Source organism: Diadema setosum, chromosome 18 (genome assembly GCF_964275005.1).
Source record: "Diadema setosum chromosome 18, eeDiaSeto1, whole genome shotgun sequence".
Classification (NCBI taxonomy): domain Eukaryota; kingdom Metazoa; phylum Echinodermata; class Echinoidea; order Diadematoida; family Diadematidae; genus Diadema; species Diadema setosum.
Genome location: NC_092702.1, coordinates 12568612 through 12640700, shown reverse-complemented (window position 1 = coordinate 12640700; position 72089 = coordinate 12568612). Strand labels below are relative to the sequence as shown.

The following is a 72089-nucleotide window of genomic DNA, read 5'->3' as shown; positions in this document are numbered from 1 at the left end:
ATATGTATACATATGTATGTATGTGTGTGTGCATGTGTGTGTATATATATATATATATATATATATATACTATTCGAGACAATCAAAAAAAAAGAAGAAGAAGTGGATTAATGAACCATGACATTAGAAACTGATTTCAGTTTATAGATAATGGTAATAAATAATATCAGCAGAAAATAGATATCCATTTCACACTGAAAATATGAAGTACATATCTTATTCTTAACGAAATATCAGGAACTCCTTGTATTCTTAACTATGCAGTATGTAACAAACTCAAACACACATACATAATTACACTATATTAAACAGTCAGAAAATCACTTGAGCATAGCTATGACTTTACGTATATTTGGTTATAAGGTTCCTGACAGCATCTTTCAAGCATTCACTTATGCAATTCTTATATGGGTCCAACTGTGTCAAATTCTTGCTTTCTAAATATTATGACGATAAATATTCACCTTTTCCATGATTTCCCGTGAAATGCCCAAAGTCAACAACTAGAGCCAAGATCTTGTACTTTATGGCTTGTAATGATAATTTCACTATCAATATATCCATCTTACTTCTCCGAGTATATCATACTGTTTGGGTCTATGCCAGAAAAATCGCATTGTGCCCACAAGTCTAAATTTATGGTTAATTTTGCGTTTGCAGGATCAGACCACTGTTGTCGATAAACATCTCGCAAAAAGAAGTTTTCTGGTTTGATGACCATAATAACTTCGTTGATTACGTCTTACCTTTTGCGAATAGACTCTGTGGACCAAAGCATTGTGTCTGTAATTTAATTGACATGTGAATGTCAGGAATGATATGTGTGTAAAGTCCTCATTGCCTCAGTTAAATGCTGTGAGTGATCCCATTGCAAAACGTCACATCAAACTTCATACAAAATTGGAGTCTCCAATTTCTATTTTCATCCTCTCTGTATCATCTCTCCATGCTGTTAGTAATTTTAAGGAATATGCCCTCCTCGTCCCATTCAGATCTTCATATTCTTTTCTAGGTTTGGGTTTGCTATCAAAATATCTCACAAGTTCGCTAGCATTTTAATGAAAATATTCCTCGAATTTCTTTCTGAGTATCAGATTTGGCTGATTGTTACAGAAGCACAAGCAGGACTGTGTAACTGCTAATGTCAAATGCCATGAGTATAGTGATTCAGAAAGGAAGCATCCAAACTTCTATATAAGCCAACAGCGAATCTTGGCGTTTCCTTCGGTGGATTTCAGCCGGTATGAGATAACGGGATCACTATGGGCTTCGTAGCAGGCCACTCTCCCGTAGAGGCGCTCTTTGTTCGCAAGGTGACAATGTTTTCGTACACACGTGTATTGAGGTCATTATTACTCGCACGAACCGTTTCCAGTCGATTTTCATGGCCACCTCAGTTCACACAAGCAATAATTTTCTATATTCGTGCCAAAACATCTCCAACAGAAAAAAAAAAAAAAACCGAAATATGCTTTCATTATCTTTCCACTTTGGTTGTAAGCCATGGGGAAAAAATAAATATAACACTGTGTGTTGATGATAAAAATAGGACACACTTTGGGTGTAAAAAGCACCTCTTTCTGGAGGCCTTTTATGAAAAAGCTTAGAATAATTGATGAAGGATATTAGAGTTTCAATGCATGCAGTGGTTGGCAAACTGCTGTGTGCTCGTCCTCACAGGATTAATCTCCTATTTTCCTTTATATCTTGGATGCGTGAATTATGACCAACAAAACATGAAAATGGGAACAGTCAAATTTATGTGACGAGTAGATTCACGATATGAAATTAGATAGGCTTGTAAAACAATTTAAAAGATGTCCAGACTCCACAAACAATAATTCAAAGGCCAGCAATACTACCCCTCACATCATGTCATTATTGGAAAAGTGTAAATCAATGGTGCAGAATGAATTGTGTATATATATATATATAAATTATTATGAGTGCTATGTTCCTTTTTACCACGTAAAACTAAAATGGAATCGATAACCTACACCACTTACTATTTTAAGTAAATCGATTAGATTTAGGCACAAATGCAGTATGATTGCTTCCCATGATTTCTCTTTTCATGTTACGTCTGAGTCCCCCCTCCCACATCTTCATTTCAGTATTACACTTTAACATTCTATCACTGTGTTGCGTCCATATCATCAATGTTATATGTTATACTATGTTAATTTGTTATCAGTACCTATGTGTATATTTTGACAGTTTCAGTGTGATATTATATAAATGTCTACTCGTGTTTGTATGCGTGTTTGTGTGTGAGGGAGAAAGGGTACGTTCGAATTTACATTTGTTTTAAAGCGATCTTCAAGTAGTAGCTTTTTAGTGGAACACTGTTTTCCATCGTTATGATTATTTACTATTTTGTTGCCATGGAAAAGTGCATTGTTTCTTTTTTTATGACATCATTCGTGCATATACTTTATATTGTATTCGAAAAAAAATGTCTTTATCAGACAAATGTAAGACAAACTGAAAAATTGTACCACTTTGGATCATGTTCCCTTTCTGTTTTCTTTTTTGATGATGGAAATAGATAAACTATTGAATTGAATTGAAAGTACATAATGCATAGGTTCCAACAGATTCCCACAAAGTAAACTGTTATGACATAGTTTATTTCTTCATAGATCATAAAAGCATAAGCAATAATAAACCCGATTTCGACGACAAATTTTTACTTCCTTCCTTACCTGTTACCTCTTCCAATACATATCCTTTAAACACTTTCATCTTTTTTATTCTTATTGTTGTCAAAGTTCGTCTTCAAATGTTGAAATACCTCAAGAAACGCATGGGGTTGTTTAGTAGATTGTCTTATAACTTGTATACGTTTAAAGGACAAGTTCACCTTCATTAACATAAGGATTAAGAGAATGCAGCAATATCAGTAGAACACATCAGTGAAAGTTTGAGGAAAATTGGACTATCGATGCAAAAGTTATGAATTTTTAAAACTTTTGTGTTGGAACCCCTGGATGAGGAGACTACTTAGGCTCGTGATGTCATCTGAGTACAACAGTATAAAGAAAATGTAAAGAAAATTCAACATATTTTCACTTTTTTCGCATAAAAAAGAGCGCTTGACTTGCCTCTTTCTAAAGGCAATGGGAATGATATTACCCATAACATAATTATGTCAGTAACGAGTCATGGGAATGTGTACTTTTTTCAAAAGATGAAGTTTTGTGAAAATCTCTTTATATTTTCCTTATATTGTTGTACGCATGTGACATCATACACTGCAGTAGTCTTCTCATCCAGCGGTGACTGCACAAAAACTTCCAAAATTCATAACTTTTTAACGGATTGTCCGTTTTTCCTCAAACTTTCAACGATGTGTTCTACTAATATTGCTACATTCTCTCAATCCTTATGTTAATGAAGGTGAACTTGTCCTTTAACATACTGGGTCCAACCATGTACACATCGCATGATATAATGTGGTCAAATTTGTAGAAACACACAAACACATATACACACACACACACACACATGATTATATGCTATGTACTAGCATAGAGCACTTTTTCCTGAATCCTACGCAAACTCTTCGCACTTATATATATATATATATATATATATATATATATATATATATATATATATACACATATATATATACATACATATATATATATATATATATATATATATATATATATATATATATATATATATATACATACATATATATATATATATATATATATATATATATATATATATATATATATAATACTATATATACATATACATATATAATACATTGTATGTCCCATGCTTAATACCTGCTAATAAATGCAACTATATGCTTAAATCATGCAAAAAACAAACAAACAAACTAAAATAACACATCAGATTAATATGTGACCATTGCAAGAAATGAATATCTCCTTATATTCCTGACTAAAAGACTTAGAAATAATATAATATTATAGTGAACGTTGATGATATAGAGAATTGAAATGAAAATAAAAACGCAGATTGAGTTAAGAGGTGAGAAAGAATAGTAAATTTCCTCTATTATTTGTGATTGACTGACAAAAGGCAAAATGATTTCCATGTGAATATTGCGTTTTAGTGTTGAGAAAAGCAAATAGATTCGCTTTTTTTGTGCTCAAATGACACGGAAAAAAAAACTGCTCCGAAGGACAATGCGTGGCGTTTCTTCGGGTAGGCAAGACTAGGTGGGAAGCAGGAAAGCTGTACTTTGGACAACGCTTGTTCACAGCTCTGCCTGTTATTGCAGCGAGCTCGGCCTGACACGATTGCCATCGCTTCCCAATGTCATTTTAGGCAGCTTCGGTCAATTTTTGCCTAAGGCGAGATTTTTTACCTCCTTCAACTATTCCTTCACTCTTTCTCTCCATCTTTCTCTCTCTGTTTCTTTCCCTCTTTCCCGCTCTCTCTTTCTCTCTTTCCCGCTTGGCGAACCAGAGATTCGCCTTCCTTTGATGAGTGGTCCATCATTGCGATTCTTACTTCTTTCTCAAAATTGAGAAGAGGATAGCCGTTGAATCAAATTAGGATAAACTAGCAATTGAGAACGTCATTTGTTTAAAGTGCATAGAGCAAGAGGTCTTAGAAAGTGCGGAGAAAAGGAGAGATGAAGGAAAGGTGGCATCGGTAATTTCAACGACAGTTTTCATACGATGAGTGGTGATTCATGAACTTGAATGCCATTTTAAGGTACGAGTGTGACACTCCGTTTCAATCTAATCAAATAATTGTGTGTTTTGTGTCAAGTGCCTTCCAATGTTGCAGAAAAGACATTGATATAGTAACAAATGTATGCAAACACTTCTCAGAATGTCACGGAGTAATCGTAAAAACATGTCATGTTATGTAAATACCTGAGGCATTTACCAAATCGGGGTGCACCCCCCCCCCCCCCGTAATTATACAAATCATATATTTGATTATGCATATATATATATATATATATATATATATATATATATATAGAAAGCGGAGTTGCAAAACTACATTACATGGACTATATCTAAGAGACAGAATCTAATAGAATAGATCTAACTAGTCCCAAACAAACACGCTGGACAAATCTCGTTACAGTCACTGTCATGCAGAAGAGAAGAAGAAGAAGAAGAAGAGAGAGGGGGGGGGGACTAATAACGTGATGTGAGGCTAAGAAGATCGATTATTATAAAACGAGAAGTAACGGATAGTCTAAGCCGCTGAGCAATTGCTTGATGTTAAATTGAAAAGGAGATAAAGTTTTGCTGTCTGGTTCTTTTGTAACCTTCAAGGAATCGGCAAAATTTTACTATTTCATACTTTTGATACATAGAATGTTACCTTTAATCATTAGGCTCACATAATTTTTGTAGCTAACATTTTTCCCTCTAAATGAGTTTTAAAAGAATTTAGACTCTTGCCGCTTTTAAACAATCGCAGAGACTATTACAAAGTTTGAGTCCGGCAAAAGTAAAAGTAGATTGAGTGAAAATATTCCTAATTAGTTTTATGTCATCTGAGAGAGTAAATATGATATCTTACCATTTAAAGTATTGTTAAACGCCCTTAAGAGTTTAGCAAAGAGGAGCAAATGTTACAGAGATTTTTACGACTTTAATATAGCTGTATGTAACGGTCATAGCAAATGCTCCTGCAGTCGGAAAGAATGTCTTTGTTGTGTAAGTCATAAACGTAAAAGTAAAGCATGTATCCATGATATCCTTTACTTTGCATTATATTGGCGAAACTATTTCCAATCGCTAAGAAATATACCTTACATCTACTTATATTGCAGATTGAATTACGAGATCTTAGCTTTGTTTTTGGTAGATTCTATCAAAATATCTCAAACTGAATGAATTTCATTTTATTTCATTTCATTTCATTTATTTCACTTCAATGCGGTGTGAGGTGATGTGGACAACGTGCACGTATTCTCGGCATTTTCCGCGTTTTTGTCGTTTGCATCTTCATATGCACCGCTGTATATATATATATATACACATTAGCATACACATGATAGCATATAAAACACATGTATATTCGTGTCCGTGTCTGTGTGTGAAATGACAAGTCATAGACAAAAGGAGGTGCGAAACTAGCTTTGAGTCGCAGTCTAAGAATACGGAGTTAAAATGCTACAAACACTACCTTAGGTAGGATATACGTTTTCGAAGATAAAGAAGAAGAATTCATAATGTCATTTACTATCAGAATCTTTTTTTTTTTTTTTTATATTCCGGCATACTTCATTCAAAAGAAAAGGGATAACCTATACATATTCTTTCAAAGTCACTTTAGCCGACGTGTGACGGCCACACACACGATGCAATCAATCTTCTACGAAGATTTTTTTTTTTAAAAGCTACCAAAGCAGGTCAAGAGGGTAGCTTGACAGCTTTCTGCATAGCTTCGTTTGCAACGTTATGGAAAATATATGCCCACTTACAAATGCGATTAAAATGGATCCTACAGAGTAAGAAAGGAGAGAGAGGGAGAGTGGGAGAGAGAGACAGAGGGGGAGGAGAGCCTTTAAGGTTACATTTGGAGGAACACAATTGGCTCAGCGCTAAACCGTTGTCTAATTGTTACCCGTGGATTTCGATCGATCAAACTGTCAATGGGTGTAGACAGGGAGGTACAAACCAGCAGAATTAGGCTATTCTGGACTTAATAAAGTGAATAAGAGTCCCTTTGTGGTGGTTGAAATCGAGAAAAGCAGGCCTGTCATCGTCAATTCGTAGCTTTGGCAATACTTGCGTGAACATGTAATATGTTACCCGCTCACGAGCGTAGTACATTAGACCAGTTCTTGGCGAAAGCGTCATGGTCCATTACAGCCCACTGTAGGGAACGTAACTTTGAAATTCCCCTCTTGTTCTGTTTTTTTTTTTTTAATTCATTTGGCCTAATTCAGGCATTTAGAATGAGAGTTTATTCAGCGCCTATCAAGAAGCATAGAGTAACTTCTTCAATGACAGTAATACCAGAGTAGGGGTCGTATCTTTAGAAATCGTTCAATGTAATTCATAGAACGTCGTGGTCTTAATAAGTTGTATTCAGACGTAATTTGGGGTTATTTCCCAGCACCCTGCCTGATCTGTCTTTTGTCAACGTCTTTATTCCCGTGTTCCGACAGTCTGAGCATGTGAAAGGACCGAAACCCACAAACACCTCTCCTTTGCCTCGTAGGGACTAAATAGCTGATCAACAGACAATCGTAATCAATATAAAACTACCACAACACCAATGGAAGCGCATCCAACGCAAATTAAAATCTATTCTAGATACGTCAAATTCCCGAATCAGTCATCTTGAAATATTGACAGTTATTCCATTGGGAGCGACATGCCCGGCGACATGTTTTGGCCCACAAATTCCAGGTGTCTGGATCCGGTGTTCGATCCCTTATGGTTTCTTAGTAAATGCTATTATCATTATCGTGATGCATGGCAGGACAATTACCACTGTTGTTATAGTTTATCATCACCGTAGATCGCCAGGATAAACGCCATCAAATTCATGGTCTTATGGCGGTATTTGACCGTTTTCGCGATCACTTATGCAAATAGGAGAAGAGTGAAGATCGACAAAAATATGTTTTGTTCTTGACAATAATGGTATTTGCTAATACTGATGTGTGTCATAGGGTGCGTTTATCAACTCTTTTTCTCGGCCGAAACAGGTTTTCCAAACGGCTTTCAGGGGATTTTTTACGAGTTGATAAACGCAAAGCTGTTTTGATTATGGGGTTCGGAAAGCCTCTTCAAAAGCCGCAAATTTGTGCTTTCAGAAACAGGTTTCCGAAACAGGTTTCCAGAAACCTGTTTCTAGAAGCCCTTTAAAGCAGATAAACGCAAAGCTGTTTTGAAACGGCTTTGTACTGCGGTTACAGTATATCACCCCTTTGAGTCCACAAGCCTGGTCTGATATGAAAGCAAAAATACAAGTCGCGTACAGCTACTTTGACACACACGAATCCCGCACAGAAAAATTTGGTAAGTTACTTGCATTTCTCAGTCCCCTGCATCTCCCGCTTGCTACTTCCATCCAAATTCTGTAGAAACCATTGACACAATCATAGGTGTTCTGGTTTCCACAGTTACAAATTTGAACGATGAAAGGTGTTTACATGACAATGGTGAAATTATGTCAAGATGCATGTAAATATCGACATCTTCAAAATATCAGAATTTTGAAATGAAATATCTCACGAATTTTTATATTTAAACCTGTTGTCCATTGTTTTGCTTTTGTAATGCACAATCTAAAACATACAAATGTCTGCAGCCGTGTGTATGTGCTATAAAAATGTATCTATGAGTCTGTTGTATAAGGATAACCATATTGCTACAGAGAAATATATGTAGAAAAGTTTGTCATCGCCCCCCCCCCCCCTCCCCTGTGATTTTTGTCATGGCAGTCATTCCATTTGTTTTTTAACAATTGTATTGTCGGTGTTGTGACTAACCTTATCTGTTCAAAAACAAGATGGCACGTGATTAACCGACATTCACCAATCACTTGACTAAGAAATGTTTCCGCAAATGATTCTCAAACTTTAAACTCTGTGAGAAGCATTTCTTGTTGCGTGTAGAAGTGAAAATATGCTATGACAAATCAACTGCCTCCTATTTTGGTCTCCTTCAGAGCTCATACTTGCACTGCATAGCTGACTGCGATGACGCTAAAAGTGTAGGGAAGAAAATAAAATCCCGTTCTCTCATTGCTGATGGTGATACACGATTCGATGGTCTTCAAGAATTATTGCACAGTATGACGTATAATCTTCCATCTCCAAAGCTGCCTCAATTCACTTGACGCGTAGGTTTACTCATAAATATAGAGATGGGAGCTGTTTGGATGAAGACAAGATCCTCATTAATTGACTCAGTCGCGGGAAATAAAGAATGGTAAATTACACTCTGATGACGACCGTTGCGAGGAAGGCTCTAAATTGGAAGAAAAATGACCAGGAAACATTTAATGACCTGATTTTGATGTACATCACAATGCGATGGTCGGAGATTTCCTCTTAATGTTGTTATGACGTCTCAGATGTAACGAGGCGATCAATGTCTGGGGCGTGCGAAGAAAATTTATCGAGAAACACTAATGGTTTCAAAATTAGCGCATCTGCGCTGTCAGCGGCACCGATGATTGATTAGCATGAACGTCCACGAGATGACAAACACATGCACACACGCAACACACACACATACATACACACGTACATGCATACATACGTACATACATACATACATACATACATACATGCATACATACATACATACATACATACATACATACATACATACATACAGAATCTAGGAAGGAAAGGGAGGAATATAACCAAGAAGTTACGCAGTGTTTACAGAGATGTTCTTTAATTTTGAATGACACCGCACTAGACACGTGCTATAAAGAGAGGAAAAAAACACACGAGTAAACGTAGTGTAATTGCCCCATCTCTCATTCTTGTTTTGGAATCTTTCCCTGTCCCTTTTGATATACAAACATTTATAGATTCACGATTTACGTAAGGAGGATAATTTTGCCAAGGCGTTGAAGAAAGAGAAAGAGACAGGATGACCATTCAGAAAGTAGCAAAAGAATAAAGTCAGAACACAAGAATGAGAAGACTCGAGTAGATTAACGTTGTATAAATTTCTCGTCGTCATTATGTGGAAATAAATTATATTACTATCTTAACAGAAATAATTTGATAAACTAGTGCTTTGCTTGTCAGACCATACAGCATATGAATCCCAGACGAGGTGACTTCAATCACTGATAACCGACTTCGTTACGTACACATTTTGTTTCACTTAGGTGTGCATGACGTCATGAAAAATATTGTACACAGTTCGAGATATAACATTCTTGAATATTTCTTTTCAAACTAGAAGAAGATGCAGTTTGTGTATCTGTTCAACAAGGATGAGCGCAGACGAACAAGATGAATGAATGTGGAGATTTAAAGACTTACAATTTCAATGATTTTCTTCTTTGATACACAATGAAAGTCACGCCATATAAGTATTTGCCTCACAGTGTTACCATTGAAGGAGAGTAAAGTAAACTCATCAGTGTAACTTCATGTAATTACCTTAAAATACAGCATCGTAGCGAAATGTGATACATGTACCTGATTTAAACAATATATATATATATATATATATATGTATAATTATTACCTTCTTTCGCCATTCGGTATATTGAAAAGTGGGCTTAAGGCGAAAAGAAAGTACATTCTCGTGCTTGTGCGTTCGTTTGTGGGTGTGTAAGTGTGTGTGTGTGTATGTGTGTGTGTGTATGTGTGTGTGAGTGTGTGTGTGAGAGTGCTTGCTTTGTTTCAGCATTGCATCTTTGTTTTTACCTAACACAATTTAATGTACGCAAAGATAAGTTAAACACTTTTGGACGGACTATTGGAAGACAAAAACTTTTAGACCATACATTTTGCTTTGAGTTAAAAGTACAACGTGAAAAGAATACAATGTTGGTATGAAAAAACACAAAATTAGTGCGCGTGTGGAAATTTAGCAATTCATTATGTGAAAAGTTTGAAGAACGATTACAGAGCCCAAAATGAAGCTCCAATGACGAGAAATAAAAGAAAAGAGAAATGGCTATCAACCCGGTAACAAAACAACCCTTAAAATTGATGTCTTGGTGCAATGAGATAGGGCGTTGGCCGAACTCGAGGTCTATAGGTGAATGACCTTTACGCCAAGACTGCGGCCGCGGTAGCAGCAGCTCTATGTCTAATCAAGACCACAGGTTATGCTAGATGCAGAAGCGAGCTGTTCTAGTAAATGCTGTAAATATGCATTTTGTGAATTAATGTATGATTTATAGAAGCAAAAAAAAAAAAAGCACCATGTGTGAGGAGAGACACGCGGGATGGCAAAAGATTTTTAAGAAATCTCTTGTCATGCCTTTGTTGGTGGTGGTATTGTTGTTGTTTTTTGTGGGATTTGTTTCTTTGTTCGTTTGTCTGTCTGCTAGTTCGTTTTTCATTTTTGTCTGTGTCCCTTGATTATAGACGGAGGGATCATTATTAGGAGTTATGACGATGTCCATACACGCTTTCCGTGGTTCACACATAATACCGTATGGGAGCACTGAGGGTGTATACCTACACGGCTAACTCAACGCCAACTAAAGTAAAACCAAGAAGTAAAAAAAAAAAAAAAAAAAAAAAAAAAAAAAAAACAACGACAACAATATTAAAATCAAACCAAAAAGTGGACAAGTAAAATCAAGTAATTCATTTAAGACAAACGCATTTATGTTGATGTAAAAAATAAAGCTTGGTATCATGCAGTGGTAATGAGAGTATTTGGGATATCAAAGTGTGCCTTTCTACTTTTTAAATCGTATGACTATAATATACAAGTTCACTGACCCTCTTGGAGGCAATCAATGCATACTTTAACCCAGGAACTCAGCGAATCTGACACGAGCCCCTCACTCTGGAGTGAACAGTGTCTGATATCATGTCGGTTTGGTGTATGCTTGTTGTCTGTCTGTAAGCGAATCTTCCCCAGACTCTGTCGCTAGTTAGTCATGGCATAACAGAATCGATCCAAAATCGATTTAGGAGAAAGGACATCTCGCAACGAAGAAATTGAGCTGCAGAGTATGTAGACTAACATCTTGTATCTGCAGAACATCATCTTAGGTAAGATAAAAAGCGATCGTAATTGTGACTGTACCATATCAAGCAGTGGTTTGGCATTAAAGTAATTACTTTTCTGTTAAAATGCAACATCCATTACTAATCCGCTGCTATGGCTTAATCATCTACTGTCAGCTGATACAATTGTGCTAACCTAGACGGATGTAAAGGATGTTGACTTCTTTATGTTAAGAAGCCAAACGACTTACAATAAATACCACAAAGCAGTAATCAAGATCATGATCAAATGAAGCAAATTTATCTCCCAATGGAAATTCACTCGGAGGTGTTTAACCGTAACATGTGTCACAAGACTTTACAGCCACATAGTTTGATAAGTGAACGGAAAAGACAAACACAGAGACAGACGGAAGCAATGTATACTACTCGTGCATTATGTATACATAATCTTCATTTAACTTAACTGTCTCTCCCCCTCCCCCTGTAGATAATCAAAGGACTGACGTCTACATGGAATGTTTAATACCACATCACAATCAACATCCAACAGGCATAGTGTCTCCTCGGACGCCATGTCGAGAACAAAATAAGAAAGCTTAACACCACGCCAACGAAGGTCTGCCTTCTCCGTGACAGCCTTGGAGTCATGGAACCATAAAAGCGGTCAACTGACTTTTCTGCAAGAGGTGAAAGCAACCTGAAGACTAATGATGCCACTACTATTAACAGAATTTATCATCTCGATACAATGGCTAGCAAGCAGATTGTGAAAAGGGGGGTTCCTGAGTCAGAGGTTCGTTGACCGCTCGTTCTTTTGTGCCTTCCTCGAGGTAGCACCTAATCCGCATTGTGAAGGTGAAGCAAGGGAGTAAGGGGCTTGGCCAACTCTGTGTAACAGATTAAAATCAATTAGCGTTAAAAATCGTGTATTTAGCTGTCCCGCTCGCATTTCAAAAGACATGGACCGTACGTAAGCAAGGAAACCTCGTGTGTGTCAGAGAGTAAAGACTTCGAGTGAGCCAGAATCTCGTTCCTGCTCTACCAATGAAGTGTTTTGCAGTGGAATGAATCGTGATTGATGTTTCGTGCTTTGAAAACGTTTCTGTCTACTGGTCTCTCTCGGGCACAAGAAAAAGAAAAAAGAACGACTAACAATGGTTCTAAGACCTCCACTGAAATACAATCTAGTTACAATTCATTACTAGTGTATGAAAATTGTATATTTTTGCCATTGTAAAACTTAATTATGGAAGATTGAACGAAGAGTGAGTAGAAACAAAAGTGAGATATTGAAAGAGACTCAATGATGATAAGACTAAAGTGTATAAGAAGCGGATGCTGATCCAAGTTCCACGCCGCCACAAGAATGATCCGGAAAATTTTCCATGAATGCTCATCATTAGTGTTCGAGAACATGACAAGACGTCTATCAGAGACACAGTTATGTAATATTGCTCAGACATCGGTTTCAGTTTTGATGACAGCTATTCACATGGCACCATTCTATGAGCCCATTCCATTTTTTTTTTTTACTCTTCACTACTCGAACAAGGACATGATCGTAGCAGTGCAGCACATGACTGTTTAATTATTGCTCTAACTGTATTAGCCCAATTTGCAACTGTGCACCTGGAGCCGATCGTTTTGGTGAGGATAGTGCTTGAATCAGAAGCAACTCGTTTGTTACCTCAAAGGTCAGGTGACAAAATCCCTGTCCAATTAGGAGTCGAGGGACTGTCACTTATTTGGTATTGTCTCTTGAACGGCGCTGGTATGCTTGACGTTGTTTGTATTAAACGCAACCACCTGCTTGTAACTAGGTGTTTAGAATGGACAAGTGTGCATTAATTGTTTTCTTGTCATTTCTCGCTGTTCATTTAAACGGCCTTTCCTCTGTTTTATATTTTCTTGCGTTCCCCAGCTTCATTAACTCATCCCATTTCATAATTCTCTAATACGTTGTCCCCTCCCTCGATCTAATTGTATCTCTCTACTTTTAACTGTTCAAATACTTTCCCCAGAATTCTATCATCAAATATACGATAATGAATACAACTATTCTGATCGAATATGTCGAATTGTAATAGCTTTTGATTTCATACTTTTGTGCTCTTTATGCCCCCCCCCTGCGTATTTTTTAATACAATTCCATTTCCCGCCATGTTCTTTATCTTGTTGTAAACCAAGATTTTACAGAAGAAAGAAGGGAAAGAATGCACGTTTTGGTGCTGTCAGTATGAACATTATACCTTTCCAGTGCTCTTTTGACCCAATCAGTGTGAAGTTATGAAATTCTATAACAAATACCAATGTTAATGCTTCCGCATAGCACTTAAAGAAATGTTGGCTTCATTTCAAAAATATACGTCGTGATATTATTGGTTATGACCTCTTCAGATTAAAAGCAATGTTGTCCTGCATACATGTGTGTAAGAAATGTAGAGCACAGTGTTCACATGTTTTGATACATTTCCTGACCCGCTTATGGATTTTATCATGTGTCATTTTCATCGTTATGGCCCCCATGTATACATTCAACCGTTGCTCATCTCTCCGCCTTTCTTCAGAAAAGAGCATCATTTGAAAAGAATTGCCTAAGCTGAATCATAGTTGAGATACCCCCCCCCCAACTTCTTCTGATTCTAACAAAATGTCTTCATTAGTTTGACAGTGAACTCGTACGCGCAACTATTTCCTGTTCTATTTAAGAAGATCATCTTAGTTGTCATGGATATGCCTTAAGGGAGGAATTGACGTGTGTGAGGCGATCCCAAAAAGTCAATCGGCTTAATGATGGGCAGACTCCTTGTAACAATGACACAATCGTTCGTTTAACGACGACAGAGGAGGTTATTTATCGAACTTTGGTAGAATTCATTCAGCTTCCAGAACAAAACACCCCATGGCCGGGTTATTGAACGCTTTTCTTACCCCAGCCACTAATTGTTTTCCGGTCCTTTCTAAGACTGGTCTCGCTTCATCTATTCCACTTTCTGTTTCCTGAGCAGTGATGTCATCACGTAGTCAGAAATCGAAATTCAAAACAGGTGACAGAAAGATAACATTACTTGGTATTCGTTCAGCCATAAATATGAATATATGATTATAATACTCTACAAAAATAAAACAATTCAAATGGCTTAGTTATGATTGCAATCCCCTGACGTGCTTTTAAGTTTTTTTTTTTTTTCATACAGTCCTGCTGCGGCAAATGACTCGACATTAATGGGCATTCCAAACAACAGAGGGATCGAAGTGACGATTTGCTTGTGTTAGTGAATTATTCATTTGGAGACTGTAACACTCATAGGTATGGTGACCGATGTTGACTACGTAATGACAATGCTGGCGATGACAATGCTAAAGTTATCAACGTTGAATAAGAGCCTAAACAAACTTATTTTGCCTTATATCTACGCTTTCTAGATAAAATACATTGGTTCAATTAAGAATACTTGGGAGCTAGCAATTCTGTTAATATCTAAGAATGGTTCTTCGCTGGTTATCATTATTTTTTTTTTTAATCAAGAGGACCGAGAATGTCGACATTTCTGATCCTTTATCCCGATCATTGTTACCGTATGTCCTCTTATAATGTTCTCCTCGGTCGGCTTGAATACAAGTTTGCTTGCAACATTATTCTCAAGTTGCTTTTTTTTCAACCCTACATGGGAGTCAAGGGGAGGATGCTCAAGGGGTCAGCGAATAAAGAAATAAACAGAGAGTCGAATGATAAATGTGATATAGTTAGATATTCTTATGTAAATATTGATTTACCAGCACGTGGAGAAAAAACAAACAAAAACCCAACGATTATTTTTGTATCGATTGTTCTTAAAGGGAAAATTCAGAACAAATACAAGTAAGGCTGATAAAAAAAAGGAGTAAATTCTTACGAGTTCAACGGTAAAAATTTGACTGAAATCGGATGGAAAATAAGGATGTTTTGACATTTTGAAGTTCTGCTTTTTTTCTGCAAAACAGTTCTTGTACAGTGGAAATGACTATGCAAATGAGTGAGCTAACCATGTCATACCCTCACAATTTTCCATTGATCACGTTCAAAAAAAAAAAGGCGAAAATTCCATGTTTCTGTCATTGAAGTTTTGACATGTCTTGTTTTGACATTTTGAAGTTTTGCCTTTTTAAGCAAAACAGTTCTTGTACAGTGGATATGAATATGCAAATGATTGAGCTAACCATGTCATACCCTCACAATTTTCCATTGATCGCGTTCAAAAAAAAAAGGCGAAAATTCCATGTTTCTGTCATTGAAGTTTTGACATGTCTTGTTTTGACATTTTGAAGTTTTGCTTTTTTAAGCAAAACAGTTCTTGTACAGTGGATATGAATATGCAAATGATTGAGCTAACCATGTCATACCCTCACAATTTTCCATTGATCGCGTTCAAAAAAAAAATGACGAAAATTCCATGTTTCTGTCACTGAAGTCTGAAACATGATGTTATTCATGGTTGAATAATTTCAGAATAGTGATCAGTCAGATATACGAGGATTTGAGCCTCGCGCATAATTACGTTTGAATTAAATACTGGAAATTTCAAAGTTTTATGTACTAATTATAACTATGGCAAGTTGTGAGGGTACGACATGCTCACTTTGCCATTTCAATATTCATATTGACTGTTCGAGAACTATTTCCCCTCAAAAAAGCGAAACTTCAAAATGTCATAACTTCCTTATTTTTGATCCGATTTCGATCAAAATTTTACCGTTGAACTCGTAATATTTTACTCTTTCTTATCAGATTAACTTATATTTGGACTGGATTTTGTCCTTTAAGATGCCATAAGAAGAATCATTCTCCCACATGGATTTAACATCTGGTGAGCTTATAAGCGAAAAAAAAAAATTCTAACTGTAGAATACTCTTATAAACTCTATATAACATGCATGTTGGATCAAACCGCAGAGATCCGGCATCTTCGCTACAGTTGAAGCGAACAGAATGCCAGATTTTTCTTCAAGATGGTCCTTTGTCGTTGAGTCGGATTAAGAAGTGGAGGGGATGAGAAGAGAGACGGAGTCGGAAAATGAACGAGAAAGAGCGAAGCGGGATGCACTTGTTATTTTAGAGAGGGGCAGAATTTCTTGTAACCCACTCCAGAAAATACATTTCCACCTACGTAGACATAAGTACATCTGGCAACCAGAACAATCAATGTTTGCGTTCTTAAGATTTCTTTAAACCAAATGAAATTGCTGTCGTCCATTTTTTTCTCTGTCATGTTCAAAATACTGATTCAGTTATCCCCTTTGGCAACGATAAACGCAAGGCGGCATTGCTTTGTATGACTGGGTAACTGTTGAGTAACAAAGTTGATTGTGCACTGGGAGTCTATCTATTTTGAAGCAAGAATCTCTACATGCTTGAATAAAGTTTTTGGTTTCAAACATAGAGAGGTTGGACTCAACGAGGAACTTCGATGAGTATATATTTTTCATCTACCGTGCGAATAACATGTCCATCGATAAAATGATACCATGTCTCTCCACTCGAATAAAAAAAAACAACTAAATGTCATTTTGATTAGTTTTGCATGAGTATGTTGTATGTCAAATTTGAACGTTCCATTTCCATACACCTAGAGTCAACTAATAAAATCTATGTACATGATTTCTCTGTTTGGTCAATATCTCTTTGCGCAGTATAGATATCTGTACGCTTGTTGTAAATTTTGCTTTATTACATAAACTCATACATTTCAGGAGATATTTGTTTACTCTCTTGCCTATTCATCATGCAAGGGTAGGCCTACTTGAAAAGTATGTTTTATTGAAATGGAATTAAGTATGAAAACATTAAAGATGAATGAAGACTGAGATGTAAAAAGTATGTTTTAATGAAATGGAATTAAGTATGAAAACATTAAAGATGAATGAAGACTGAGATGTAAAAAGTATGCTTTATTGAAATGGAATTAAGTATGAAAACATTAAAGATGAATGAAGACTGAGATGTAAAAAGTATGTTTTATTGAAATGGAATTAAGTATGAAAACATTAAAGATGAATGAAGACTGAGATGTAAAAAGTATGTTTTATTGAAATGGAATTAAGTATGAAAACATTAAAGATGAATGAAGACTGAGATGTAATCACAACATGACGTATTTCCAAATATTCGCATAGATACATTACTTAGTATATTTTTTTTTCCATTTCCTAGTGCTGCATCAAATTTCTGACGTTATAATTGCAATACCAAGATGTTGCAAAGAGAGGTGCTTGGTTAATGATTTATTGACATTAGATGATCTGAATTTCTTCATCATTTTGATAAAAAAAAACGCATGTACATGTCAGCAAACTTATGATTTTACATCGTAAACTGTCATGTAAACCCTATAGTTTGAAATACATAAGTATGATTACAGGAAGACAAACCTTCTAGATATTAAAGAAAAATAAAAAGTAACAAAAATGAGTTTTAATTCATTCAACACAAAGACATCCTTTCTTCAAGATGAGGCATCGGAATTAACTGCGTTCAGCTTAAAGGGGAAGGCTAGTAACTGATCAGTGGGAATCAGTGGAAATGCTGGGAGATGATTGTTCCAATCCTTATGGGATTCATTCAAGAGTTCATTGTATATCTATTGTTGTGTGAAAATGATTTACTTCAGAATGGTCTCATATTCAAGTAATGTGCAGTTTAATGCTTCCAGGTTAGCGTCCCTGGTCAGTGACGGAGCATTAATCTGCACATTACTTGAATATGAGACCGTTCTGAAGCAAATCATTTTCACACAATAATAGATATACAATGACCTCTTGAATGAATCCCATAAGGATTGGAACAATCATCTCCCAGCATTTCCACTGATTCCCACTGATCAGTTACTAGCCTTCCCCTTTAAAGGAATCACATGATTGATGAAATTCCTTAATGAAATTCTCAAAAGTGAATCACAAAAGGAAAGTGGGGACTACTGTCCTTCAGGCTTTGCAAGACTGCAAGAAGTGGACATCTCTTCATGTTGTATGCGCCAGTCATAGTTTGCAAAAATACCTTCCTTTTCATTATCGATAAGAAAAATGATTTCATCAGCACCGATCGAACTCAATGAAGTTAAGAATTAATGTGATCCCAAAACACTCTGGGTTTGTCTTTCTAGCATGTTTAATGGCAGAAATCAGTTGTGTCTGGATACTGCCATGAATTAGATACGACATTTAACACACTAGTTAGATCTTCGATGTAAATCTGATATAAAGCATGTTTTTCTGCTTTTTTGTTGTCTGTAAATATAAAATTGGCCAATGGCATTTACTCTCCTCTTATGCTTAATAGACACAAACGTAACACAAACTCAACTATATGTACTAATGTTCTACCAATTTTTTCACATTCTTTAAAACAAATGCTGCAAAAACCGAGTCAATTCAATTAATTTCATTTCATCACTATTTGTTTCCATATCCAAATGATACAAAATTATTGCAAAGTAATATTAAAGATTTGTACAAGAAGGTGAGATGTCATGGAGCAAAAAAATAAATGCAAACAATAGTAAACAAAAGTATGATATATACAGCAGCACCTACAGGCACATAATAAACACACATAATTTACGTAATTTCATCTTCATAAAAATCACTGTGAGTTGAAATATCCCTAGTCCTAACTTTGATCTGAAAAAAAAAAAAAATCTAAATTGGAATGAGAAAGAGAGAGAGAAAAAAAAGAAAGAAAGATGCAGGAGAGAACTGGAGAGAGACTATAACTCACTCACATCACACTTTATTTCACCGAAAAGTTATATGCCAAAAGAACACTTTTTGGTAATGTCCCTTTTACAACTAAAAGACAAAATAGTTCAAAAGATCTCATTAATGATACTTCTACTTGAATGTAGATAATATTTCTCTGCAGAATGTTAACGTTAGCTTTAAGAATTGCTATCAAGAAAACTAAAACTCTACTTATCTATCCAGCACGCTCCTGCGACAAGCCTTGCGTTATTACTTGCTGGCAAGTAATCACTCATCCGTACCAGGCGGCCAATCACAGGTAGTGTGTGGAGTTGCTCGCTCCGCCCACTTTTCGACAAGCTGAGTGGATACGCTCTTTACTGCAGCGCAGTACTTCTTGTACTCTTTTCACGAGGGCATTCGCTTTGCCGTTGTAAAAGTGGCACCACAAGTACGACAACGATTCAGCGAAAATCTCTCACTATTGGTATCTCTCTAGTCTGCGTAGCTCGGCTGTGGCGTATGGGGGTTATCGTATTACCATCTTTCCTCTTTCGTTATTACTTTTTTTTTCTTTTGCTAAATGTAACAGTCAATTCCAAGAGTAAAGTCCAGTTCGAGTTTAGCAGATTCGTTATCGTGACGTCATCCTACTGACAAGCCTCATCTGCCAATCAAATCTGACGTGAAATACTGGTGGTTAGAAGGAGAGGTAAGATGGGCGGAATAAAGGGTTTTCATTAAGCATCGTTCCGTGTATCTCATAAGTTAATCGAGTCCACACTAAAGCTGTACAGATAAAAAGATAAACTTCCTACGTGAGAAGCCATTTCGTGCGAACGGCATAGTAAAGACATTGGCTACAAACGACCCACCTTTTATGACCCGTAAGTTTGGCAAGGAATCCGTTTCGCCTCACAAAAAAAAAAAATCCTAAAAAAGAAACATCTCGTATTTGTGGATTTTTCCATGTTTTTAGAAGAAATAGTGAATTTTCCTTCAATATTACCACATTTTATTGCCGTAATTAGCAGTGTGCATGAGAGTGTTGTTCTGGTTTATTCTTCAAAAATAATGTTGAAACTTTGTTGTCATTTTTTCCGCTCACTCCATTCACATTATTTTATTTTGTTTTATCCTAGAGATCAACGCCTGCTTAGCGGATGCCGTGACAAGTCCGACGATTATACGGAACCCTTTGTTTGCGAACAGTTTATACGCTCGGGAGAACTTTTGAACAGTTCGTGGAAGAGAGAAAATCAGAAGTCACTTGAGTAGTGACTGAGAGCGCACACGTACTTGGACCTACTCTTCTCGAAAGCAGACCACGCTCGCTGGAAAGGCGTGTAACGAAACAGACACGTACAAGCTCAAGCCATTTCCTGTCACGGATAATGTTAGAGCATTCGTCAACAGTGTTTACAGTGGCATACAGTCGCTTTTAATGTTTACGCTGCCTTTAGAAAGCTAAATGTGAAACAGGTTTTTGATGCTGGTTCTTGATTTTATGGACAAAGGAAAACAATCAGTGCTGAAGCAACTTTGGGAAAATCGAAAGTCAAGGGAGGTTTTCTGGACAGAAATATGTCGGCAGTGGAAATATTTCGTCCTCCTGTGAGTGGTATTCCAACTTCAACCAGCAGCACCATGACAAAATCAAGCTGTTTTTCGATAGAATCATTAGTTTCGAAGGACAATGACCACCACCATCATCGGTCATCACCGACGCCGCCGAACTCGCCGCCACCCGCGGCTACCGCCTCGACCATGGAGTCTAACTCGCTCGCGTCTTCGCCTTTCACGCCGCCGGCCACCAGCAGGCACGGTGGCATCATCAAGCCCATGCCTACTGAGGCATCGTTTTTCACCTCGCTAAGTGGCATGAAGGGACTTTACCACCCCGAACCAATATACCACACCGCAGCCGCCGGGCCACCGTCCCACGTTGGCCCGCTGCCGCAGCAATTCGGACTGGCGCATCACCACAATCTCGCTGCTGCCGCAGCGGCTGCCGCAGCTTCTCACAGTCACCCAGCACTCGCGGGAGTGTTTGGTGCACCGGGTCTTGGGGGACCGAGGAGAGACGGCTTTGGCCTCTACCCGTGGCTGCTCGCTAGAAACAGATTTCTTGCTGCGGGACATAGACCCTTTCCAGGTGAGACCTTTTCCCCTAAACGAGAGCATGAATTCTTTGAATTATTTCTTTCCTCTCTCATGAAGAGAGAATTTTAAGGCATGTAATGTATGACAGGCTTGACGTTCTATTCTAGCATGGAATAATAATAGTCCCTGAGCAGGGTTATCACCGTGTCATGAATCAATGCAAACGTTCTGTGTTGTGTGCATTTCTTCTTCAATGCAAAAGAAATGTCAGTTACATTCCCTCGGTAAATTTCACGTCTTTGAATTAAACCGTAAGGACGAGAGTGATATTTTTAGACCTACCGACGTAAGTGTATACACCTCCAGACACATATACCAAGGTTTCCCAAGAATTTTGACGCCTTATCGAAATCTAACGGATTGTTATATAATAGTGACTTGCTATTGCTTGTGTCAATAGTGATGGTACACATTGTCTCTCTAAGCGTGGAATTTGCCTTTATTCACCCCAATTTAAAAGTGTTCCTCGAAATGGCATTCACTTCTTCGGTTGATAATTTGTAATTTGGTGGTATCTCAAAGCCATTGACACCACTTATTGTTCGAATCACAGCCTTCATGTGTAGCTGCAGAGTTATTATCAGCGAGTGCCGTTGATTGTTGTTATTTAAGATTATACTGTCCTGCAAACAAGAAGGAAAACATTTCATGACAGAAAACTGATTGCTCTTGGACAAGACAGTTGTTTGCCGAGATAGAAACGTTTGTCTTTTCATTGGTGTTGACATTATCACAAAATCAAACAACAGGTGATTAGAAGCGTAATCAGAACCTCATAATTCTAAACACGGTTAGTCCACCAAGATCAGCTGTAACAGGGTTTTTTATGATTAATTTGATTCGCATAAAAGTTCTCGACAGGTCTTATAAGTAATATTTTTCCCTTCTAACTATACCATCCTTCATTTGATATCTCATGAACATCTTCGACATGCATCTTCGCTCGACAAATGGGTAACTTGCCAACTCCTTGAAGAAAGAAAATCCTGCACAAGCCCTGAACACGCATGAAATAAATGAGAATTCGGTCCCGAATAACCACATGCAAATGTGCTTCATGTATCCACGAACAAAAACGAAAGAAAGAAAAAGCGATGGATGATTCCAAACAAGCTGAGTTTGAAGAAACAATGGGTAAACAGTCAAATTCCCATTTATTCGTATGATTATCTGTCCATCAAAAGGTTATCACTCGAAGAGGAATATATTTCACTATAGCAAACGGGGTATACCGTAATTCATCATGCTGTAAGCTTATAGTATCATTATCTGACGCTATCTGAAGTCCATGCTTGCCCTAGTTATACCGGATTTCATTATTATCACAAAGTGTCATACTGTGCTAAAAACATACGTGACAAATTTAATCCATTGTGACTGCCTGTGAGTCTTGTATGCTTGAATTTTTGGAACATGACAACTATATTATTGTCAAATTAATATATTTAAATGAAATACTTCTTTTCTTACGCAGTTGAATAATTAAGAAGTCCTTCCCATCGGTTCACAGAAGACATGTTTTTATTTTATTCTATTTTTCTTTTTTTTTTTTTGTGGTGGTGGTGGTGACCCCGACAACTATCACACAGGTCTGCCTTACCTTGTTTTTGTTTGATACACCCAGACATATCATGCCCTAAATACAGCAGTGATCAGAATTTGTTTGGAAGTACAATGTACTGTAGCACTCTTGTCGTCTGTCCTTAGTCATTTAGATTAATTCTATTTGTTGCTGTTTTTCATCTATTATACACTAGATTCTTTCATAGTTGTTTATGTAAAACGCATTAATGCTCAATCATATTTTGTGAGTACTGAGGATAATCAATGACAACATTTTAACTCCCGAATAGGAAGAGAAAGAAAGTTGAGGGATGTATTAAGCAACTAAAATGTAAGTGACACCGGACGTGATTTTCCTCTCACCTTCTTATTGAGCACTCGCATGACCCCAAGGAAAGAACTTTCCCCACATTTACCACTTAGAGTGGGGAAAATAGGAGAGACAGAATGAGAGAGAGAGAAAGAGAAAGTAAAAGAAAGAGAGATAGAAGGGGTAGCGCGAGCAGTAGAGAGAAGGCGTGTTTCCGATAATGACCAATCGATATCTGGCTAGTTACACGCGCTGAAAGTCGACCTGTGACTGTCTTCATGTCGAACTCAAACCCTATCACGTCGGCCTATCACAAAGTGCAAATGATATGATGCTATTATACTTTGTGATTATACTTGACTGCAAAATAATGTCAGGTGTGTCCTTCAAGAGCGAACGTATTTGTTACCCAATCAGTGTAAACATGTGATGATGTTAAGTGGCTTGCTTTGGAGTATTTTTACCACCCGGCATTATTTCGGCTTTCGGCCTGGTGCAGTCAACATAAAGATAAGAAAAGAAATATAAGAGTCTTGCTTGAGACTTATGTCTAAATAACCACTTCTGAATGTCTAGATAACCATTTCTGATAGGTCAATTTGAGTCGGCTTTGGTATCGTTGAATCTTCTGTCCAAATACTCACACTGCATAATGTGTAGATGTGCTTACATATTATTTACTCTCCGACAGTAAGTTTCAACAATGAACTCACGATGATATTTACACCAATTACATTATATGTCTTTCTGTGAGGCTACAAATCGTTTTCTTAACCTTAGGCAAGATGTGTAGAAGATGACAACTCAGTTCAAGGGAGACCCTACTTTTTATCAAGTGTATTGATGAGAAGAGATATTGTGTCCAAAGTGAATGGTATAGTCGTTGAGAAAACTCCTGTATCGTGAACATCGTTTAGCCAACACTTTAGCATGCGCATAAAGACTGTTGTCATAATCAAACTCTAAGGCTGGTCTATAGGCTAAACACACTACTCTGCCAACAGTTATTACCCAAGATAAGATCAAAATTCTTTCCGCTATATATTTTGTTTGTTTGTTTGATTCATGAAGTACAAGATGGTAGTAGTTAAACCGAAACCGAAAGTTTGTCTCTATTAAGAGCTAATTGATACATTTTTCTTGTTGTACAGGACAGAGAATAGAAAACACTGAGCACATTTTCATCTTTTTTGTCTTTCCTCTTGGGAGAGACGCCCCTTTACTATGTACTTTTATTGTGGCTTGGTTCGTATCAATCGAAAGTAAGGCTAATGTGTAAGATAGCAGGCATTGCATCTCGTGGAAGTTTTCAGCATAGGCTGCCTGAAAGTGCGCCGGCATCACCGCGAGTATATACATTGCATACGCAGTCCAGGCATTTCTAAGTCAGTACAAGTCGGCATTGGAAGCAACGCTCTCGGCGGCTTAAAGAAAGCGCCCTGGTAGGCCAGTTAATAAATGTAGCTGTGACTTTTGTGCCACGAATGGGCTGCAAACTCTTGTGGGGTAGCATGCTCTTTATCCCAATAAAAATTAATTAGACCTCTTATCCATGTTACATTGAAAGTCCCCTATCTTAGCCGACGAATCAACAATGGGTTATTCACCAGGAAGCGAAACAGGTTTTTCTTTAATCTTGCCCCAGCAGAGTGGTCCCGTCACCACATTTTCAAGAGATCAAAACCTTCTTTCATTAAAACACTTCTAATGGTTGATAATAGCTGCCTTAATGAGGTTGTAATCACGCCTTTTGGAAGAGGTTTCGTGGTAATTTAAGCTCATCTCCGTAGGGCAAATTCTCGAGTTGGGCTGAGTGAAAAAAAAGAACTTGTTCACGGGACGAACGCAGAAAGTGGAGCCCATTGTTAAACAGGATTAATCGGCTGTTTACTGCTCAATAGGCAGTATACTAGAACGTCTAGTGGAAGGAAACGTAATGATAGTATCTGAGATACTGCTACAGAAGACTAGTTTCACACAAGCAGATTGTCTTAACGATCATTCTCTTATCTTGCAATTATATGCACAAAGGAAATTGCATGGTAATAACTTTCTGTGCTACTGGCGAGAACATTCATACATCAAAACTACCAATCTATTTCATGCACAAAGAGCATTGAGGTCCACACATTATTTTGCACGCAAATGTGTTCAGTCCCGCTAAGAGACTTAATGTGGAATTACCTGTGTATAAAGCTATTGAAGATCCAATTTTGCCTTACTTTTGTGCCAGTAAGCAGCCTTCCGAGTCCTAATCATTTGGAACTTTCAATCTGTTACAAATAATTATACCTTATAGCGAAAACAAAATTATAATAAAGAATTCGCAAACACACACACAAACACACGAAAACGTCATGTTCATTGGTCATTTACTGACAAAATGCCGATGAGCAGTTTCATTGCTTATTGTTGACGTAGTGGTAGTAGCCATAGAAGTAGTAGTATCCGCGGTAGTAGTAGTAGTAGTAGTAGCAGCAGTAGCAGTAGTAGTGGTATAGTAGTAGAAGTGGAAATAGTAGTAGTAGTAGTAGTAGTAGTAGTAGTATAGTAATACTAGTAGAATTAGTAGTTCTTGTTGTTTTAGTGATACGTTGTAGTAGCAATTGTTGTACTAGTCAGCTAGTAGTCGTGGTACTTGCATCAGTATAGTATACAATAACAAGAAACAATGATGGTGATGTTAGAAATAGACATGGAAACTGCTCTTATATCTTCAACTTGATCAGTTTATAGTGCATTTATTTTGAGCAACGATAAGATGACTGACACATAGTTAGTGATACTGATAGCAGTCCTACACTACTACCACATTACTGTATTGTTGCTGCCACAACCGCCTCCCCTTCCATCATTACTGCTACTAATTCTTCTACCTTCATTTCTGCCTCTTTAATAGCTATCATAAGTTCTCCGTGTTGAATTGTATTAGTTTATATTTGTCAAGGTGATACCACTTCAGGTATTTTTTAAAATCTATTGTTGTACTTTCATCAAATGATAGTGATACTACTTCGATACGTCATCTTCGATATAGGGAAAACCGCAGTAAGTGAACAGCATAATGAAGTGTATAATATTCGCACGTATCTGGGCCGACAAATGTTAGTAGGCCTATAATGTGCATTCACTTTGAAAACATTGGACATATCATTTTTAACGTATGATGAATAATTCATGTAAGTTGTTATCATAACCAGGCTGTAAATGATTCAATGTTTTAGACTGGTAATTTTTACACCATCTATAGTCTAGATCCTTGACATGAACCTTGGCTGTAAAGAATCAGATCACTAGAGTAGAGGGCCTTGAATAAAGCTTTCATGTACCCACACGAGTAATCATGTGTCATCACACCGACGCTTATTATGATTGAAATGTACGTTTCGCTTTAATCATACAACCGTAGTCCAAATTTGGCATTTGTAAATTGAAATGCAGCAAAGTTTTCTCTCTGGAGCGACAGAAGTGGATCGACGACGGTCATCAGTCGTGTTCCCATTTTCCGATGTTCTTTTCCTATTTACCATTTTCTTGTCGTGCTGGCGTCCTTACCAGTTTACCTGCCTCTCTGTGTGGAAGGCTAACATGTCTTCCGTTCCTTTCTCTATATACCCTATGTCAGCAAGGGACATTTTGACCGAATGTAAAACTGCTTGAAATGTAAATATATAGAAACTGGAAATAAAACGACTTAACCTTTCTCAGATGAAAACAGCTTAGATGAGATTGCTCAGATCACGTGGGATAACAAAGGATTGTATAGATGTCAGAAATAAGATATCAAAAATAGTGTAGTGAGGTGATACACACACACCCTCATCATTTTATCTATTATACACGTTTGGGACTGTGTGTACTTCTGTAGTCTTAACAAAACAAAACAAAAAGTAAGATCTTTTAATTTCCTACCTTGTTGACAATAATTTACAGTTCTGCACAAATGGCAAACTCAGACTAAATGCATTATAGAGCAAATAAAAAAAGATATTGGGTATATCCTTGCCTATTCTATCAATAAATTTTGTGAGGTTTATTTCTACCATCATGCAGTTATTACGTACATCAGTGATATAATGTGATTTTTAGTTCTGATTATTTTTCTTTTCTTCTTTTAAACTCGCTTTTAAATGCCGGTTTCGCAAATGAGACCATTTTTTCGGATATAGGTACACTGAATTAGGGTTTAATGATAGAATTAACTGAAACATTTGTCCTTTTTTGACATTTAGACAGTTCACTTCTGCTTTACATCTTGGACACTAGTGGTGACACTTAATGGAGACGAATGTCTTTAACCAAAAACGTGACATAAACGTTATAAAGATACATTTATGAATTCATATGATCATATTCATGAGTAGATTTCTTACTTTTTAGTTCATAGTTAACATTCAGGTTCATTTCCATGAAGGGCTAAATACGGCATTCTCCCTGTGCGAGCTCCACAGGCATGCCTGCTTTTTGTTATTGCCTTTTTTGTTTGGCGGCTTGGGTGTCTGCACAAGCAGGAGGTATACTGGCCCCATTGAGCGGCTGGATGCTCTTTCCTACTGCCGGTCAACAAACAAGGCCTGTCATAGTCGAGAAAATTTTCCGTCTGATATCACTTATCTGAAGAAGTATATTTCTTGAAGAGGTTTGACTTCGTTGTTACATGATCAGCACTAATGGCATGGCGCGAGTAAAGTTGTGATATACACAATTATACACAATTTAAGTCGTGTTATTTATTTTCATGTCCTTCGGACCATCAGACCACTCGGAGAAAACAGATAGACCCTCTCGCCGTCCTTTGCTCGACGGTCAATAATCAGACACTAGGTGGCGGTTGTTTCTTTGATTCTTGTCACAAGCAATGACTCTAGATTCACTAATAGGTTCAGAAACCCTTGTGTGTAATCTGCCGCAGAAATAATACTGCGGTGATTAAAACAAGCAGGGATTGGGGTGGCACGGAGGAGTATGTTGTCGGCTTGCTAGAGTTTTCATTGCTTTTACCGGTGCTAGCGGGAAGCTCCCGTGATGCAGCCGCCCGCCCTGCGGGAGGGCATTGATGCACCGGCGAACGGTTTTTAACTCTGACATTCAGTTGATAACAATCCGCGCTGTCCTACTCATGGAGAACACGATCCTGTGAGAAATGTCAACGTAGAGGGCACACTACTCTTCAGCTTCAACAAGACTCTGTTGCTTCGTCTACATTGTCACTGTAATAAATGACTCCAGTTTTTTCGATGATACGCAGTTTTGTCACAAAGCTTTACAGATTTGTTGAATTTAATTTGCTGGAGTAAGTGAAGTTGATTCTGATAAAGGATATTTGACACTTGACATAAACACAGAGAATGCTGTCTATTGGCTAACAGATCCCGTGTTCAATTTAGCCTCCATAAGAAATCCAGGGAAGGTCTAAAAACGCTAAATAACTTACATAATTACAGTAGTTGTGAGGAATGTCCAGCACCAGTAGAAATGGTGCTCTTTTTGTTGAATCATAGATTTTTTCCTGCTCAGCTGATGGTCTCTTTTCCTCTCATTTTTCTATGGCCTTATATGTTCATTTGCATTATATACATCTCTTCTCTTATATCGTTCTCTACCAATTATTACATCCGCGTAGAAAACTAATCGTCTCGTCATGCCTCTTTCATAGGCGTTTTCGACACTCATCCCCTCTCAGTCTCATGTCACCGTTCCTAGTAGACTGACTGTTTCACGAGACTGACGTCGAACTGCATTTGGCCGTATTTTGATACTTCTACATTAACAGTCCGATGATGTTACAAATCTTACCGTGGTCTGTTCCCTACGCCAGACAGCAGGTCCCAATTATGACCACACACTTTAACATGGCGTACGATGTTGTTGAGTGATATTTGGCTTATCATAGAGAGTGTATACTTTTACAAAATATCGTCCCTTTTAATGACTCAGGAGAAGAAAATTAAAACCTTACTTTTATGAGTAAAAGAGATTTAAGCATGTATAATTACGTAAATTGATACAGTATGTTAATTGACATGGAAGAGAGTCTCCCACCTCCCAGTAGTATGTTTTTAGAATACATTCAAAAGAAAGAACCCCCCCCCCCAACCCAAAAAAAACAACAACAAATAAATAATGGTAATCTTGCTATTGATAGCAGCAAACATTCGTTTTTACAACTTATAATGTATAACTACGTTCTCAGGAGGTGCTTCATAGAGTATTGTCAAATAAATTGTAATGAAGTAAATTCAGTATGACGGTATCTCGAGATGATTGTGGGTTGGTTTTTTTTCGACAAAAAATTAATTAAATATTCTCAATTTTCATCTTTTGTTTGTTTGTTGTCCTTTTGCTTATTTTCATACCGAACTTAATGCTTCTCAGTCCGTCTCAAATGATAAAATACAATGATTATCAATTTCAGACAAGACAAAGAATTTTGAATGTGTATTCAAACAGCCAGTTACGTCCTGTATCTTGTGGCTATAAGTTGGTACCATGCAGATCATGCGATAACGTGCCATGTTGAATTGAAATGACACCAGTGGTTTTGTAAACACGGAGTTAGGTGCCACATTCTGCATAATTATACGTATTGTTAAGAGGGAGGAAAAGGTTACATACTTAGTATATGTAGTTAGTTATCTTTGATCCATATTATGGTCACTACGAGATGTCTTGTATGAATTTGCATGGGGCGTTTATAGTCCAAAGTATTGACATGATATATTTACGGTATCGCCATCTTTTGTTTTTCTCCTTTTTTTTTTAATGGTAGGTGCAGATCTTCCAAACGGTGGCTTTTTCCTGCAACACCCGTTCCGAAAGCCGAAGCGTATCAGGACGGCGTTTTCTCCTTCCCAGCTCCTCCGGCTAGAACAGGCGTTCGAGAAGAATCATTACGTCGTCGGAGCAGAGAGAAAACAGCTTGCTGCAAGTCTAAACCTCACAGAAACACAGGTGAGCATGGCATTCTATAACACGGACGATCACACCTGCATAAATAATTATATGTAAAAACTACATCATAACAAACGTTGCTTCAGATTCGCTTTGTTTTAACTTTTTGTTTTGTTTTCTTAGTTTGTGTGTGTTTCTTTCGTGGCGCAAAAGAGGTTCTGAAAGGAAAGTTAATGGGCTTTGTATTTGTCTTCTCTCCAATATTCCGTAATGCAAATAACGACAAATCAGGAAAATTGAAATAAGTGCATTGCTCATTCACACTGAAAACGAACAAACAAGTAAAAGGCAAAGCATGGATTGTTGTTTTCTCGTGTGAAAACAACGACGTTCTCCCTCGTTCTCGGGGACAAATTAGGATACTCCACCAAAGTAATGTGAAACAGCTCGCCATCAGTTACAGTAAATTCTGCCTGGTCGTAATGCCCCAACCACTCAGTGAATGTTTCTTGTAATATAACTTACTGCAACAGGGATGCATGGGAAAGACTTGATGTTGATATGGGATAGTACATATAAATACGAAAAACATAAAAGTGTCATCAAGGTTCATACGCAGGAGCACAACTGTGTGAACATTGCCATTTGAGATATACTCCATCTCCTGTTCTGATGATACTTCTGAGCAAGACTGCTATAAGAAATGCTGTTATTACAGCTTTCTCGACAGAACTCTTTTGAACTCGAATTGACAACACACTTTCCACACCACTATGTAGATCCGAACTCAGTCTGCAGAAGACCTAAATTCCATGGTGTCGCCAAACTGAAAGACCAGCGTCAACTTTGAAACTAGCAGAAACAAACCTTTTTAAAATGAGATGTCTACCATTCTATGCTCACTTTGCTCGGCCTGCACACTCCTCCAACTTTCCATGTTATGTGATACATACAACTAAGACTCTACCTAGCATCACCCCACCTTTGATAAATAATACGAAATTACAAGCTTTCATTACCACAAGTCAATTATACAGATACCAATGCGCACATGATGTCTTCATCATCAGGGCTTAAGGCGCAATTCAACGCCATTTTTAAAGTGGATTTATAAAGACAGAAATATCATAAAAATTTGATACAAAGTAAGAATGTTTACATCTCCACTAAGTTTCATATTTTTGGCATGGATTTCTTTAAATGTTATTTTTTCAAATATAAGTCATTAACCTTGTAGCTAGCAATGTACTTTGGGGAAAGGGATTTGTAGCTGCCAAACTATCTCGACCAAAAACACGATTTTTATCATATTTTTTATTTCTGTATAAACCAGAAGGAGAGTAGTGAGTCGATGACATCATCACATCCACTGTGTTTGCTGCCACCAATATCACCTTTGTGTAAAAGTGTGAAAGTTTAAACTAAAGCTTTCTTACTTTATGTTCGCTAGTAATGAAACTTTTACTTATTTGTCTAATTCAATTTTCTTACTAAAGTTAACCTGAACATGTGGAGTGGTATTTGGAAGGTTTGATGGAAGCTTGTATTTGAAAGGTTTGATGGAACATTTCCGAAGATGCCAAAACTCTACAATATCATAATGTGAAAGATATCATCTATTCTCATTCCTTTATTAATAACGTCAGAGTTTAGTTTACTAGACTAGAGTTGCGTTTCCCTAAAATTATCTATTGCCGACATATCACTTTTTTTGTGATGCTCTATTGTGGTTTTCAGAGTGGTCAAATGCATATTCCTACATATTCGTAAAAGAAAGAATCGAACGTATCCCTCACACAACGAAGAGATTCACAATTGACGACTAGCCGATAATATTCCATCTGATTCAGGCAAATAAAATTATTCGGTTAATATTCCTTTCTTCACACTCTACAATAACTATATTAGTCATAGTTTCACTTTCATAGATTGCGTGCATGATTCCACGACAGAGGCCATAAATTAATTCGGACATGTCATCTTATATGATCGAGTCACTGAGATGCACATTAAAACAGAAAAAAAAAGTTCTAAACTTACAAGAGTTGGTTTGATGTGGATCAACAACAATACAGCATAGTTTGATATTGCTGCCCCATGGTGACATCTTGATACATGTTATTTGTAAGGCACGTGTAGATTGAGGATAGGATCTCCCAAGCTAGCCAGGATATAGCATCTCCACTGTTTTTTAGATTGTTCTACATGAGGGAGAAATTTCCGGGCTCAAGACATCGCATTCTGTGTTTAATCAAATCATCTCTACTATCTCACACAATGCTGTAGGAGTAACTTTGAACGTGTCATGGAAGGTCAGAAAAAACGACTTTTGATGATGATGATGAAACAGCATTTATATAGCGCCATTTATCTGTAGAAACATTCAAAGGCGCCCAGCTCCCACAAAGTGTCACACAAGTAATTTGTGTATAGGCGTCGATCATTCAATCAGACTGATATTGTCGTAAAATCGTATCTAAAGGCAGGTTCTCTCTCATTAAACGTTTCATAATCTGACGACTAATTTGTTAAATGTACCTTATACATCTCATTGTCTATGCCAGGCGTATAACGAGCATGTGTATTTGCATAACTTAATGTAGACATCTTTAGGATCAAAAGATAGACATCAGCCTGTGTGAATTTAACTTTCTTTCGTCAAGCATTTATTAAGAATTGGAACAATATCAGGTTCATTATAGACTTAAAACAACAACCGTCTCTCAACTGGACACACTGTCACGAAGCGAAAGAAGCGCAGGTTATATTTCATTTTGAAGACGACTCGCAAATGTCTGAGTATTATATATATATATATGAATACACTATTATGTTCACTTATTGCCATTTCATCGAATATCGTCAACAGTTTAATCTGCTGTCAGAGGAAAATATCTAAAAAGTGAGCACAGAGACATTTATAAGCACAGATGTGTAAACTTGAGATAAGGCAATCGACCGGAAGAAACTTCCTATATGGTGACATGTTTTTCATCCTTGAATAGAAACGAGACCGTAATGAAAGGCCATGAATTTTGATAAGTATTAAGTTGAACCTGAACCCCTCTCCCCCCTCCCCCCCCCCCTAATAAAACCCTCCAAGTTAAGGCAATAAAGTGCAGACTTTCGAGAACAAAGCAAAGAGGAGCGACAACCCAAGAGGGAAAGGGGATGTAAGAAAAAGTAGAAAGTTGTATAAATCGATGACAAGAATTTAATCATGTTTCGCTCGAATACGAGTCTCGAATATCATTGCTTCTCTGATTTTAAATGATCATTAGAAGGCAGGCATCGCATGTCTAATGTAATAACGAGTTATCAGCTACGATAGACTTCGCGGCGAAAGGAAACGTGCCCATAATTTCATAAAATGAAATTATTTTTGTCAGACAGAAATATGACCTGCAACAATAAATACATTTTCAAGCCAAACGATGGTTTATTAGCAATGCTTCGCTCCATTACGCGAATGCTGCACACCCCTTCTTTTTATTACATGTTTGTCTGACGCTACCTAATGCAAAGTTTTCAAACATCATCACAAGCGAAACCGTCTGTCCGCGGCCTGTTACTTTCCTCTTGCCAACGCTTGCGCCCGTCTCGGTGTATCGGGTAACGCCTAAATAGCTGCCATACAAGAATGATAATGTAATCATTCCCGGGGCCCTTTCTTTCTAGTTACCCACTTTGGTACAAAAGTTGCGGCATCCTAGCTAGGCGCAAATGACGGTAATTGATGAACGGAGCGTGCGTTGCTTGCGCGTTCCCGCTAAATTGTCCGCGGTCGCTGTCTCTTGGGCTACCAGCACAAACACATGAATTATTTTATTACACTCTCTTAACTGAGTTGCGCTGTGGAGACACAGCTACAATTTCTCGGCTGTTGACAAGGTGCAAATAAGTTGAGAACAACTTTGCAAAACAGCGCATTTCCCACCTTAAAAGAACATAAGCATTATTTTATCTTTGCACCAATTGCAAAATATTTTGACTGGTGCGATGTTGAACATGTGATTTGATAGTCACGCCTAAACACAGTCATTTCCTCGTTGAACCTGTCGACGGGGTAAAACTGATTAAAAATTGTGACAATATTTCAAACAGTGGATTGGTGTAGGCCTACTTGTGGTGTTTCTGTTATCACAAGTTGATATGTGTGAAAACAACGGAAAAATCAAAAGAAAACTCATTCCAAACATGGAGCTAGTCTTACACTGGTCTTTACAAGAGAAATGGAAGGGAAAAGAGTCGTTTTGTCTTGGACGGTTCCCGGAATATTTTGGGCTGCAGTATCATTATGTCAGGACATCACAATGATTATAGCCCATCCATGTTAGCACGTCAAAGTTAGTTATTCACATGTCGTTCAATCTGCCGAATGAACAATTATTCTATCGAGGTTAATCCTCTCACAACCACCTTCCCAAAATTTTATCGACATTGTACATAGACATGTTGTCCAAGAAACTGAAAGATTTTAGCTGATGATTCGCTGTGATAGCGAGCACATATCACATCCGGAAACAGCACTCGTCTGGGGGAAACAACTGAAAATGCAGGAATAAGAATTTCTTGCCTTCAAGTACTACAGTAATCGTTCAGTGATAGACAACTTCCTTTCATCTCAAAAGGTGTGCTCGATTGGAATGCGTCGATAGTCTCGTCCACAGACGCATATAAAATATTATGGTGTTCATGGAATTGATGTTAAGCCTGTTACAATGTATACTGAATATATTGGATGTGTTACTGAATATCCAACTAAGTGTGAAATAGACCTAAGAAAGGTGGATTTTTTGCGTACCATCATTAGGAACGAAAAATGGAGTTTATGTTGATAAGATCACAACCACTGCAAGATGTCACAATTCTTGAAATAAAACATCACATATAAACAACAGCAACAACACCGACAACAACAAAGGAGTAAATTTTATACATGTCATTCGCTTTTTCATGGATTGTACATGCTTATATGTACATAATATTATGAATAAAGAGAGATGAGAAAGAGAGAAAGATAGGGAGGAAGGGGGGAACGTTGCCTGGTCTGGTCTTAGCTAGCGATCGTCCTGGTGTTCCAGATAGAATTCTCTCCATGACCAGGTTATCATCTTATTTGGTCCATCGAAGACACCCTCCTTTCCGATTTCCTCCCATGTTTCTCTCTTACCTGACCTACCCCAGTACCACCCCATCACAAAGCTTGCACATATCTATCTCTCTTCTAACCCTCTAATTAGCTCACATCATCCGAATTTCGTCTGGTTGTGCCTCACTCGTCATCTCAAACTCATCCCCATTTCGTTTACCTTCTGTGGCAAGTCTTCTCCCTCTTCAGATGGCATTCATGGTTTAAAGGCATTATCTACCATTTGCAGATGAAACAAAAACCAAGCTTTAATGCTTCAAAATGATTCTGAAATGTGAGTTAGGGATATAAACACGCAATGTTATTCAGTATAATCAATGTTAAGTATTGTTAAGTATTCAAAATGTCAACAATAGTTATAATAAAATTGTTTATAGAATAAATCGTCTACAGTAAATATGGTCTATTGAGAGAAAAAAGTGACGTCTCCTTATATTTTAGGCTATATTGCGAATTTTTTATATGGTAGGATTTTTTTTATACAACTGACCTACACAATGCATCAAATGTGATAACTCGAAATTTTTAATGCTCCCAATGGTAAACGGTACTTTTAAACAACACGAGTCTAAATGTGATTTTAAACTAACCAACTGTCATGGCAAACTAAATGAAAATGGTTTCATTTGGGGACCTCTGAAACAGATTTTCTTATGAAGGTGAATTTGCTCTCCTAACAGCTTTCCTGGATGTCTGTGTGACAGAAACAGAAACCATTATCATTATGGGCGTCAAGCAGTATCAATTAAAATTTTATGAAGCAATCTTTTATAATATTTGTTTTCAATAAAATGAAAAAAAAATTAATGTAGTAATTTGCTTGGTTAGTAATCGCGTAAGTATATTCCGGTAGAGCATAAAAGTTCAAGTAGTGCTTGAACATTGCCAATCCTGGCGGTAATGCAGCATTTAACGGCTGCAAGCATTATACATAATAATATACAGAGAAACTGTCTAAATGTAAACCCGTGCTGAAGTTTATACGGTCAAGCATGCAAATACATTTGATAGATTGATCTTTTAATACTAAACTCGGTTCTCTATGTCCCTATATAATTGCTATCATGTTATCTGTTCAATATTCCATCCATCGTTCACATTTCATTTCATTTAATTTCATTCATTCTTTATTTCCAACAGAATACTTTACAATCATAAACACAACATGATTATATATCATGAATACAGAATATTTCAATATCTACATCCTGAACTGAAATTGAATATGATAAAGGTAGGAAAATTCTAATAGGTATTTAAGGAATCAATTGCCTTTGTATCAACTAAAGATGATTAGCTAGGCTACTTAGAATTGAGGGGACTATATCAGTGTTTCCTGGAATTGAAGTAGAATGGAATCGCTTTTTCTAAACAAAAACCAAAGATTTTCATTGATATGTGATAATCTACTGCTCTCTTACGGTGATCTTCTAAATGACTTTCAAGTTTACAATAGGCGATGAATTTCCACTGGCTTTGTTTATAGTAGGACCTACTGAACTTCCTTATCATATCGCCACTTTTGAACGAAGATTCCTTCACATCGACTCCAGTTAAATACTGGTCAACATCAACTCATGTGCCTACTACGAGTATAAAGAATGTTGGGTGACGAACTATTAGGATGTTTTTAAGCGTTGTTTGCATGCACGATTTCCCCTTACAAGTTCGTGACAGCGTTGTTTCATTATATCTCGATTGGCGGTAGCGTAGCGCCCGATCTTTCCCCGTGCCCATCCCACGGCTAGAGGCTGAACGTCGCTCTGTGAGTGTGTACCGGTAGGCAAGATGATAATCGGGGAGGTTATCAGGCTATCATATCGTATCAACTGACCCGATGGGACCCTTAGCAGAAGGTGGCGAAACAGGGTTGGGCAGTGCCAGCTAGTTTGATTCACTACCCTGACTGAAAAGATGTCAGGACCGTGATAACAACCTGAAAGTAACTGTACTCACGAAGGGAGCTATAAAAGAGAGAGGGAAAGAGATTGAGAGAGAAAGGAAACAAAATTATAACATGCAGTAGTTTGTCTGTTCCGATACAAACGCAATACATAAACACGTAGACGCACACACACATACACAATATGAAATCATTTGTATACCTCTATTTTTTCTCCTTGCACCAATCAAAGACTGATGTATTCATTTTGTCATATGATACAGTACATTGTTTTGCATCCCATATAATACTAGACTCTTGTTGATATAAAACTAAAAGTAATGCAATTAATGACTGGATCTAGCAGGCACATTAACACATATAGTACGTTATTGAAGAGCTTGCCATTATTTTCATCATTGTATTCTATCAATCACACGCGAAGTTTACAAAAAGATGAACAAAAATGCATAAATGCTTTACAAACAAACTGCACGATGTACTGAATTCTTATCAAACCTGTTCAGTAAATTATTGAAGAAGCTCGTGGTGGAGTGTACATGTAGTATCAATACTACTTTGAAGGCCATTTCACAAGCATATTATGCCATTTTCATATGGATTTCCATTTCTGTATACACACGTATCCATAAGAAAATAGAAGTGACCCTCGAAATAATGATTATTTTGGTGATCACGTGAAGTGAAGAAAGTCCATTAGTGACGAATCATTTGGTAAACAATTTCCATCGCCACGTTAGGGGGGAAACAATCTACTTTTATATAGTGCGTGTCTATAGATGGGGGTGGGGTGATAATCCAGCCCTTGTGTTTCTTAACTGTCTTCCTCTCGTCTGCCCATTATAATATTACTATATGCCTCTCAATCTGAAGCTTGTTACCACACCATCGTTGTGGACATGATATGTGTGAGGCAATAATGTTAATATCGTTTGGAGATGCTTTCAAAACCCATCCTATGAACATCAAAATCGCTTCCTGGTGTGGATTTAATACTTACAAGAGACACTGTGGAAGCGGATAATGATGAGATCATGAAAAGTTCTTTCTCTCACTAAGTCTTTCCCGTCACTATTTCCATTTCCTTCTATCTCTCCATCTCATGCACACACACACCACGATCTCTCTTTCTGAAGTAATGTGATTTGATTACCTGAATGCTTAATAAATTTTCAAGAAAATATGAATACCATTTTTTTCCTGCGTAGGAAGTAGTGTTCTTTAAACTTCTTGTTATTATGTCAATTAATTTATCAACCCCATAGCTACTAATGTTTCCTTCTTACTTGTGTGTGACTTACCTACACGTGTGTAATTACAGACCTTTATATCTTTATATCAAGAAAACTGGTAACTTCAGCTTTGTTCAGGATATTGATGTCATTTTTTTCCATCTCCCTCTCCGCAGAACATCATTATCAATATCGGTATCATTATCGTTATCATCATCTTCATATTCACCTATTGGCCCTACCAACTTCTAATGTGCTGTTTTACATTTTCTTATACTTCCACTCTATGTGATGAAATACACCAATCTATGCCTACTTTTTTATCCTTTCCTTGCGCTCGCATGTGTGAAATATATTTTAACCTTTTTTTTTTTTTCAACACCTACTTGTTTTTAGTGTCATCATGGTCGCTATCTGTGATCAATTACTGAGTAGTATCTGTCAGTAGCTTTCTCTGACTCACAGCTATACTACAGTAAGTTAGATTTCTTTCCCAATCTCTTTGTTTACGCCCATCTCAAGAGCTGTTTACCTTCTTATAAATTCTTATAAATCATCTCATTCATTTCATCTGTCATACCTTGTTTTCACTCTCGTACTTACACGTCTTTTCTTCCCGTCGACATAGGTATTACCTAATTGCTTTTAGAAGTGGACAAATACGCAAGAAAGTACATTTCTCATGTCACGCTCAAATGATGACATTATTAGCGAGCCAGTAAGGTGATGGGGAAGAGCGGGAGACAGTGAAAATCTCATGACTGGTACGTTGAGATAATGTGAGATGGAAACGAGGGATCTCAGAAGTGTGATTTTCCTACCTCCCTTCCAATCTATATAGATGTCGTCATTACTCGATAAGGCCTGCCTGTCAATGTCTGGTTAGGGTGTGGCTAGATGCTTATCCCGACTCATGGTGCTAAATATCGACTGTTCACTTCCTGATGAACTCATCAAGTCACTTGTCCCTTCAAAAAATAAGTATATTTGTACTGAGACAAAGAGAGCACTTCGATTTGGAATGGCACTATCAATATGAAGAAGATATTTCCAATCATCTTGCTTTGTTAGAAAAAATAGTTTAATTAGAATGATTCTGGATGCCACAATTTGAAATACACAAATAAAGTTTAGTATATTTTCTTATCCACTGCTTATAAGTGGTTATTCTTAACGAAAAATACACAAATTAATCCGCAGTTGCCTGTCACAAAAGGAGTGAATGACACGTATTAAGTCTGAATTTCGAAATTCGACAAGCACTAACGTTTGTAACGTAAACTGTAATCAAGTATGATTTGCTTGTTTCTTGTTTCTCGTCTCCCGACAAGAAATTATTTCATGAAATCTAATGACAAGATATGTTATTGATTAGAAAAAAAAATATTCAGTACCATTTTCCCTCTCTTTATTTTGAGCTCTAAAGATATCGTAATCGGATATTTCCAAGCAATAGGCACCCACATCAGCATCAGTCTAACTTGCTCGTGCTATTTCTCCATTTGCAAATAACCAGGGTGTTTTTCTGTATAATGTTTTCATTTGATTTTGTTTTTTCGCCTGTACTATTGATGTCACATAGTGTTTTTGACCTTAAAAGTGCCGACGGAAAGTTGTGATGATAAAAAAGGGAAATAAAATCTGTCTACAATGTGTCTACATAAATAGAGCTATGTGACATTGCCCTTATTAATATTATGCGCGTAGAGGGCTGTGAACTATTTTAGCCTCACCATCAATTGTGATCGGAAAAAAGTATCCTAACAATTCAGATGACAACTAATTTGCTCGTGTAAATGAAATCATAAATCAGGATGGTGGGTTTTTTTTCAGGAAATACAATCCATTTGTTGCTTAAACGTCACCGTGGAGAAAATACAAAATCGTGATGATATATCTTCAAGTTACGGAGTGACTATAAAATTGCGCTTTTTCATCAAAAATACTTCCATGGACTTTATGTCAAGTAAGAGAGTTATAAAAAAAATAATACAAAGGCGATTCTGTAATGGGACGAATGCTAGTTCGATTACCAGTTAATTTGATACCTTCACAAAAGAACGGCAAGAAAGAAACTCTTAGATATGATTTTGAGGATTTGACTTCGGGCCTATTATTCGTTGACATGTCACTAGCAAATCACATAAATCATTCAAATTTCTGTTGATGCACATTACTCTCCCGCTTTTTTGGTGCCATTTGAAAGCTTATTGTAATACACCTGCATAGAATTTGGGAGAGGAGGTTTATTGTGTTTGAATGTTTGCATTTGAAACTAAATACTCTGGGCAGAACGTATTGACACAATCCTTCACGCAAGGCAAATGCACTTTTTCTTGAATCAAATCTAAATACATACGAAATATTAAAAAAAAAGTTCATCACACATGTCGCCTACGTGTTCACGCCTCGAGCACTTTTATTTCCTCATCTCTGATTGGGAGGATTTAGGGATTGAGAAGCACTCATAACTAACTCCAAATTAGTTCTGTAATGAGTGCCCATACCCCTTGATAACCCACAACAATGATGTTATTTAAATCTGTGAAACTACACAAAGAATTTGATTATGTCTCGTTAAAACTGTTTACAGGATCACTGCTGGTTGCATCTGCTTCGACAAAATTTAGAACCTCTGAAAGTGAAGCGAGAAATATTTCCATTAATATCTTAGCCCTGGCCTGCTTTCTGTCGAAGCAAGCTTAATGGACAACTGTGAGACACATGTCACATGTATCTTCTTTTTTTTTTATATTTCGGAATAGATCCTTCAGAATATTATTATATGGGAAAAAAAAGCGTATTTGTGTCGACTTTATAGGTTGTCCTGTGCAGCTTACATTAACGCTCGTCATGGTTAATATTTATTTATATTAACATCAATTCTAAAAGGTAGTTTCAGAAGTAGTTGAATTCATTTTACTTTAAATTGTCACTTTAAATGCCAATGGTTAAAAAATGTATACCTAAATGTTGTCATTCTAGTTTTATTGTGTCCTGTCGGGGTATGGTGGAGCTTTTATCCCCAAAGTGCATTCTAACTTTTGAAGCCAGGGGCAAATGTTGCCTGGTGTGATGCCTTGTGTTAGTGCTGATTTTATTTTTTAGTGTATTTTCTTTCCTTTCTGCAATAAAAGACAATGTTTTGTTTAAGAAGTAATTTTACTTAATATACCGCTATAGTTGTTTCAATCACTTTATTACGATTTGAATTCTATTCTTTTAATGCAGGTTAAGGTATGGTTCCAAAACAGGAGGACAAAGTACAAGCGAATCAAGTCTGAGGAGGAAGGGGAGCAGGAGCCAAAGAAAAAGGGCTCACACCACGTCAATCGGTGGCGGATGGAGACCCAGCAGGGACTAGACGATTGAGTCTACTTAAACAATCCATAACCAACATTAGACAATCAACAGCAAAACAACGTTATGCCGAGGACAACGGATTTACTTCCCATTTTGAGGGGAATGTGATACAGAAGGGGAGGAGCAAAACTATGGACCGCGTACGATGAGAAACACAGTACAATGTGTGATTTCACTTCAGTAGCGATGCAACAGAGCGTGCCCAATATCGACATGACAGCATATCATGCGAATGTGACTGCGCAGGCAGAGGAGAGGAGGCGGCTCGGGTTCGTGTACGATGGGAAGGAGAGGAGATCTACCACAACACTTCCTCAGATGTAGCCATACATGAAAAGGATCGCTGTCCTTTACTTTTGAGTAATATACGTGGCTTATAAGACATGCAGTAATTTATAGCTGTTTATTTGAAGTACTCTAATGGTTTACAACTTTGTTAGTCTACTCCTTGTTGTCTTCATAACAATCGTGGTGGGAAATGACCATTTAAGTCATGGTATCCAGTTTAGAATAAACAAAGTGTATAATCCACACTGCACCACTATGCGCTATGTAATCGAAGGATGATCAGCTATTGTGAAATCAGAGACCTTTACGTATTACAATACGGAGCTTATTGATTTACTTTGTTGTCTGGAATAAGTATAATGATTATCAGAAACAACCGATAGATACTAGCAGGCATTTGATAGATGAATGGATCGTTTCTATTCCTGGTTCATGATACTGAAACGAAAGTTGTCACAGAAAGGGTCGCAAAATTAGGCTATCTGTCAATTAACAGTGTGCAAAGGTATTTAATGTTTCAAAACAATGTTGATATAGCAGACAGTGTTCCCTTATCATAATGAAAGTTTCACTAGCAGTAAAAAAAACAACAACAACAAACAACAACTGGCGGTCAGACATTAAATGATGTAGTGTGATAATGTTTGTTTCAAAAGAACAATGACGATGTGGGGTATAATGGTAACACCCTATACTCCATTTGACGTCTCCCTGATCGCATTAGTTTTTGGCGTGTAGGTCTTTGGCAGAGACCAACAGTGGTGCAGAGCTCTCGGTATTTACTGTGTAAAAAGAAATAATGCAGACGTATTTCACTTGAGAAATTCCATCCTGACGAGGAGGTTTTTAGATGTGTTGTTTATAGTCATCGGTTCATGTGACAGGTCAAACATGACTTAATTTGCAGGTTTAATGATTTTAAAGTCATTACTATCATTAAAATCATAAGATTAAAATTTCGTAGTTGGACATTCAGGTATGAGCACTGCATGTATTTGAGTGAAGTTGGACAAAAGGACAAATATAATTTGATATGTTGAGAACTTTTGTGACTTTTAGAAGGTATCCAGCCCTGAGGAGTGTGAGCAGGCATGTGCATTATTTTGGGCACTTTCGAAGTTTCGATGCAAAAGGGTGAGCCCAACTCATACTTTCAGATATCACTTAATTTTGTAACCTTTTGTTCTTACTCTGTCCTGAAAAAAGAACTACTACTCCACAAAAGAGTGTTCCTTAGCACATGTTGTAGAATGTGGAATGTGGATGAGGAATTCTACCACTAAAAAGACGAAAGCCGATTTTCAGTTATCCGAATAAATTGCAAATAGCAATTACGATTAACGAGAGTGAAATGACACTATACCACCTTTTTCTGTCAGTGAATGGGGAAGAAACTCGTGATTCAGTTCCTATTTGGTCGACGCCAGGACACTCACAAATCAATTTGGCGCTACATTGTGCATCGGGTGGTGCAATAATTCTACCCTCAGTCCCATCGTCGTGTTTACCTTCCCCTTAACCTCCACACGTACCCGAAACAATATTACCCTTTTTGTTAGTCGTGACCAAACTGCCAAACCAAGATTCGATTATAATGATGGCGATTTCATGGTAAATGTTGAATTACTATTGGTTGCTGGGCGAATTTTGGTCAGGTAGATCTGATTTTCTGCTGGTAATTTTGCAAATTTCCAACCGGTGCGTGGAACGGACATTAGGTACAGATGTTTTTACATCACGTGAGATCGATAATGAATCATGCATAGTGAACGTCATCCCTTCCCGCCTTGGTGCGGCGGTGTTATCTCGCTCCCTCGCTCATGGACCGTCTCTCCGCCGTCTGCCTCGCCTCTCCTTCCTCCGCTCATCTTCTCTCGCTTTCTGTCAATCACTTTTCGCTGCATCCATGTCATACGTTTTCTCTCTGCATGTCCTGCCTGCATCAAACCCACTTTCGGCACTCTCCTTTCTTTTCCTTTGGCTCTCTATCCCTTTGTAAATTAATTTTACAGTCTTATAGTTCAGGGACTTGCTGATGTTTAACGGCGCACATTACACACGCACACGCACACGCACACACACACACACACACACACACACACACACACACACAATCCCTTTATAGAGTCAGGCTCGTAAGAAAATTATAGATTCAAACCCAACAGTTAAGGCTAAATATGTCCCCCATCTCATAATCACAGGCTCTTTGAAAGTTATTTTTGGTGTCATAATACAAAATTTTATTTTAATCATCAGCAAGGCATCGACTGATCTGAAGGCCATAAATTATGCAGTGCTCATTGCTCCTCGAATCCTCATGTTTGGATGGTACAGGTTCTCATCATGTTAGATAATTGCCTACGGGTTTATTTGATGTCTCTTTGTTTGTTACAAACGTCAAGTTTCTGTTGTATGTGATACAGAAACTGCAATTCCATTGTTATTTGATTTCACAATGTGATCGGTTAGGTCCAAGTGAGATCCACGCAATGAGGGTATGTCCTGTGCTTGCTTCATCTATTGTTAAGTAACCATTGCATTGATTTGTGGTAGAATCCTCAGACAACGATATCTACAAAATTCGTCAAAGAGATGCAGAGTGTAAGAATGACGATCGTAACAAGGTTCGAGCTGAAATATTGGGTATTTTTACACTATACCATATCGGGAAGCTATATTATTGTACAATTTCTATTGTTGCTTGTGTATAAATTTTATCAATTGATATTATATGTATATAAAGACAATTATTTGGTGCTTTGTTTGATTATAAATCATCCCTTAGGGATGCATTTGTAGCCATAGAGATTATGGTTCTCTGTTTCATAGTTTCATTTACATATTCCCTGTAATTCCTTTCTTTACGTTTTCCTACTCTTTCCCTCTCGTTTTTGTCTTTCTTCATTCTTCGCCCAGTTCGAAATTGAATGGAACTAAACGGAAACATTTTGCATTAAATGTTGTGTCTGAAATAGCATGAAAGATTAGTATAGACCTTGACCTTATACTTTCAAAAGTTTGTAATTTAGCATCGGGGGCTTATGTGTGATTTCAGATACAACGTTACATGCAAAATGGCCAGTATATCTTTCTTGCTGTTACCTTGAAATGATTTCAGCTTTGAGACATGTTCTCCTTTCAGTTTATGAAACTATTAAATGATTGAAATGTTCACAGAAGGTGGTCGATCAAGGCATGTTTTGTTGTTTTTTTTTTCAGAGTAGACGGGATTGCTATATATATATATATATATATATATATATATATATATTGCCAGCAGTACTTGCACGAGAGACGTGGCTGTGATGTTGAGTTGAGTATAGGTATATATATATATATATATATATACATATATATATATATATATATATATATACATATATATATATATATATATATATATATATATGTATGTATATATATATATATATATATACATATATATATATATATATATATATATGTATATATATATACATACATATATATATATATATATATATATATATATATATATATATATATATATATGAAATCTGTGACAAATGCTATTTATAAGAATTTTCGCCCATAGGGCTTTGTAAAGTTAATGGCAGATTTTATTATGAAGATGGTTTAAATCAAAATAAAAGGTGTTTCGTCAGTGGTATCGCGACCATAATTATCTATCTATCTATCTATTTTGATTTATAATATATTTATTTTGATTCATGCCATCTTCAAAATACAATATGCAATTAGCTTGACAAAGTCCAATGGACGAAGATTTGTTAAAACAACGTCTATCACAGAGTTTTGTTAATCACTACTGTGAACCAATGTCCTCTTATGGACTCCGAGCAGAAACCCTTTGCTGTTATACATGTATAATATATACACACACACATATATATATATATATATATATATATATATATATATATATATACATATACATATACATATATTCATATATATATATATATATACATATACATATATTCATATATATATATATATATATATATATACATATACATATATTCATATATATATATATATATATATATACATATACATATACATATATTCATATATATATATATATATACATATACATATATTCATATATATATATATATATATATATATACATATACATATATTCATATATATATATATATATATATATATATATGAAACGTTCGTGGCGATTTACCTTTCCATGAGATGCAGTTATTGCAACAACAAAAAATAATAATAATACGACAAGTCAGCTTAAAATGTATAGGCATGATACGGGGGTTGTCTCTCTTTATGAGAAAAAGGCGCTAAGCGATATCTAAAATTGTATAACATCACAAATACATATTTTGATAGCCTTAAATTGTCCTGGATACTTTTGTAGATCTGAATCTTATCATTACCATTCAATACGTAATCACTAGTAAGATCTCAGAAATCAGATAAGATTCAGATAGATACGTGCTCGTAGAAGACAAAGCTACCCAACGATCATTCTTTCTCGGAATTACCGGTTTATTTTCATTTCTGCTGTCTTGCTAGTATTTGTTTCATAATTCTAGAGAACAAAACAGGATGTACACTGTTTAATGGTGTTGGGACTTGAGTGTTTGTGAAATGACCATCGTCTATACCTGTAAAGCATTTTGGTCGAAATAGTAAATGACAGCACCTATGATGACGTCATTGCCTACGAATTCTCACAAGAGCTCAACTTCGGCTGAAAGTACGCATCAGATGCATGTTACACCAAGAAACAACACGTTGAAAAAACAGAAAATCAAGAATAGGTGTAATTTATTGATAACATGATATACTTATCATCGACTTTTGCGTCTGATAATGATAAGTTTATGTTGACCCCTCTGAAAACATGCAATATACGAAAGTAAATGAGAAGTGTGGTTGTAAGTCTATGCTACGCAATAAACGTTAATCATGTAAACGGAGACTCCAACTCTCCCGCTTTCGGAGGGAGGTTTCCCGCTTTGAGGCCATTTCCGCAAAATCTCCCGCTTTCCAGCATGAGTTTGAATTTCTCCCGTATGATATATTTCTCCTACTTAGATTCTAGCTTTTATCTAGCCCACTTTAGTTTTGCCGTATATTTAAAAAATAAAGCTACCAGAGAGCATCTATACAACCCTAGAGCTTCCAGGGCCCTGGACCCCGGTCGCAAGGGACCTCGTGCTTTGCGTTGATCGTGACTTGCGCTACGCGTACCAAATATTAGGCCTATGTGCATGTCCCCGCGACCAGTCTCCAGCCTGCTCGGGGATCTATATGAAGGAGATTCTCCAATTTAATAAATGTTTGGGGTTGGAGACTCAGCATTAATATAATGATTATTGATGACGTTGGTCGTATAAGACTCAGTGTCAAGCCATACTGGTTTCTCCTCGCTACATAGTTTTATACAAGTTAAGAGAAGACTCATGAGGTGATAACATAATTCTGAGACCAATATAAACATTTTGTGAAAACGTCCAACTCTAAGTCCCATAACTTCATTATGTTGTATCGGAGTTTGATGAAACTTTTTTTGTGTGTGCTTGTTTCATTTTGTTTTATCTAGTAACACCAACTTGAACACATGCAGAGTGGAATTTCACTTCAATATAGTCCACAATGAAATTTCGATCATCTGAAGATCTTGCCTTCTTTTGCTTTGCCAGCTAGTCTAACGGCTTTCTAGTCCCCTTGTTTTTCACATGATTATGTTAGGCTCTAATACAAGCCCCATATGTCTTACAATTTCTTTCTTCCGTCTTGCTCCACAAGCCTTTGCAAGAAGCTTCATATTCACGCCAGGACCTGTGTTGCTTTTTGTCTCGATAATGTGGTTTTGTGAGACCAGCAATCCCTCTTGAAATTTTGAATTAAACGCGGCCCTGAAGAGAGAAACTTAAAATTTTACTGGTTCTTTCGTCGGCGTCAGCATGGATTAGCTTCTGTAACAATTATTTTCCTTTTCTTGTGCCAGGTTCGCGGAAAAATAGCTAGCAGAAATTTTCCACTTTGCGTTAATAGAGCATAATAAAAACATATGGTAAAACTCAGCCCGCGGTGCTTAGAGTAGCAAGAGAGAACAAGACACAATTATGGTGTAAAGAGAGTGAATTGTGATCACAAAAATGAATGAAAGGGGTTAGTTGAGGGTAGCAAATGCATCATAAAAGGCACATTTTTTTTCTGTTGAGATTTTTTTTTTTTTCGTGCAGTATAGTTCGCATGCTGGCCTCAACATACCTTCGACAATTAATGTACCAAAGCGCTGACTTTCATCAGATAAAACATGGTGGAAGGGTAGCACATGCTCCATTACGGTCACTAATTTTGTGATTTAAAAAGTTAAGTCATGTTTAACAAACTTTCGGAAGACAACATGACGTAGCAGTGAGTCTTGTTATCTTGATTTTGTAGAGGAATACGTTTCACCATGTGCTTTTTTTTTCTCCCGTTGAGAGAGAGTTCTTGAATATGTCGTAAAATGCAGATTTGCGGGATATTTCACTATGGCGGACTGTCTTTTATTCATATGTGCTAAAAAGAAGCCGTTATTAAAGGTAAAGTCCACCTTTATAAACATGTGGATTGAGTGAATGCAACAATATTAGTAGAACACATCAGTGAAAGTTTGGGGGAAATTGGACAATCCGTTCAAAAATTATGAATTTTTAAAGTATCTGCGCAGTCATTGCTGGAAGACTACTTCAGTGTATGATGTCATATGTCTAGAACAATATAAGGAAAACATAAAGAGAACCTTACAAAATTGTCCTTTTTGTAAAAAGTGCACAATATCCTCGACTTGTCACTGACATAATTATGTTAGGGGTAATATTATTCCCCTTGCCTTCTGAAAGAGGGAAGTCAATGTGTTTCCTTCATTTTCTTTATATTGTCTTTATATCGATGTATATATGTGACGTCACAAGCTGTAGTAGTCTTCTCATCCAGCAGTTACTAAGCAGAAACTTCAAAAATGCATAACTTTTGAACGGATTGTCTGATTTTCCTCAAACTTTCACTGACGTGTTCTAGTAATATTGCTGCATTCACTCAATCCACATGTCTATAAAGGTGGACTTGTAAGCACGCACATTTACATACAATCACTAAACACTGAAGTAAGTGATTTCCGTGATTTGGGTCCTAGTTTGCAATTTTGATAGATGATAAGAAAGGCTAAATCCCTGTAATATTCGACTTTGACGTCGTAGCAATTTAAAATGTTTTGTTTTGCATGTTCAAGTTCAAGTTGATTTATTTCATTTTCAACAAACAAATGTAAACTGGGAATGTCACATGAATACAAAGACAATAACTTGAATAAATCCCTTCATACTCAAGTTGACTTCAATTTGTTTTTGTTTGTTTGTTCATTTCCATCTGAGAAGATGGCTGGATAGCCCATATTCAGCTACGTTAAGCTGGTCTTCCATGGGGTCCAGTTGGATGTGAGGTGGGACCACTTCACCGGGTTAAACACCCTGCTCTTTGCAATGAATGAATGAAGCGGGATCTTTTATGTGCATGAGTTGTTAATTTCTCATACACGGGACCTCCATTGTATGTCCCATCCGAGGGACAGAGTGTTTTGCCTCTTGCTAGAGGGGACAGTATGCTTACACACAACATTGCTCAGTCCAGACTCGGGTTCGAACCCGGGCCCTTAGGATCGTGAGGCAGACGCTCTACCGACTGAGCCAACTCACCGCCCTATAAAATGATTAGAATTAAACATTTTTGTTTTTTCAGTTAATCCTCACAACATTTTTTAACATTTTGTCGCATCCATATAATCTTATTGAAATTAGATGACGTGTACAAAAATTGCCATTGAATTTCCTCCTTTGGAATGAAATTGATACAACAATGATAAGTTGTATTCTGGCCATCGTATTATTGTAGCATCATAAAAACCAAATGTAGCAACAACAAAAAAAGCTGTTGAAAACTGCTTAACCAATAGTGGCGAGCCAACGGAGTAAAATGAGTCAAAAGGGGCCTGAGCTTTCGATCCTAGCAGAATCGTTGTCAGAGGCAAAATGACAAAGTGCAAAATTCGTCATTTTGCCTCCGACGAAGATTCTGCTATATAGGATCGAAAGCTCAGGCCCCTTTTGACTCCATCATACAAACCAAACAAGGATTATCTTGTTAGGCGAAGTGGTTGTAGCTGATAGATTATCGACCGGGAAATCAGGTACTCTTAATTACTATCATTTGGAGAAAGCATCCGAGATTTAGAGCACAATGCCATGCCAAATATCTCTGTCTATCATGACTATTTGCACGTTAGCTGTATTTCATGCCCAATATCTCGTGCAATGCAATCAATATAGTTCAGAGGTCTTTATCAGATGATAGTATAATTTGGCCCTTGGCACGGAAACAATGATCAGTAAATCGTGTTTTACGACTAGCTACAACAGAAGAAATGGGTGGACTATTTCCATAGATATAATATCACAATTTCGTGAAAACGTGGGAAACTTTTATTTCACATTTTATTACATGTCCAGATATTGCAAACACTTCTACTATCCTGCTTGTTCGATCGTACACTATCTGTTGGTAGGTCAGGGAAGCGTTAATAGAGAAGGAAAAGAACAGAATCTCTCCATTGTACATTTGCCCCGTGCCGCGGTAAGGTTATGTGCTCTATCGCGGGTGTTAATCAATATTTATTGCTTTGACAAAAAAAAAGAGCGCTTTTATCTAAGTATGCATCATTCCTCAATCACAACAAACCTGTCAGTCCGCCCTTCCTTCCAACAATTTCGGAAGCAATTATCTTCCAGTATTAGTGTGCAAAGCACAGGACAGGCAAAGAAAAATCAGTAAAACAAACTGAACTTCTTTCACTGTAAGCTGCTACTAGGTAGGCAGAAACAAGCCTGAACCAATTACTTAATCCAAAAGGATTTGTTTGGAAAGATATTCCCACCAAGTTCCATACAACATTTCCTCCGTAAATACTGATTGAAAATTGTTCACACTAAGAACCACTTTTTTTTTTGGTTCACCATATCCAAATTCTGTGGAAGAGCGGCTTGAAGCTTAGCACGTCAAAGACACTGGTACGAAAATCATACAATATTATTGTCATGCTATGAAATCCTACGCATAAATTAGCAATATCGCATAAACACCTTCCTGATAAGACATAACTTCATCTTAATAATAGTACCATTGCACATAGTCTCCACAGGAATGCGTTTGCACACCAGTACACACCTTTACATGCCAATTAAATGTCGATATGAAGCCTGACATACCAAATGCTATTCAGATACCGGATACTAGCTACAGGTGGTATCCATGAATAATGTGGAAGGCTGTTCAAATCAGAGAAGGTACCTTGCAGTGTCGCCGCATTTAGAGCCCTTTGAAAGTTACAGTACTGCCTTAAATCCTAGTGCTGTGAAATTGTCAGACACTCAGCTCTTTACTCAGTGGATTTGAGCTGAAAACGTATTCTCATCACTTTTGTGCTTATAGTGTCAAGTTTAATTAAGCGTTTTCGCCTTAGGATCTGGATTTAGCGTTTACACCTTGGGATCTTGATTCACCGAATAAGCCAGTTCGGAGTTCCACTTTGCGCATGAGCAGAAACAAGGTCATTCGGACCAACAGGCATGTTGTCTTTTAATTTCACTGGGGTAAGCATCTGTAATGTAATGATTATTCATGAAATACTTATAAATGCTGCTTGCCAGCACATCCACCTGGCAGCAAAAGTGGTATTTGGCAATATCAATAGAAAGAGATTGTTAATACATTCAGTGCAAAATAATGAAAGATGCTTTCCCAAGTGTTATCTGACGGATCATTCTGGTCATCTGGTCTACGCAAGTTCATTCTTTGTTTGAACAGGATCAACGAATTCCATAAATTGTTATGTAAAGCTTACGCATTATGTTGCTCTAAAACGAGTGAAATGCCCCTAACCGACTGAGAAAAAAGAAAGGTCATTCGGACCAATTTGACCATGAGCTAACTCCGAACTGGCTTATACATTGTCGAAAGGTGTCACATGTGAGATATCTACCTTGAACAGTTCATGGGAGTACTCGGACACGGGCAATGACCGATTTGGACTAACAATTTGTGGCATGGCTGGCGTCTTTGATGTTACCTCTTGTGACATCCATGTAAGTGAAAGTCAAATCCGTTGTAAAAAGATATCATCTTACTTTTCTGCTCCCACATCACGATTATACGTTGGTTAAAGTCGATTTTGATAGGAATTTGCACACTCATACTCAGTTTGGGTCTCTACAACCACTTCTTTTTTTTTACACTCCTTTGAGCTGAGAGCAGTGTTACATTTCAGGAGTGGATAAAGATCTTCCCCATTTCTTCACAGAAGACAAGGTGTGTTTTGAAACTTTACCAATGGGAAACAGCTATATTTCGACCACCACCTGAATCACGACACACATCTGATTTAAATGCAATAGAGTGAAAAATTTTTGGATACCCCTACTCCTCATCCCCTCCTCCTGCTCACCCCTACCTCCCCCCCCCCCCCCCTCCCAAACTTTGTCGTCTCCAACGTAAGTCATTTAGCGGTAAGTCTTGAAGGCGTGGCTGGAACATGCATTCGAGCACTATTCAGTAATAACTTGCCCCATGGTTATTGTTCGAACTGGAGTGGGTTCCTCTGCGACTTTTGTTTGCGAATCCAAAATGACGGATCGACTTTCTAAAATTGACTTTAATAGCCTTCTCGAGTTTTCTCTAATGAATGCCTGCGAGCCTGCAATAACAAGTAGAAATAAAATGAGAAAGGTGCATGATGATAGACTAGCGAGAGGAAGTTGGAGCGTAGGCATAGGGGATGGGTGTCAAAAGGGGGTTGGGAGGAAAAAATAGAGTTGCACAGCAGGCAAAATTAAAATAATCACTCTTTCAACCAGGAGAATGGGCTAGACTAAGTGGTTTCCCGATTTGATGATTGTTCAAAATGTTGGACTAAAAAGTCCATGCAGAGCTTAAATGAACGGGAAGGGGATTAGCTAATGTTACGCTCCTGGCGGGATTTGAATAGTTGAAAGAAAAAAGTGCTTGTAAGCTCTTCTTCTTAAGAGTTGCAGTCTTTAAAAAGAAAAAAAGAAAAGAAAAAGGCAATACTCTCTCATAACCCTGAAATAACCGAAGGTAAAATATGACATTGGCGACTAAAAACTTCCCCCTTTCTGTTCGATATTTTGGCTGGTATTCGACAAGAACTGGGATGGGAAACTGTGAAACGCTTTTTATTCTATTTTTAAGGAAACAAACCATTGGGGAGTTCTTAAGTGATTAGAAGTTCAAAGAATAAAAACACGAACTTAAGTTCTGCACTACGGGCGATCCGGAGACACTGGAGGTTTTTGTGGACTTTATCTCATTTGCCCTGATCCGTATCTGCTACGTACTCTTTGTCTAAAATGGAACCAAAGTATCGACTGGACTCATGTTGGTCTAACACAAGCTGAAAGCAAGCTTGGTGTATTTAATCTGGTAATTATTCAGCGGTGAAGAAAGGGCACAGCAAACAGTTATACTTTAGAATAAATTGATCTTAAAATCGGCAAGTCAGGCGAGTTTGGCTGGTATGAAAAGCAGTCTGATCTATTGAAATCGAGGGGAAAAAAGAAAAGAATCACGGGACAATTCGAAAATTTGATTGACAAGCTGGAGTAGGAGGTAGACGCGTGTGTGTTGAATCAAACGCAGTTATGTGTCACAATAAGTAACTTTTTGATATCAAATGACGGGGCGAACAATAAGCAGTCCTTTGAAAGTAAATTGGGCCATGATTTGCAGAAAAGGAAAATCTTAAGGGAGAGGGCAAGAGGAGAGACGAAGGGAAAATTGAAAAGGCAAAAGCAAAGTCGCAATGTGTTCCGGAGGCATGCAGTGGCCCAATTGTGCCACGACAAGACGTTCTTTAGATTTCAGAGCCTATCACTTCGTTTATTACACGCGTCTTTCTACACACACCCATCAAGTACAACAATCGGGGGTCCTAAACAGGCGGAGCAGCTTGCTGTTGACACTTCGTGACCAACACAAAATAAAACCCACTTTCAGCTCAAACTCCATTCTAAATAGCGCTAATAATGACGCAGCGCAGCTTCAGGCCTAAACTGTGTTAACATTCATTTCCAGAGTTCTCTCCTGCTGTTCCCAATACAACTGTCTCTCTATTTTGTATCTATGTATGTGCGTGTGTAAGTACATATATATATATGTGTGTATATATATACTACAGTGTACTATATGCATATTCCCACATATATTTATACAATATTTTATGCATGTGCATGTATGCATGCATGCATGTATATGTATGTCTGTATGTATCAAACAAAAATTACCGGGTATCAATATGAATGCTTCTATATCCCTCTGTAGCTTTTAAATGTATTACAAAGTTCAATTAATTACGTAAGATTTTGAAATGCTATATCAAATGTTGAGTGATTTTCAGAAAATATTTGTGATCACGGATTAAAAGTTTTACGTATTTAAATCACTAACAAAATTCTGACCGAGATGCGAGACTAAACCGGATGTAAATCTATAATTAACCACAGCTCCTCTCCAGTCTGTAACGTATAATATTTCGGTGCAATCCGTTAAAATTTCTGTGTCTTATCAGGGTCCATCTATAAGATATGCTCTTATATACGCAATAGACAGACTGACAGACAGACAGATATATAGACAGACACGCACACACACACACGCCCGCGCGCACACACACACACACACACACACACACACACACATGTACGTATCCTCTCACCCTTTTCCCCCTCTGCGCTTCCCTTTGTGTTTCTCTCGTAAATTTCTTCTCTTCATCACTACCGGTTCATAAACTACCAGCTTGTTTTTACGCCTATAGAGTGTGAGGGAACTTTGAGACCACGCTGATTGCCTTTACTGCTACTTATCTAGTCTACATGCCGTGAAGAAAAGGGTCATGTTTCCATGTATTTCTTTGATTTTGTTTGGGAATTTTCTGAAATAAACGTAGTTTACACTCACAGTTTTTGAAAAAGTTCCCCGGGGAAAAAGATAATATTGGTAATCATCAATCAACAATAGTCACTGAACAACTTCCGTCTTGTAAATGACTACATTGACAGAGAACCTTTCTTTGTCATGTTTCCTTTCTTAAGTATATTCCAATTTTTACTTTGGATTGACTCTTTGCAGAATTACACCAGGTTTATATCTGCGAAAGATGTAGTGAGCTTCTAGTGCAAACTTGCATCGCTATTTGTACAATTATCTTAACGTTATCGATACCATCCCGTATTCTGGTCAAGGTGAACTTGCGTTTACGAAGTACATTATGTCTCAATAAAAATCTGCCCTCACACAATACCAAACACTTTTCTCCTCTCTCTCTCACACATTCTCTCCCACATTTCTTTTCCTCTCTAACTGCCCATCGCCCTCTTTTGTCGCCTGTCTCTCCCTGCTTTGCGCACCTTCAAACCACGACGCCTTTATGCTGATACATAAAAAAGTCAATGTGGTTAACAGTCAAAAACAAACAGGGCCCTTCGCGGGTTTAGGCACGTTCCCATTCTTTCGACAAGTTTTCCTTCCGCCCGTTCTCCCTTTGAGCAAAGAGTATCGACAATGAATTTAAAGTTTCCAAGTTAATATCGTATTAATCGGTAGTTGGAAAAGAATAAAGTTGACGACCCGGTTTGACGTCTGTACAGCGCTCCCTTCAGCTGCTCAAACTGACGCTCTAAAGCCGACGTTCAGTTGAGCGCCGTTGCCATGCTACATATCTCGCACCCCTTGGATCATCACAATAAAGCTCGACCTGATTAAACAGAGTCTTTTTTCCGCGCTTTTACAAATTCACTTATGCGCCAGCCATTCTCCGTGACAAAATAGTCCAAATGTTTGACTCTGCAATATAGAACTGACGGACAAATATGATGACAAAATGACGCTGCGCCATGCTCCTAAAGAATATGTGGTATAGAGTGTAACTTAACGTGTCGATTTTGAACAATGTAGTCTGCCATTTGCCAGTGCGATGGAGTAGGACTCGGAAGGTTTACTCGCACTTTTTGGCGCTCTTTAGCTCTGGCGATAATCCATTGTCAGTCTGTAAACAGGTCGGCGTGATTAATGCATATGTTCACAACAGTAATTACAAGGCTAGCCTGCCGTCTGAAAAGTATTATGTCCTGGGTTTATGCTTCTTGTTTGTTTTTGTTTTTCTCTCTCTCTCTGTGAAAATTCACAGTGACTTCAACAATAATTTGTGAAAAGGTGCTGTTGTAACGTGCAGTAATTATGACATGTTAGAGACTGATTGTTGCTCCTTTTTGTTTTCCTGTTTCAACCATGACGCGTTCATTGATAACAACTAATACGTTTCTACTCTTTCGCAAATCTTAGAGTATAACATATTGGTTATTATGTGGGTTAAGTTCACATCTTAATACATCTATCTGAACAATGATCTTCATCTTCGAGGAAAGAGAATCTAGACATAAAAATGATAACCATGAAGACTTTTACCAGTATAGAATGGTGATGAATGATCCCATATACTTTCTTATGAAACAGTATCTTGAATTTGGTGTTGGTAGAACTGGTAATATCTTTCTATAGCTGCTTGTCAGGAATGGCGTTAGAAAGCATGACTCTCTTCAATACTGTGCTTACTATAGTGCAAGATTGAGGCGCCTAAAATAACTACATGTACGATATCGAATAATAGTAACATTTAAGGATTACTATCGATGATTAGTGTGCTTTGTAGGGCAGTCTCTTCAGTCTTTATCTTTAGCCATTTCCAGTGAGACTTGTCATTATCATTACCATAGCATTGTTGGGTACCGATGTAATCGGTAATACGTGGATCGAGGGGGTCATTGTGGATAGATTATTTTGCCTTTGGGACTGGAACACCAGGTACGAATCAATTATTAAGCCATATCCACTTTGGCACTGTGCTCTACAAATATACTTGCCGTTAAGTATACTATGCTATCAAATGTTCATGTTAACCTAGACTTACTGTATATGCTGAACCAGTATACTTTCCCCGCATTTCATCATAATATTATTGCTGTGGCAGCAAGCAGGAGGACGCAGCAAACTCATTTTCTCGTCCAGGTAAGCAAAGTTTCATGAAACCAGTTTCATTATCTTCTTTCAGAATTGACAGCTCTGTAGTGAAGCCGAGATATCGTTGTCTGCACATTTATATTAGTTATTCGTTTTGTGTGTTTATCAATTTGTTTGCTCATTGGTATGTTTCCCGGATGCTATATTGAACGCTGCATATAGCATAGGAAGGTGTATGTTTGGATAGATACGCATGCAATATTATTGTTTTTGTAGATCTAAATTAGCGAGTTACTTGTATATGACAATGCCTCTCGTCTGCTATATTACATCTACCACAACTACAAGTTTACATGGTATAACCTACCTATAAGGAAGGAGAGAGTGCATGGAGTCACGGCGCGTCGGCAAAGAAAACTTGTTCCCCCGCAGCTACTGGCGGCTCGAGCCCGACCAATGTGCTCCTGGACCTGGAGGCTTAGCAATATAGGGACCGCTAGACGATGTGGCGAATAGCGTTGTCTGCCATGCGTTCTAATGTACAATGTGCTATGCAAAAAGTAACATGAGCACATGATATTATTGTCACAGGTTGATATGGATATAGGGTTTTTGAACCGGAAGCACGTTCTTATACATTCCATCTATCCTTCAATTCAGTTCAGTTCAGTTCAGCTTATGGATAAGCAACTGTTCAAGAAAAATTTATCAACGGAGATAAACATTGAATAATCGGTGCTTATGTCCGACGAAAGGGAGCATTTTGTCAATTAGTAGAAAAACAAATCGATGCAAGAATAAATGATTTGAATAAAGATGTATCACATGTACTAGTATATATAACATGATGTGTGATATGATTAAATGTGTTATTTCATACAATTTTCATACAATAATGTTTTCTTTGTTATAATTTTCACATCACAATTTTTGGTAAACAAAACCCCATAGAGTTCTGCACACTGTCCAAATTCAATGGCAGAAAAAGGGTTAATGAAAATCAAAATCTTATATACACGAATATTTAGTGTGCACTCATAGGTGCTGAGCACACTGTATAATAGACTACTCGCAATGAATCTCTTAACCAGTTTTATGACATAGTACTTACGAGTAAAGATTTTCTATATAGTAATACGTTGAAAATGCTTTCAACAGTGGAGAATTTTATTTGTTATGCTTACGTAGCATTGTTTGAGAGGGAACGCTTCTCGCTTTTGGCAATTTAGATGAGTTCTATACACTCCTTGAGGAAGATTAATAGAAAACAACCTTTTCTCCTCCACAGAATATGTGAATAGATGGAAATGAATCTTATTAAAGGTTACTTGGTTACAAAATGAATACATGTGCACATCTCTCACTGCTCGGTTTTTTCAATAAATTTCAATAAACCGTTCTGTCCTTAAACTGAATGTTTATTTATTTTGTTATTTGCATGATGCAACAGATGATTTTATTGTCATGAAACAAATACGGTGAAGCATTGGCGCTTTAATTCAGGTGCACCAAGCTCTTGGTACTTTAACAATCCTTTAATTAACGGCGCAAACCTTCGTCTACATCACATATCCATTTGCGATGATATCTCTTCAGACAGACCGAATATTGAGTAGATAAGACCATACGTTTTTCAACTATGTCATCGATTATCATGCTATGCAGGCTTTGTATTTCCTCATCACTTGTTAAAATAATCCAGGAAAATATTTGCTGTTTCTTGAAGTGCATAGTAACCCGATTCTCCTATTTTCTATTTTCCCCACACATTTATGCCCCAATTGACAACCAGGTGGAGCGATGAATTATGTCATATTATGCGTCTTGTTAACAAGATTGATTGTAAGGCGGTAGGTCTATACTGAGTCTCAATTCCGATCTTTTACAATCGTGTCCGAAATCTTAATTCTTAGTTGACTGTGGATTATCATAATTATTCGTCCCTATGTTTGACGCACATATCTGAGTTCATCTTTCCCATTTCTCACCAGACAATGACTTTCCCCATTCTGACTTGTCGTCGATCTCCGGTTGTATACATTAAAATAGAATCGTATCTTAGGTAGGAAACCTACGTTCTGCCATGAATAATCTTTGGTCGATTCACCATGGAAGATGAAACGTAGGCCCTATATAGATGATTAAACTCTTACGCAAAATTAAACAACTCCGGAGTACATCAATTCGCAGTTTTAACAGTTTCAGTTATTTCCGTCAAATATCGATTTGTGAATTGTATTAAGGAATGATGACAAGGTTTTTTGTTCGGTTTTTTTTTTTTCTACCTAATCGTAGGGCGTAGAGGGAGCCCGCTCTGTAAATGCAGAAGTGGAGGTGACTGTGAGCTAAGCATTCGAGTGCCGGTACAGGTGTAGCCGCGATCACGTTCGGTTGTCGTGAAACCGAATGCTTGTTTCAATTTTCTAATACCATGCGCGTGATAAACTACGCGTTTTTAACAGACTAACGAAAGGAATATAAGAAATAGGTGAAAGTACATTTCGTTTTATCTACTGTATTGTCTAGTCTTTTGAAGAACATGCTTTTGTACCTCTTTACATCGGCCTTCCGTGAGGAGAAAATGAAACGGGGCAAAACACCTCACATTGCGCCCCTTTCGCTTTAAGTACAAGTTTGAAGAAAGTATATCAATTTTACGATGATGGCACCTAAACTTAGCAATCGTCGTCGCGCTAATTTTACGATAATGGCGTGGAATGAGCCGCGACTCACTATCTATGCATGGGCTAATAATGATCGCCAAGAAAAGAAATATAAACGAACGTCCGGAGATAAACAGAGCCTCCTTAGCGCGCCTAAGCTAAGCGAGACAATATCGTAACAAATTGCCCACTTAGCCCGCCAGCCCTCTTGGCTGGCCCGTCGCGAAATGCCCGTCGCTTTAATTGAGTGAGATGGTGTTACAAAATAATGTGCCCTTCCGAGAGATATATGACCCATCATTAACGCGGAATCGCCGAATGTTTATCGTAGATGAAATCAAGATATCAACGCCGAGATAAACAATCTGGTTCAGCCATTAATATCAATTTGTAAAAAGTATCATGCGCTGGCCGTGCAATACGAAGAACTTGGTTTAAGAGTAGTGGTGTGCTGGCAGAGAGCTCGCTTGCTTCTCTCTCAGGCCGTAAGTCAATGGGAGAGCGTCCGCCCATTTCCCGCTCGAATGTTTATTGACTCTCCCCCTTCAGAGTACAGGGCAGGTAACTGTAGCGATAATTTGCGCGTTTGACATGTCACAGATGGAACGCGCAGACAACATAATAATCCAAGCAGGAGAAGAACAAAGAAAGAGAAAGACGGAACTAAAGGAAGAGAGATGAACCCAGAAAGGTATTTGATGGATAGCGTGTATTTAATGTGAGGAAAACATCATCCTTCAGATTCTGAAAATGGTCTCAGATAACAGATATATTCACAGATCATACAGTCGTGGGACGTTCGTCCAATGTCATGCCGTGTACACGCTCTTCTATAGCACACGTCTATTTCCCCCCGCTCCCCAGGAATAAAGTATTAACTTAAAAAGAGCTGCATGAAAGTAGTTGTTGAAATGAATTGTCCGTTTCTCTTTTTAATCTATGAGTTGTATCAGAAACGAATGTGGTGCAATGAAAATTGCAATATTGCCGTATTATAGTTCAAACGACTATATCAAATCACTAGGAATCTCCCCAGGTCGACGCGACAAATATATTCTTTCCAATTTTTTGTTGTTGTTAAAAGCTTGTGCATGTGTCCAAGTGGGATTTTCCCATTGATTTACTAATTGTTAAGATGTCAAGATAGGTTCAAGATGATGTAAAGCTCCCAAAATCTCCATGTTCATCAACACTGCAGTCTACAGTTTGAGATCAAACGGTGAAAGTTGTAACTGAAATGCAGTGACCATCATCTCCTGTTTTCTTCAATGATGACGATAGTATTCAGTTTCTTCAAAAGAATTAGAACATTTTGGAAAGATCATTTTGACTGGTTGTGAATTGTCCCGAATTTCCTTTAACAATCTATTTTCGATAGAATGACATTTCAACAAAGATAATAGAAGCACAACGAAAGAATTCTGTCATAACATGATAATTGTGTGAGAATTTTCGTATGGTTTCAAAGTAGGTTTTGAGGATGTTTTAAAAACACATCTTGCAGTACCCTCAAAACCTTGGAATCTCCTCAATCATCCCAATTACATTTTCCAATAAGAAGAGGGGGAGAGAGAGGGAGAGAGTACGATGGCCACATGATTATTATTTTTTTTTTTTGCAGTGGACCCTCCCATACCACTCGTTTCATGATACACCACTTTTAAGTTTTAGCACTGATTTCAACAGAACGGATTCAAACAGAATTCATCGCTCCAACAAGATACTAACGCCCCCGAAACGACCGGAAGCTCGTCGCAGAAATACACACCTTCCTAAAGCCAACTATACATTCAGAAATCAAGAGAGAGGGAGGGGGTGGAGAGTAAGAGAGAGGCAGAAAGAGAGAGGGAGAGAGACGGAAAGAGAAGGAGAAAGAGAGGAGATAGAATGTGGAAATGCGGATGATTTAAAATGGGGGTGATTTATTCCCAATGTGGTTTAATGAAGGATGGGGCCATTTGGGTTGTCGATGTCGAAGGGGTAACGGCTTGGAGGAGTGGCGGACTGGGTGAGGCTACATCGTAGATAGGACCAGGGAGGTGAACCTCCATGATAGGACAACAAGGAAATGGATAGTCTGGCTACGAAGCCGCGTGCTATCATGACATCTAGAGTACAAGAGGCAAATTTTCTCGTATCAATAAAATATTTCATGACTGCACTGCGGATAGTGAGAAGTGGTAAACATTTGTATCTGTGCTTTTGTATTTGATTTGTCTTATTAGAAGAATAACATTATTAGAAAAACAGATTATTATTCCACTCACGTGGTTTTGAAATTTACTGAGAGGAAATATATCTAGACGATCGGACAACAGTTGAGCAGGTTAAAGGGGCATTCCAGACGATTTTCATAATTTCACATCATGTAGTACATAAATCCACAGCTCCATGTATAGATTTGTGGAATTTATTGTGGTCCTCGAGCAGAGAAACAACACTCCGAAATATTCTTAAAACAAATTACACTGAACAGTGTTGATGACAAAGGAGCGTCACATATTTCAGAAATATAGCAGTGTAATTCTATCACAATACCACTTGCTTAACAAGTCCACCTGTGTAGAATGTATGCATACCATCTTCTTTTGTTCTGCTTCCTTGATCCCCAACTCATGCATTCTTATATATGGTGAGGCTGCCAAGTCGTCATCCTTGTTCATTGCAATTTGTTGTAAATTTTGAAAACACTCTTATTCCTCAACCCAGCACTATAAATTCTGAAACTCTGTACTCGGTATAACTAATTTACAGTTGTTAATGTGAAAGTCTGAAAATCATCCGGAGGTCTCCTTTAACTTAGCATAGCGTACGGTTTGATAGAGAGCAGCATGGTAAAAGGGAAACATTGGATCGATGTTGGGGAAACGAAGTGATGTCAGGATTGATTCGTGAAAAAAAATACGACAGTGTGAGAAGATGTCAATTGTAGCTCCATGGGACAACTAACAAACTCCATGGAGTATTTCTAATAGGAATAAATCAGCGGAAAAAAAAAGGAAAGAAAAGAAAAACGTGTCTCGATTACTTTCGTGTATACTGTATGTGCAATGTGAATACATGTATATGTGTTTTCTCTAAGGAAGGGGTTTGGTTCGGGATGAAGGAAGCGTAAAGCACTAATCTAAAAATTGTTGACAAGTGCGGGGCTAAGATATAAATGTTGTAACGGGCCAACGGCACCCTCACACAGCCCTCTCTACAAGGTGGGCGGTGTGACCGCGAGGAAATGTATATGACATAGGGATCACGTATTTTGTTAGATTCATGTCTTCCATCTCTTTGCCCTTTCCATCCCCCAACTCCCTCTCCCCTTTCCCTCCCCTCCCCCTTCCTTCTTTCTCCCCCCCCCCCCACCCTCACCTTCTTGTTCGGACTCGATTCCTGCCTTTAGTCGTCCATTCTCTCTATGCCTCCCTGCTTTTCCTCTCCCTTGCTCCCCTCCCCCCCCCCATTCCTACATTCTCGCCTGCCATTCGCCTATTCAGAAACTCACTTCAGCAATAAGGTAAATGTAATTTGCATATTTTTCCCCCTGTGCATGAGAGAGAATAAACACACAACTTTCCAATGTCAAATCTGTTGATTGCTGAAACAAATATGTATGTATATTGTCAAAGATTTCAGTTTCATTAAAATTGGACAGCGGAACAGTGTTAAAAATTTGATCATGAAGAAAGGGTAACATGCTTAGACCATATACGTGATCCGCTCTGACCCCCCCCCCCCTATATCTGGCATGAACAAATTCATTATTTAATGTTCTCATGGAAATCGATTGGTTTGTCGATATTACTTACTCTAAAGCCCTGAAGTATTTCACACAATCTGGAAGGGTGCCAAAGAAATATCAACTCGGATTATTTCATGTCGATTTTAAAGCCATCGTTTCACATTTACTACTGCAGCGTACTGAATTTGTCCTACTCTTAATTGATCAGTTTACCCACCATCGCCTGTGTGACCAATATTTTCGGGCTTGAAGGTCCTTAATGTCTTGCAAAAGGTCAATTGTTTGAATCCTATGACAGATTTTCTCCAGCACGCTCTTGGCGACCACACTCCCATTGCGGGAGCCCGAAACGAAATGTCAGATTAAAAACGGCAAATGTTCATTTCATCCTCAATTTATCCAAAATAAAGGATAAAATCAAGAAGGGAATTACGCTCGTAATTTGAGGATCAACTGGCTTTCATTGGAAACTCAATCGAAATGTAAATATGGGGAGCAGGATGTAATGCCGAGCAAGGCTTTTCGGCGCAGTTCAATATATCGGATAGTGGCTTCAAAATACAGGTCGGAGGAACTCACAATCATGTCGTATTTGTGTAGAGGACACAGAATCTATCAGTGTATTTGGCGAATGGTCCTTGTGCCTTTTACCCTCATGACACTCAGTCCAGATTTCTCTTTGTCTCACTGCATTCTTTTTTTCTCTCTCTCTCTCAGGGCTTTACATTCGAACACACTTTGTAGGCATATCCCTAGTCTGTTTCCAATCTATATCTGTTCTGGTATTTGTTATCATTTTTTTTTTGCCTTACAATTAATCAACATTGGAATCAGACATTGATGTATTCATGATGAGTTAATCACTGACTTGATAACAAATAACGAACTCGATTTTTAGCAACCTCTTGTACCAAAATACAAACAATGCATCTGATCTGATAGTATTTTAATCGACCCAGTTGAACTGACCAGATGATATTGCAGCTGACCTTGATAATCAAACCATCCGACAAAAGTATTACATAAAGACATGGGCAAGATTACCTCTTTCTGGCCAGGTGAGATTTAGGAAACAAATGGCAATAGGTCAAGCAAATTCCGCCTCACTTGTCCGTAATACAAATCAATCACGACACATCACTTCCACTGCTGATTTATGTCTAGGGGTTTCGAAAATGTTGTCGACAATCGAAAGTTGACAAAAAGTACAGGAAGTTCATCATTTCTGTACTTGACTCACTCGCTAATGTAACATGCGTATACGTTCATAATAGTCAACGCTCTTCTTAGGTATATTCTCGTAGCTGTATATACAATGCCAGTGGTATACAGAAGAAACGTAGCATCGGTATGATGATATAGGCTTTCAACCGCCACTGGAATGCTGAACATGTGGGGTACAGTGGGGGCTTTGGTTATAACACCTATTGTCATTAGCATCAACTTAGCATCAACATTTTGTTACTCATTATCACATGTATTTTGTAATTTACAGATACGTGGGGTTTTTTTTTGTTGTTGTTGCAATTAATATTACAAATATGTTCCTCTTGTATATTTTATATGACATTCTCTGTTTATTTGATGGAAATGAAAAATAAAATTGAACTTGAACTTGAACTTGAACTTGATACCGTTTCATACGGAAAAATATCCATAGTCAATCAAAACAACAAATTACATAATCATGCATATTCTTGGAGTCAGAATCAAAAGAGGCGCCAATAGCCTGCCTAGACAGGTAAACAAATATTTTTTTTTTCCACCAGCACATCGTCCATTCAAACTCACCAAATGCTCATGGGAGCAGTCTGCAGAATACATATCGTAATGTAGAATAATATGTATTCATGCACGATATAATCCTGATATCATTTGACGCTTGCACTATGCATAATGGCATAATGCATTGTAATATTGATATTGCAAACCAGCATAATTTCAGATTTTATCTATAGGTAGTTTTTTAACTACTTGGTCATATTGACTCTCCCCTAAAAAAAAATAAAAAAAAATAAAAAAAAATATGCTACTATTCAATCAGACTCCATTCAGACTTAGTATGATCTCAGAGATTCAAACGAAAATGTCAATTCTATTTGCTGATCCAATTATCTATCTACAAAATCTAATTTTGTACCCGGCAGGCAAAAGTTACTCAGACACGCATACTTACTGATGTTTTATGAAATTACATGGTATGGCTGAGCCTTGTTATCTTATAAAATATCGTATAAGGGCACAAGTACGCGTAGATGTAGTTTGAAGGAGAGCAACATGTGAGTAACATCGGGAAATTCCAACTGTATTAAGTAGATGATATTTTATGTTCAGACTAGATGTGCAGAACTAAAAAATATTTATGATACATGGACAAAGAAATTCAACCTTCATATTGTAATATTGATCTTCAAAAGAGTAGCAGAGTTAACAGGCGCAGATATGTACACTCGCAACAAACATACGTAACGCTCTGAATTCGTCGATACAATTCACAAGACTGTGGAAAGACATGCATACTAAAATGTCGGATTACATTCAAGATTGCTCTTCTGCATTTTGTACACTCTGTGTCAGTCTGTGAAGTGAAGCTGTTTGATCTGGTTTGAAGCTGGATGTGAAGCTATTAGAAAACTAAAGTAATCCATCAGCTACTCATATACAATCACGGATTGAGCGAAGATGAGGTATTTCGGAAGGAATAACTCGTGGCTGCATGAACTTAATTATAAAAATATGATCTGGTAATGAATTCAAACACATAGGCCCGAATTCACGAAGGTGGTACAATTGAAACCATGGTTTAAACCATGGACAAAGACCGTAGTTTTTTATGGGGCGCCAAGTGTCGCATGGCCTATTTCATTATACGAAATCAGTTATTTCGTCGACGAAATGACCATTTCGTGCCAGCACCTTGTGCTGGCAGTGTCGTCTTCACTGTTATATGCGTGTTACAATTAAATGTTGTTTCAAGATGTTCTTGAAAAAGAGAAACTATCACCCACAAGCATATACGCAAAACTGATCCATTTTTTTTTTAACCTGCCTTCATGGGGAATCCCTCTAGACGGAGAGTGCTACAGTCCGAGGATCCGACAGACTGACTGTCGAAAAAGACACGTTATTCATTGTCCAGTAAATAGAGGGTCCTGATGACCGAAGGTCTGATAAACTAATTTCTAAATCGGAATAAAGGACTAAACTTTTGCGAGTTGGGACATGTAACTACAAACAACAACACACACACACATGTTGGCTCCCACGAAAAAGGATTTTTTTTTTTTTTTGGGGGGGGGTTATAGGGAGGTGTGTAATAGGTATTCTACTGGCATGATTGGGCACTTTGACTGGGTAAAGTCGTTTATTTTGACTAAACATTGTGACGGATATGTTCTTCAGGTTTGATATTTGACATGCACTTCATAGAAATGTGTTTTTTTTTTCAGATCGTAATTTAAGAAAAGTTAACAGCGAAAACGATGCATATTTTTGCAGTATTCTTTTTAAGAAGGGTTCAATGTGTATATTTTGTGTAAAAATCGTTGAAGGAACCATTTCGGTACATTATAGGGTATTTTGAAAGTGAAAAAAAAAATCAATAATGTAAATATATCTTTGTCTTTTGGTTCACATGGCAACTGGCAGAATACAAAACAATTCATAACATTAGTATATTAATAGCAAGACCATAAAGCTGTATGACTAAAGTTGACCAGAGTTCTATTAAAGAGCGGAGTACAGATTTGCGCTTGGGAGCACCTCTTCCAGGATTTGTGTTAGGGGACACTGTGCTCGATTCCTCCAACCCCCCTCCCCCCCCCCCCCGGCTCTTCGCATGGGTATAAATATATATATATATATTTTTTTTTTTTTTTTTTTTTGGGGGGGGGGATAAGCAATTTACATTCCTCCTCCCTTGGATATAATCTTCTTTGCGTAATCATAAGAAAAGGCACCAAAATTATAGGGCTCTAATCTGTAATAATCCTCGGTCTACCGGATCTCAAGCTATTGGACCCTTGGCCTAACGAACCCTTTGTCTGAAGGAACCTCAGTCTGTCGTACCCTTGGTCTAACGGATCCTCGGCTATCATACCCTTGTTCTGTTGTACACTGGGTCTATCGTACCCTTGGTATATCGTACTCTTCGTCTATTGTACCCTCGGTCTGGTTTATTGTACCCTTGGTCTATCGTACCCCAGTCTATCGGACCTTCTGTCTATCGTACCCTCGATCTATCGGACTCTTGGTCTATCGTACCCTCAGGCTATCGTACCCTCTGTCTATCTTTCCTCCGGTTTATTGTACCTTCGGTGTTTCGTACTCTCAGCCTATCGTACTCTTGGCAAATAGGATCTCGAGCTATCGGACCCTCGGTCTATTGAACACTCGGTCTGAAAGACCCTCACTCTATTGTACCTCGCACCCTCGGCCTATGAATACCCTTGGTTTACTGGACCATCACGATTGGTCTTACCAGTACCCGTAATCTCATATCGGACCTTCGATCTAAGACAGAAAAGGCAGCATATTGCATGTCTACACTCTGTTTAAACACAGTAATAAGCGGTCTATTGCACACTCGAGGGCTTTTTACACTTGTAAATTTTTGCTTAGTCCCGTACCAACGGTGGGGCTAAGGGGGGGGGGGGGGGGCTTAGCCCCACCGTTGGTACGGGACTATCCTTAGCCCACTTTCTGTTTACACTCGTTTTTGCCAAAGTGGGCTAGCCCCACCGATAATCCCGTACTATCTGGCCCTGCAAAATAGCAGGGTTAGCACCGCAATTGCGGTGCCAAGCGAGTGAGTGTAAACAGAACGAAAAAATAATCCGGGGCTAAGCGTCGGAGACGAAGTCCGACCCCCACTGACCAATCAGAAACGAGGTAATCAAGTGCTGCCGGTGCGTGCGTGTACGTGTACAGTGCACAGTGTAATCATGAATATTCATGTGGTTTGGAAAGTCCGGGGCTAAGAAATACGAGTGTAAAAAGGTCAGTTTTCTCCTTAGCCCCGGACAAGAGATAGTACGGGACTAACTGACCAGTGTAAAAAGCTGAAAAAATTGGTACGGGACTAACGATAGTCCTGGGTCAAAGAAAGTCCGGGGTTAAGAAACACAAGTGTAAAAAGGCTGTCGGCCTACCGGATTTCGAGCTATCGGAAGCTCTGTTTATTGAACCCTCGGTCTGAAGGACCCTCAGCCTATCGTACCCTATAGCTCGGTCTAATGGTCCCTCGGCCAATCATACCCTTACCTCTATCGGACTCTTGATCTATTGGACCCACGGTCTATCAGACCCCTGGTCTATCGTACCCTCGGTTTATCGGAACCATGGTCTATCGTAACCACAGTCTATTAAGACCCTTGGTCTGTCAGACACTAAAGGGCTGTCGGTATATCGGACCCTGTTCTATCGGACACTCAAATAATGAGGGACATTTTGTCTATCGGACACTCAAGCTATAAAGGACCGTCGATCTATCGGACCATTGATCTATCGGACACTGGGTCTTTTGGACCGTTGTTTTTTTCAGGCTGTGAAAGCCCGCACCATCCCGCACCCCCTCTTTGGATTCATTCCGGTTGCGTGGAGTATATGCCATTGCTGTGATTAGCGTTATAATCACCTAATTACTATTTGATTGCATTGTCAATCAGTGTCAATATCCCATTCGGATGATCAAGCAAAAAAAAAACAAAAAACACACACACACACAAACACACAAACAAAACAAAACAAAACAAAACAAAAAAGAAGGCGAGGCAAGAACAGGGTAGCAAACAACTATGAACATTGTATTACTGTGATTACAAATGACCACACGAAGGCAACTGGATAGATTTAGCCACCAATTTGGATTAATCTCGGTAATATTCTATCGGAAAAAATGCGATGACAGTTATTTCGATGGGTTTTTTTTTTTTTATTGCTACCTTGATGCTAGAATTGCTCGCAAAAATACCTGCACGATAGAGTAATTACTTGTAAATTGCAACTTTAGTGGCGGTAATTGCATTTTGAAACCCATATGAGCAACGGCCAATTTATAAGCTCTTGTAGATCTATACAAGTAACATTTTCAGGGCGGGGTATAAAACAAAATCCACACAAATAAAGCTTTCACGTAAAATGGTCTCTTGCATGGAGAGGCTATAGGTCACGTGATATTACACGTCACAGCAAACACTCAATGTCGGACAATGAAATACGGTGTAATCGGTGTTATCGGAGCAATCTATTTCCAAATCACGCCGTAAACGCGACCCGGCATGACCGCGGACTCGGCCAATAAAGCTGCCACAGAGTCCGGGTTGTCTTCGAAAACCCATCCCATTCGCCTCCTGCCCCACCCAACAAACGCGACGGAATTCATTTGGAAATCTGTATAATCCCATCAAACTATTCTTCCACGCTTTATCTTCTGCCTCTTCTTCTGTGTATGTGTGTGTGTGTGTGTGTGCGGGGAAGGGGAGGGGGAGGGGTTTAATGTCAAGTTCTTGCTGTGTCATATCGTCTACTTTTCTTTTTGTCTTTATTTCCTCACTTCGCCTCCTGCCTCAGTCCCCATGTCTCCATTTCTTCGAGCTGTAGATCCGCCATTACCGCCGGCTTGTTGCTGTAATAAAGCCTACTGTTTACGGCACTTGTCAAAATGATTTGTAAATTATCTGTTGTTGATGGCGTTTTTAGTGGTTTCTCAGACCTCGCTCGGGCCTCGTCGCACAACGTGTGAGGGCCTATCAACCGTATTTCTTCCTACTTTTTTTTGGACAAGTCCATTATGATAGATGTATACTTTCTTTTGCCGTCATGCATCTTCCAAGCAAAGCTCAGGTGTGCCACCTTCGTACATTATTAGCATGCTTGGGCCGCCACGATCAATTTGACCTGTTTATACGACCCTGCGATGCACGCCAATGACCAGGGGGCCCTGGGTTAGGGCGCTCCCGTTCACTTTTACCCCTATTCTTACTCCTCTCACTCATTCCCCTCTCACCCCCCCCCCCCATCTCTCTATTTTTGCCTCAATTTCTGTCTTTTGTAGTCTTCACCTTTTTGCTTCTTTCCTTCGTGTCAATCGAGAATAAAAGGCCTGGAGGGTTTCTTTGAGTTTTATCCGCGGGTGTTGGAGGCGACACCGGTTGATAATGTTCTAAATCTTTTTATCGAAAATAAGTTATGACTTCTTTGTGCCCAAGTACATTATTTCAATGGTATCCTTTGTTTGTGAAGACTTAGCACATCACTAAATTTGAGTCGTTAATTCAATGGAGATTATTTTTTTCTAAAACTCTATCGCTATTTATAACGCACCTACTATTACAGCTTTCACAGATACTACCACTGTTGCTGCTATAGGTCTACATCTTTACTTGTATACTACTATTTCTACAGGAACTTTGGCTTCATGGTAGTATACTACTGACTCAGTCAAAATTGTCGTGACCATAACATGACCTCACTTTCCTACCTCAACTGTCACTGCCACTTGAAAATCTGGTAATATCACCTTTTTTTACTTTCATTTTCTAAATCATTTATTTCATTTCCAACAAAAATGCAATTCCAATAAGACATTTGAATAAACAAAATTACACAAAATCAATACAATATTGTAATCGAGGAAAATACTGTGAACTGAAATCCGAAAGATGTTGTGACTTTTATGACAAATAGCGAATCAGAATTGTTGTTTCACCGTTGCGAAATCACTCACAATACTAATGTTGATAAAGGAACTTCATTCAAACCTGTACTAGCCACCACTTGTCTATGGAGACTTAGCGTCGGCGAAGAACACTAATTTTATTTTCCTTTGTAGAATTTCATCTGTTAATAGCGTTATCATTACTATTGAAACTACCAATAGTCCTCTTTGCTTCTACAGTTCCTGCTATTGATGTCTTTATACAACTACAGATAACAGTGCTTTTGTGACTGCTCGATTCGTTACTGCTGATATTTGTTTACATAACTCCCACTAGTGTTCCCTTGATTACAGTCACTGACAAAAATTTCTAAAGAATTCATAATCACTGTTATACCCATTACTACCACCGAAGCTATTAATCCTAAACATGTGATATTTGCTTGTATCTGCAATACTACATACACGGAACTTCTACTACTCATTTCTACACCAGCCGTTTCTTGTGGCTCCTCTTTACTCACCTTCTTACTCATCTTGTTGCTACCTTAACCAACATTATCACCACAACCACTGTAGTTTCTTTTAACCCTTTTTTCCCTCATCTTTACTTCTTTCTCCTCCAGCAACCCATCAGATTTGATCTACAGGTGTAAATGAAAATATGAAATAAGCACAGTACAATTACATAAGTACAATAGATTGTAACGCT

At 37.9% G+C, this 72089-nt stretch overlaps 1 protein-coding gene across 1 annotated transcript; it reads left to right on the top strand.

The window, feature by feature from the left end:
• The first annotated feature begins 20935 nt into the window (after positions 1–20935).
• LOC140242076 (homeobox protein EMX1-like) lies at positions 20936–41937 on the top strand. The gene is made up of 3 exons (XM_072321836.1): positions 20936–21506; positions 30157–30338; positions 41797–41937. Exons 1-3 carry the CDS (start codon positions 20936–20938, stop codon positions 41935–41937), a joined length of 894 nt encoding a protein of 297 aa, XP_072177937.1.
• The last annotated feature ends 30152 nt before the right edge of the window (positions 41938–72089 follow it).

Bases quoted from the DNA above. Each gene is read 5' to 3' on its own strand.
- LOC140242076 (XM_072321836.1), top strand. From the start codon at position 20,936: ATGTCGGCAGTGGAAATATTTCGTCCTCCTGTGAGTGGTATTCCAACT. The intron at 21,507-30,156 runs GTGAGACCTTTT...TTTTAATGGTAG, and splicing joins GGGACATAGACCCTTTCCAG to GTGCAGATCTTCCAAACGGT. The intron at 30,339-41,796 runs GTGAGCATGGCA...CTTTTAATGCAG, and splicing joins TAAACCTCACAGAAACACAG to GTTAAGGTATGGTTCCAAAA.